General features: G+C 37.3%; 1 pseudogene; it reads right to left on the reverse strand.

Annotated features, from left to right (window-relative positions):
* Positions 1–33233: 33233 nt before the first annotated feature.
* Positions 33234–49511, reverse strand: LOC138169870 (SCY1-like protein 2; annotated as a pseudogene).
* Positions 49512–72089: the final 22578 nt, after the last annotated feature.

The raw sequence follows: 72089 nt of genomic DNA on the forward strand, positions 1-72089 counted from the left end.
GTATTTCAGAAGTTGTCCAGCTTCTTACATATGTTGTTTCATTATAGTAACTTATGATTTTAGGTTAATATTTATAATAATTTTAATTTGACACTATATTAACAGAAGAATCATCTACCAACATCACCACCACCACCACTACTGCTGCTGTGGCTACTGCTATCCCTAATATCACTACTCTCTAAGAGACCCAAACTGTTGATCATGTTATAGTGAAGTCAGAGGAAGAGCAGGACTTGGAAATACTCATCAGAAATGTTGTGTCAACTTTGCATGACCTGACAATTATGAATATCTGACAAGAGCCCTGAAACAATGACAAATTGGGCTCTGATACTACTATTGATTGCGATGACATTCTAGTCAGCATCATTACTAAGAGTCAAAAGCAACACATGGAGTGACATGGAATTACAGGCTTGTCATACCTGAAAATATCATGATTGTCATCTTGTCATGATGTACAATGGAATGAGTTTTGTTGCCATAGAAAGAGAAAATAACCTAGAAAACACAAATGAGAAAACACAGTACATTATTAGTTGAAAACAACGAAGTGTAATTGGCAGACAAAAAGCTGACATATCATGAGTTCAAATAAAATTTACTTATATATGTCTATTTCAAGGATGAATTAGTAATATAAAAAAAGCAATCAAATGAGTCATTTCAATTAAAGATGAGGGATTTATACTACTCTTTGTCTATAGAACCCTAAAAATAATTCATGCAGCAACATGATACAGATAAATGCATGATAATCTGAAGAAATAACTATCACTAAACACGAATGTGAAAAAATTATTGAAATTGAGAATGTATTAAAATCTGAAAAGGGCAAATTTGTAGAAATTGGAATAATGGAATACTAAATAAAACCTCGCAGAAGTACTAGAAAATCTGTCTAATAAACAAGACAATAAATAAACAAGATAAATCATATAAATGTGTGAAAGAATTTTAATAATGAAAAGGACATAATTAGTAATTTTTGAGATGGATAATAGATATGCAATTAGCAGGTTAATAGTAAGTATAGCAGGCCATAGTAAGAACCATAGATGAAAAGTTATAAATAGCAAGTTATACATTAAAGTTTAGAAATAAAAAAACCCACCATGAAAAGAAATTTCTTGTCTTTGTTTTTTGTGTTTATTTAGTATTTAATTTTTCCAGTTACAGGTAAAAAAAACAATCTTAACATTTGTTTTTTAAAAACATTAAGTTCCAAATTGTCTCCCCTTATTCCTCTCCAGCTCTCCCCCTCTGAGAAGTCAAGCAATTCCATATAAGTTATACATATGTAGTCATGACAAAAAAAATCTTTAATAGTTATGTTATGAAAGAAAACATAGAATAAGAAAAAAAACAACTCAAGAAAAATAAATAGAAAAAAAGTTCATTTGATCTGTGTTCAGACACCATCACTTCTTTCTCTGGGAAAAGATAGCATTTTTGATCCTAAGTCCTTCAGAGTTGTCATGGATCATTGTATTACTGAGAAATGTGAAGTCATTCACAGCTGACCATCCTATAATATTACTATTACTTTGTACCCAGTACACTTCACTTTAAATCAATTCATATAAGTCTTTCCAGGTTTTTCCGAGAGCATCCTAGTCATTATTTCTTATACTGAAAGAGTATTCCATCAAAATTACATACCACAATTTATTCAATCATTCTGAAATTGATGATTATTCTCTCAATTTCTGATTCTTTCCCCCTAGAAAAAATCTGGGTCTTTTTCCTTTTTATAATATCTTATGGGATACATACTTAGAAGTGGTATGGCTATATCAAAGGGTAGTTCCAAATAACTCTCTAGAATGATTTAATCAATTCACAACTCCAACATCATTAATGTCTCATTTTTCCCACATACCCTCCAGCATTTGACATTAACCCTTTCTATCATATTATTTGAACTAATAAGTAGATTTAATCTAACATTTTATTTCATTGATTATAATTTACTATATTATTATTTAACCTAGTAGGTAGTACCTCAGAATATTTTAAATTTTAATTTCTCCTATCCCTAGAGATAGGATTATTATTTCATATGATTATAGAAACTTAATTAGTTCATCTGAATACTGATTATATCTTTTGATCATTCATCAATTTAAGAATGACATTTTTTATAAATATGGCACATTTTGGTAATTTAAGAGGGGGCAGAACCAAATAGCAGAGTAAAATCAGTAACTTGCTGAGCCCACACCCCAGTCACCTCCATTACCTGCAAAAATGACTCCAAATTTTTTTAGAATTACTGAACCCATAAAATGACAGCTGAAGGCAGCTGGCAGGAAAACTGCTGGCAGAAAAAAATGGGAATACAAATGAGAAGGATGCAAGAAAATCATGAAAATTGACAAAACAACTTGCTAAAGGAGACTCAGAAGAATATTGAAGAAAATAACATTTCAAAAAATACACTAACTCAAACTGCAAAAGGGGTTTAAAAACCCAATCAGGTGAAGAATGATTTAAAACTATGAGTTGGCCATATGGAAAAGGAAGTTTAAAAGCTCATAGAAAAAATAATTCCTTCAAAATTAGATGGAACAAATGGAAGCTAATGACTTTATAAGAAATCAATATATTTTGAAACAGATCCAAAAAAATGAAAAAAAAATGAAAGGCAATGTGAAATATCTCATTGGAAAAACCATTGGCCTGGAAAATAGATGCAGGAGAGATTATTTACAAAAAATATTGAACTACCTGCGATAAATTATAAAAAAAGAGCCTAAACATCATCTTTCTAGGAATGATCAAGGAAAACTGCCCTGATATTCTAGAATCAGAGGGCAAATCAGAAACTAAAAGAATTTACCAATTGCCTCTTGAAAAATATCCCCAAAAGAAAACAACTAGGAAATTTATAGTCAAATTCAGGAGTTCCCAGTTAAGGGGAAAATATTACAAGAAGTCAGCAAGAAACAATTTGAGAATTGCGGAAAAATAATCAGGATAGCACAAGACCTAGTTGCTTCTACATTTAGAGATTGAGGGGCTTGGAATATGATATTCTAGAGGTCAAAAGAGTTAGCATTAAAACTAAGAATTATCTATGCAGCAAAACTGAGCATAATACTTCAGGGTAAAATATGCATATTCAACGAAATAGAAGACTTTCAAGTATTCTTTATGAAAAAGACTAGAGCTGAACAGAAAATTTGAATTTCAAATACAAAAAGCAAGGGAAGCATGAAAAGGTAAACAGAATAGACAAATCATTAGGACCTTATTATATTTAACAGTTTACATTCTTACATGGAAAGACAATTTTTGTAACTCATGAGGCTTTTCTCAGTACTTGGCTAATTGAAGGAAATATATATATATACACACATATATACATATGTGTATTTGTGTGTGTACACATATGTATATATATGCACATATGTATTGTGCATTGATACATGTAAGCACACATTGCATGTATATGTGTGTACATGTATACATAGACAGGGGTTATAGGGCGAGCTGAATACAAAAGGATGATATCTAAAAAATGAAATTAAGAGGTTAGGGAAGAATATATTGGGAAAAGGAGAAAGGGAGAGATAAAATAGGGTAAGTTTTCTCACTTAAAAGAGGTAAGATAAAACTATTATATTTCAGGGGAAGAGCAGGGACGTGAAAGGGAATAAGTAAAACTTACTCTCATTGGATTTGACTTAAAAAGGGTATAATATACACAATGAATTGGGTATCTTACCTTACAGGAAACTAAGAGGAGAGAGAATAAGAGGGGTAATAAAAGAAAGGAGGGCAGATTAGGGGAGGGGGTAGTCAGAAGTCAACACTTTCTTAAAAGGGATAGGGTCAAAGGAGAAAATAGATCAAATGGGGGCTGGAATAGGATGGAGTGAAATACAAATAGTCTTTCACAATATGACTGCTATGAACATTTTTTGAATAACTACACATGTGTGTCCTATATTGAAATGCTTGTGGTTCCAGTTAGGGTGGATGAGGATATGAGAAGGGAGAAAATATTGAACTCAATATTTTTTAATTTTTCTTTTTTTCTGATTTTTTTGTTTTTCCCCCCACCACCCAAAAACAGTGATCCCACTGTATACCCCTCCCCCAATCTGCTCTCTCCTATATCTTCCCCCATACCCCCTCCAACTTGCCAGTAGGCCAAGATAGATACCCCAGTGCCTGTACAACTTATTTCCCAGTTGCATGTAAATAATGATAATAAAAATAACAATAATCATAATACATTTTCAAACATTTAATTTTAAAACTTTGAATTCCAGTTTCTTTCCCTTCCTCCCTTGACACACAGCCTTACTGGGAAGATAAGGAATTCAATACAGGTTGTGCATGTGTAGTTATGCAAAACATTTCCATAGTGGATATATTATGAAAGACTGACTATATTTCTCTCCATCATATCCTGCCCCCCCCCCTTCTTCTATTCTCCACTTTGACCCGGTTCCTTTTCAAAAGGGTGTGCTTCTAACTATACTACCCCCCCAACTTGTCCTTCCCTCCATCATCACCCCTCTCACCCCTTTACCTCCTACTCTCCTATGGGGCAAGACACCCAATTTAGTGTGTATGTCATAACCTCCTTAAGCTAAATTCAATGAGAGTAAGGTTGACCCATTCCCCTTTGCCTTTCTGTCCTTCCCCTATATTGTAACAGTTATCCATTGCCTCTTTTATATGAGATAATTTACCCCATATTGTCTCTCCCCATCTACTCACATTATATTTCTCTCACATCTCTCAATTTCACCTTTTACATACCATTGCTTCCTATTCAATTGATCCTGTGCCCTCCATCTATGTACACCTGTACACACATGTACATACAATCACATATGGATTCATATGAACACATAACCTACTATGTAGACATATATATGTATGCATAAATACTTATATACATAAATATTCATATATACACACATTCATATTCCCCTCAACTATCCTCATACTGAAAATAGTTTCATAAGCCACTATTATCATTTTTCCATATACACATGAAAATAGTTGAACTTTGATAAATTACTTTTGATTTCTTTACGCTGTTGACCTCATGCTTTTATTGCTTCTTCTATTTGAATGTAAAATTTTCTATTCAAATCTTTTTTTTCCATCAAGAATTCTTGAAAGTGGTCAAGATAGAGAGGAAGAAACAGGACTTCCACAGGATTCTGGCTTCCAATTCCCCCAATTCATGTAAAAGGGGACTCTGAATGTACTTTGGAGCTAAAGTACCCAAAAAATGACACTGAGAAGCTAACATCCCACTAAAGACAGCCCAGATGGCTGGCAGGAATTGGCCAGCACAGCGCTCTGGGAGCTCCCCCCGGGTCCCATGGGGAGTCGGATGTTTTACCCTCAGGGCGGGCCTGACCAACCAGCTGATGGAAGGATTTCAGATCACCAGCAGCTGTGGCCATTTCCAGAATTATCAACACATAGGTGTGAAGGACGAAATGAGAGGTCAGTGCAGTATGGACTTTGGGATCCAGAATTCGGCAGTGCATCTGCCTTTGCCCAGGGGCAAGAAGCAGCTGAGGTGTTAAGACCATACAGCTGCCCCGATTTGGCTGCTTCAACTCCTGACCTGCAGAGTGTAGGGGGACCAAGGTAGCCATCTGAGAGGTAATCCCTCTTGCTTTAACCTGCTTGGATCTGGATTGTGGTCTAGGGTGGAGGTCCTGAGGTGGGCAACCAGCTTGTCAGAGCCGGTGGAGCTTTCAGAGATGGCACCCAATTAATAGCTTCAGCAGCTGTGAAAACCCCATGGTTTTGGACAAAATTCCCCTGTATGGTGGCAGAGTACTACTGTAGAAAAAACCCAGGGGTCAAGTAACTGAGTGGTGACAATAGCAGTCAAAGAAAGCAAAATAAACAGAGCATCCCAAATTTACACTGGTATTTTGGTGAAAAAAGGGATCATGGTATGGAACAGGAGGAAAACAGTGAAGTCAGTGCTCCTGCACCAAAAGCTTCAAAGGAAAATATGAGCTGGTTACAGGCCATAGAGGACATTAAGAAGAAAATAAGATACGCGGAGGAAAAATTAAGAAGAGAAATAAGTACAATGCAGGAAAATTGTTAAATGAAAGTCAACAGCCTGACTGAGGAAAAGAACACCTTAAAAAAAAGGATAATTCAAATGGCAAAGAGGCTCAAAAAGGCAATGAGGAGAACAATGCCTTGAAAAGCTGAATTTTCCAGATGGAAAAAATAATCTCAAAAGCTCAGAGGAGAATCATTCCTTGAGAATTAGATTGGAGCAAATTGAAGCTAGTGACATTGTGAGAAATTAAGATGCTGTTAAATAGTTCCAAACAAATGAAAGAATAGAAGGCAATATGAAATATCTCATTGGAAAAAAACACTGACCTGGAAAATAGATCCAGGAGAGATAATTTAAAAATTATTGGTCTACCTGAAAGCCATGATCAAGAAAAGAACCTAGAAATCATCCTCCAAGAAATTCACAAGGAAAATGCCCTGAGGATTTAGAACCAGAGGGCAAAATAGAGGTTGAAAGAATTCACTGATCACCTTCTGAAAATGATCCCAAAAAGAAAACTCTTAGGAATATTATAGCCAGGTTCTGAAATTCCCAGATCAAGGAGAAAAATATTACAAGCAGCCAGGAAGAAACAATTTGAATATTCTGGAAACCCAATCAGGATAACTCAGGATCTAACAGCTTCTACACTGAGGGATCAAAGGTCTTGGAATATGATATTATCTATGTCAAAAGACCTGGGATTAGAACTAATAATCACCTACCCAGCAAAACTGAGTATCATGTTTCAGGGGAAAATATGGGCATTCAATTAAATACAGGACTTTCAAGCAATCTTGATGAAAAAAAACATAGTTGAATGGAAAATTCTACATTCAGATAGAAGAAGCAAGAGAAACATGAGAAGGTAAACATGAAAAATCATGAGGATCTTATCAAAGTTGAACAATTTACATTTCAGCATGGAAAAATGATAATTGTAACTGATGAAATTTTTCTCAGTATGAAAATAGTTGAAGGGAATAGAAATATATAATATATATACTTATATATATATATGTTTATATAGGAGGTTATATGAGCATATGAATATATATTAATGTGTGCATATTTGTTTACAGGTATACATATATAGAGAGCACAGGACCAATTTAAAGGAAGGGATGATACTTAAAATGTGAAATTCAGAGGTGAGAGAGGAATATAACATGAGGAGATGGGGAGAGACAGAATGAGGGTAATCTCATTTAGAAAAAGCAAGGGAAAATGGTTACAATGGAGGGGCAGAATAGGAAGGCAAAAGGGAATGGGTCAACCTTATTCTCATTTAATTTGGCTCAGGGAGGGAATGATATACACACTAAATAAGATATCTCACCCTAAGGAGAGTAGGGGGAAGGGGATGAGAGGTGGAATGATGGAAGGGAGGCCAGGTTAGGGGGTGGTTGAAATTGGAAGCACCCACTTTTGAAAAGGGACAAGATTAAATTAAAGAATGGAACAAGTAGGAGGTGGGATAGGAGGGAGGGAAATATAGTCAGTATTTTACAATATATCTACTATGGTAATATTGTGCATAGCTACATATGTACAACCTATAATGAATTGCTCATCTTCCAAGTAAAAGTGGGTGGCAGGGGAGTAAGTGAATGAATCTGGAATTCAAAGTTTTAAAATCAAACGTTTAAATATATATATATATGTATATATATATATATGCTATTTTACATGTAATTGTGAAATAAGATATACAAGCACTGGGGCATAGAGATACACCATTCCCTACTAAAAAAATTGAAGGGGGTATGGGAGAAGATATGGGAGAGAGCAGATTGGAGGAGGGAATATCCAGTGAGATCATTCTTGTGGGGTGATGGGTAGGGGAAAAATTAGGGAAAAAATTTGTAACTCGAAATGTGGTGGAAATGAATCATGTAACCAAGAGATTAATAAAGCATTTGGAAAAAAGAGGAGTGCTTGAAAGTCCTCTATCTATTTCTTTGAATGACCATATTTTCCCCTGAAATATTATACTCAATTTTGCTGGGTAGGTGATTCTTGGTTTTAATTCTAGCTCCTTTGTTGTCCAGAATATCATATTCCATGCCCTTCAATCCCATAATGTAGAAGCTTCTAGATCCTGTGTTATCCTCATTGTGTTTCCACAGTGTTCAAATTGTTTCTTCTATGCTGCTTGTAATATTTTTCTCCTTGATCTGGGAACTCTGGAACCTGGCTATAATATTCCTAAGAGTTTTCTTTTGGGGATCTTTTTCAAGAGGTGATTGGTGAATTGTATCAATTTCTGTTTTTCCCTCTGCTTCTAAATTATCAGGGTATTTTCCTTGAGAATTCCTTGAAGGTTGATTTCTAGGTTCTTTTTTTGACCATGGCTTTTGGGTAGTCCAATAATTTTTATATTATCTCTCCTGGATCAACTTTCCAGGAAAGTGTTTTTTTCCAATGAGATATTTCACATTGCCTTCTATTTTTTTTAAATTTGTTTTTATGTGTTCAATTGTGTCTTGACTTCTCATAATGTCATTAGGTTCCATTTGCTCCAATCTAATTCTGAAAGAATTATTCTTTTCAGTGAACTTTTGAAATTTTTTTTCCATCTGTCTAATTCTGCTTTTTAAGGCATTCTTTTCCTCATTGGCTTTTTGTGCATCTTTTGTCATTTGAGCAAATCTACTTCTTAAAGTGTTATTTTTTCCATCAGGTTGTTGACTCTCTTTTTGTGATTTTTCTTGCATCATAATCATTTCATTTCCCAATTTTTCCTCCACTTTTCTTACTTGATTTTCAAGATCCTTCTTGAGCTGTTCCATGGCCTGTAATAAATTCATATTTTTCTTGGAAGCTTTAGGTGCAAGAGTTCTGACTTTGTTGTCTTCTTCCCGTTCCAAGCTTTAGTCCCTTTTGTCCCTGAAAAAGGAATCTAAAGCTGTATTGCTGTGCTTGTTTTGCTTCCTTTGCTCGCTTATGTTGCCACTCCATTACTTTACTTTTGTTCTCTTTGCCACAGTAGATCTCTGCTTCCAGAGGAGAAAGCTTTGTCCCAAATTTCTGGTGTTTTTGCATCTGCTAGAGCTTTGTAGGAAGGTGCTGTCCATGCAGCCCCCACAAACTCTGGCTCACTGGTCACACACCTTTGGACTATGACCCCAAACTGTGACCCAGATCCAGGTAGGTTAAAGCAAGAGAGATAACCCATCTGGATCTTTGCTTGGCCCCCTTCAATCTGCAGGCCAGGAGCTCTGAAACAACCATGTGGAGGTGGATGCAGGGCCTCCACACCTCTACCACTTCTAGTTCTGGTGGCAGGGGGGAATCTGCTCTTCTGTCCCCCCCCACCCCAGTTCCAATAGAGTTCTATGCTGACCTTTTACTTTTTCTTTTGTTCTTATGGGTTGATAATTCTGGAACCTGGCACTGTTGCTGGTGATCCACTCTCCCAAAAGCTGCTCCAGCCACTAGTACAGGATGCCCTGCGGTTAAAACTGTGACCTCACTGGGGCTGGGCTAGGCTCCTAGCATGCTGAGATTAACCCTTCCTGTCCAGGGCTGCCTTCAGTAGTAGATTTGTTTCTCTCTGTCCCTTTGTAGGTTCTGTAGCTCTAAAATTGGTTTAGAGTCATATTTTGTAGGTTTTTCAGGTGGTTACGAGGGGAGCTCATGGAGTTTTCCTGCTGCTATGCCACCATATTGGCTCTTTACACTGGAACTCAAGTTTAAAATAAATGTTAAAAAAATTTTTTTACATACCAACGGGAAATAAGATATACAGAAAATGCAGTATTTAAATCCATCTTACCATACAAGAAAGTTAGGGGAAAGGGAGGAAGTAGAAAATGGGGGGCATACAAGATAGCGCAAACTGGGGGAAGGGGTAATCATTATGCTCATCTTTGGTTGGGTGCTAGTGGAGAGATAGGGAGAACCTTTGGAATTAAAAATTTAGTGGAAATCAATTTTGAAAACTAAAAATAAATAAATTCTCTGTAAAATTTTTTTGATAAATTTCTCTGAAATTTGGAGAAATAAGGCACTTATTAGGGAAACTTGCCTCAGGGTTTTGTGTGTGTGTGTGTGTGTGTGTGTTTGTTTGTTTTGTTTTGTTTTTGCTGTTCCCAGGTTACTATTGCTAACTGTAAGTGCCTCCATCTTATTCCCCTTAATCATATTTATTCTATTGCCTCTCCTTTCACCCTGTCTCTTCTCAAAATTGTTTTGCTTCTGATTACCTTTCCCGCAATCTGCCCTCCCTTCTGTCACACATCCCCTTTCTCTTATCCCCTTTCTTTTACATTTTCCAGTAGAGTAAGATAAATTTCTATGCCCCATTGCTTTCCTATCTTGTTTCCCAGTTACATGAATAAAGAACATTCAACATTTGTCTTCTAACCTTTTATTTCCAAATCCTTTCCCCTTCTTCCTTCCCACCTACCCCCATGGAGAAGGCAAGTAATTTGATACAGGCTACACATGTGCAGCCATGCAAAACACCTCCATAACAGTCATGTTGTGAAGGATTAGATATATTTCCTTCCATCCTATCCTGCCTGTGTTTTTTTTTTTTCCTACTCTTTCCATTTACCCTGCCTCTCGTCAAGTGTGTATGGTCCTGATTACACCCTACTCCAAAATTTCCCTCCCTTCTATCACAACCCCCTATTTTATTCCCTTTCTCCCTACTTTCTTGTATGGTAAAATAGAGTTCCATATCTAATTGAGTGTGTAGCCTATTCCTTCTTTAAATCAATTGCAGTGAGACTTAATTTCATTCCTTCTCACCTCCACCCTCTTCCCCTCCAGTGTAAAATTTTTTGTTTCCTCTTTTATGGGAGACAGTTTGTCTCTTTCTACCTCTCCCTTTCTCCACCTCCAGTTGTATTCCTCTCTCATCCCTTAATTTATGTTTCCCTTCATACTCAACTCACCCTATGCCCTCTGTCTATATATAATACTTTCAACTACCCTACTAATGAGAAAAATCTTATAAGTTATTAATATCATCTTTACACATAAGAATGTAAATGGTTCACCTTTAATAAATACCTTATGATTTCTCTTTCCTCTTTTTTCATGTTTTTTTCTTGATTGTTGTACTTGAAATTCAAATTTTCTATTCAGTTTTTTTTATCAAGTATGTATTAAAATCCTGTTTTTTATTGAATATCAATTTTCTCCTCATGGATTAAAATCAATTTTACTGGGTATTTAATTATTGGCTTTAACTCAAGCTCATTTTATGTCCAGAATATCATACTTCAAGTCTATCCATCCCTTAATGTAGAAGCTGTTGAATCTTGTCTTATGATTCTAGGTCCACAATACTTGAATTATTTCCTTTGGCTGCTTCCAATATTTTCTCCTTGACCTGGGAACTCTGGAATTTGGCTATAATATTGCTGGGAGTGCTCATTTGGAGATTTCTTTCAGAAGATAGGTGAATTTTTTTACTTTCTATTTTACCTTTTGTTTCTTGAATATCAGGGAAATTTTACTTGATTAATCCTTGAAGTATGATGTCTAAACTCTTTTATTGATCATCATTTTCAGGTAGTTCAATAATTTTTAAGTGATATATCCAGGATATATTTTACAAGTTAGTTTGTTTTTTGAACTAAGATATTTTTCATTGTCTTTTATTTTTTCATTCTTTAATTTTTATTTTATAATTTCTTGAATTCCTATACAGCTATTAGCTTCTATTTTCTCTATTCTATTTTTTAAGGAATTATTACATTCAGTGAGGTTTTGGACACTTTTCCATTTTGTCAATTATGCTTTTTAGTCATTCTTGTCCTCTTTGGTTTTTGGACCTCCTTTGCTATTTGGTCTAGGCTATATTTTGAGGCATTAATTTCTTCATAATTTTTTGGGTCTCTTTACCAAATTATTGATTATTTTTCATGATTTTCTGGCATTCTCATTTCTCTTCCAAAATTTTCTCTACTTCTCTTCCTTGTTTTTCAAAATCCTTTTTAAACTCTTTCATGGCCTGAGATCAATTAATATTTTTTGGAGATTTTGGATGTAGGAGCTTTGACCTTGTTACCTTCTACTTCTATGTTTTGATTTTCTTTGCCTCCAAAGCAAGTTTCTGTAGTCTTAGCTTTCCCCCCAATGTTTACTCATTGTTTTGCCAGCCAATTGCTTGACTTTTTAAACTCATTGTCTTTTTTAAATGATTTATTAACTTCTGATTGACATCATTCATTTCCACCAGATTTTGAGTTACAAATTTTCTCCCCATTTTGCCCCTACCCACTGCCCCAAAATAGCAGTCTGACAGGATATCCCCTCCTCCAATCTGCTCTCTCCTATATTTTCTCCCATACCCCTTTCTAGATTTACAGTGGATCTCTATGCCTCAGTGCCTGTATATTTTATTTCCCAATTACATGTAAGATGGTATTAATAATAGTATATATATACATATATAAATAGATACATTTATATATATACACATACATACATATACACACACACATATATGTATATGTGTATATATATGTATACATATACATATATATATATATATTTGAATATTTGATCTTAAATCTTTCAATTCCAGAGTCAGTCCCTACCTTCCTTGTCACCACTCTTACTGGGAAGATACGCAGTTCAGTATAGGTTGTACATGTGTGGCTAATGCAAAACAATAGCATAGTAGATATATTGTAAAAGACTGACTATATGTCCCTCCCTCCTATCCCAACTTTCATTTCTTCTATTCTCTCCTTTTATCCCGTCTATTTCCAAAAGTGAGTGCTTCCAACTTCCCTCCCCCCCAGCCTACCCTCCCTTCTATCATTCCCCCTCTCATCCCCTTCCTCCCCTATTCTCCTGGAGTATGAGATACCATATTTAGTGTGTATTTCACTCCCTCCTAAAGCCTAATTCAATGGGAATAAGGTTGACCCATTCCCTTTTGCCTGCCTATTCTTCGCCTCCATTTTAACCATTTTCCTTTGACTCTTCTATATGAGATAATTTACCCTAATCTGTCTCTCCCCATCTCCTCTCATTATATTCCTCTCACCTCTTAATTTCACCTTTTAAGTACCATTCCTTCCTGTAAAATTGGTCCTGAGCCCTCTATCTATGTATACCTGTAAACATATATACACACATTCACATATGTATTCATATGCTCATGTACCCTCATATATAGACAAATATATATTTCTAATCCCTTCAACTACTGAGAAAAGTTTCATAAGTTACAATTATTGTTTTTGCATGTAGGAATGTTAATAGTTCAACTTTGATAAGTTCTTCATGTTTCTTTTTCCTGTTTACCTTCTCATGCTTCTCTTGCTTCTTGTATCTGAATGTCAAATTTTCTATTCAACTCTGGTTTTTTCAGCAAGAATGCTTGAAAGTCCTCTATTCCACTGAATGACCATATTTTCCCCTGAGACGTGATACTCAGCTTTGCTGGGTAGGTGACTCTTGGTTTAATCCCAGCTCCTTTGCCCTCCAGAATATCATATTCCAAGCCCTTGAATCCCTCAGTGTAGAAGCTGCCAGATCCTGGGTTATCCTGATTGTGTTTCCACAATTTTCAAATTGTTTCTACCTGGCTGCTTGTAATATTCTCTCCTTAATCTGGGAATTCCAGAACCTGGCTATAATATTCCTATGAGTTTTCTTTTTGGGATCTTTTTCAGGAGGTCATTGGTGGATTCTTTCAACTTCTATTTTGCCCTCTGGTACTAAAACATCAGGGCAGTTTTCTTTGAGAACTTCCTGGAGGATGATTTCTAGGTTCTTACTTTGGTCATGGCTTTCAGACAGTCCAATAATTTTTAAATTATCTCTCCTGGATCTATTTTCCAGGTCAGTGGTTTTTCCCATGTGATATTTCACATTGTCTTCTATTCTTTCATTTGTTTGCATCTGTTTAACAGCATTTTGATTTCTCATAAATTCCTTCGCTTCCATTTGCTCCAATCTAATTCTGAAGCAATGATTCTCCTCATTGAGCTTTTGAGATTCTTTTTCCATCTGGCAAATTTGGCTTTTTAAGGCATTCTTCTCCTCATTCTTTTTTTGGGACACCTTTGCCATTTGAGTCAATCTGTTTTATGAGGTATTATTTTCCTCAGTCAGGCTGTTGACTCTCATTTCATAATTTTCTTGCATTGTTCTCATTTCTCTTCCCAATTTTTCCTCCACTTCTCTTATTTGGTTTTTAGAATCTTTCTTAAGGTCCTCTATGGCCTGTACCCAGCTTGTATTTTTCTTTGAAGCTTTTGGTGCAGGAGTTCTGACTTCACTGTTTTCCTCCTGTTCCATGCTTTGCTACCTTTTGTCCCCAAAATAAGAGTGTATTGTTGGGATCTTCTGTCTGCTTTGTTTCCTTTCCCTGCTTATTTTGCCACTCAATTACTTCACTTTTGGGCTTTTTGCCACAGTAGGACTCTGCCACCAGACAGGGGAACTTTCTTCCCAAATGCTGGGGTTTTCTCAGCTGCCATAGGTATTAGATAGGTGCCCTCTCTGAGGTCTCCACACGCTCTGGCAAGCTGGACACACACCCCAGAACCTCCTCCCTAGATGCAATCCAGATCCAAGCAGATTAAAGCAAGAGAAATTACCCCTCAGACTGGTGCTTGGTCCCCCTACACTCTGCATCCCAAGAGCTGAAGCCGCCAAGTGGCGCTGGCTGGCTGTGCCAGTGTCTCAGCGGCTTTTCTCCCTGGGGGTAAAAGCCACATACTCCCACTTACTGGTCCCAAATTCCAGACTGTACTGACCTCTCACTTTGTCCTTTGTGTCTATGTGTTGATAAATCTGGAAACGGCCATAGCTGCTGCTGATCTGGAGTCCCTCTGGCCAGTGGCTGGTCAGGCCCGCCCTGGGGATAAAGCCTCGGCATGGGGCTGGGCTCTGCTCTCAGAGGGCTGTGCTGGATTCCTCCTGGCCTGCCAGGCAGTCCTCAGTGGGAGGTTAGCTTCTCTGTGTCATTTTGTGGGTTCTGCAGCTCCAAAGTTTGTTTAGAGTCCCCTTTTTACATGGATTGGGAAGGGTGGAAGCCGGAGACAAGGGAAGGTCGTGTTTCTACTCCACCATCTTGGCTCCACCCTGTAAACTCATTGTTAAGGTAGCACTCTGCTTCTAAGATGGAGGATGAACTCTCCCAAACTTTGGGGGTTTTTGCAGCTGTTTTAAGAGATACTTGTAGAGACCTGCAAATTTTGAGTTCTTCCAAAGTGATATGATCCAGGGAGAGGTGTTTACTCCTTCCATGGCCTGTGGTCTGGTTTGTGAATGCCAACAAACAGTCTTTCTGCCCTTCCAATTTGTGGAGGACCCCTTCTCCACTGCTACAATGCTGCTATACTAATGCTCCTACTTGTCCCAGGACTGGCACCCATTACTGTGACACAGATCAAGGGATCCTTGCCTCAGTGTTAGCAAAGAGGCAGCTGTTATCTCCTTCTGACCAGTTGTTCAATCTCCTTACTGTCTGTTGGCTGAGAGCTCCAGAAGCAGGTGATCCAAGTGGTGCCATTGATGTTCCTTCATTCACTCCCAAGACCTACTCCTGGTTTACTGAGATTGAGGCTTCATTGAGCTCTTCTCAGTTAATGATGTGACTGACCTTTCCTACTTATCTTATAAGTTGTCTTTGGCATTTGCATGTTGAGAAGTCTTGAAACAGCTATAGCTGCCAGTGATTCAGTCCCCTGACGACTGCTTTGGGTTTACTGGGGTCTGGTTTGTGCTAGTGCAGCCTGTGATGGACTCTGTTCCACTCTCATCTCCAGTAAAATTTGTTTGAAGGAATTATTCATAACACACCACAAGTCTTTTGAACATTGGTCAATATGTAGCTAATATGAAAAAAAATTAAACATTTATATGCCATATATGATGGGGTACAGGCCCTAGGAAACCATTTGAACTCTGATTGAATCTTCCCACTTGATGAGGCATTTGCCTGAGGCTGTAAACCTTTCATCATAGCTAGGCCCAAATCTTTGTTACTCTTGTCCTAGCCTAGCACTCCATTGTCCAGCTACTTCTCACCCTTGATCCATTTATACTCAAATCTTTTATCCTTAACCTAGCCCTGCATTGTCTGTCATCTCCAGGTAGCCTTCAGCTATTTCCCACCTTTAATCCCATTCGTAGAGTCTGACCTCATCTCCATCAAAGATCCTCCTTAGACTCCTCCTCAAGATTCTCCCCAATTCCTCCTCTAGACCACCCTTAAATCCTCACACAATCAATCTATAAGACCCATATTGCTTCCATGACAGAGCTGAGAATTCAGTCTACTGCAGACTCTGTGTCACATTATTCTGACCCACTTGTTCAATACAAGCTTTACATATTCTTAGACTCCTTAAGAGTCTACCCATTGTGGTGTATTTTTAATAGACTTTATTTTACTTTGACTGAGAGAAATCGTGAGTCCAATTCATTTGGCAGTACCCTGCATGTTTATATTTTGAGTACTGGAGCACTGCTAAACTTCAATAACATATCCAAAAGAAAGTGACACAAAAGAGATGTGTAAAATGTGATTCACAAAACAAAATATACATTTCGGTGAGTCAAGAAGCATTCATATGTTCTTATGATAGTGCCACTTGCTTCTTAGCATTAGAGACACAGATATGTCATTGCCCTTATGGGGCTCTCACTATAATAGGGAAACAACCAGATTGAGCTACCCCCTCCAAAAAAAAAAAAAAAACACAAGTAAGTACATACAAGATACCCATAAACGTTAATGGGAGGTAGTCTCAAAGACAAGACATTAGTGGGGATTGGTTGGGGTATTATGACATGAATATTAAACAAATCAAAGTAAGTTAGTGTGGAGATAAAGATTGAAATCTTTTCAGTTATGAAATACATCCAGTGAAAATGCAGAGAGTTCAAGATGTTGTATTTAAGTAATAACATTGCCTGGGTAAATGAATTATAAAGTACGGGAAGTGGAAAAAATTATAAGGGGAATGGAATGATAGGATGGGGACAACTTCTAAAAATGAATGATTTGATATTTGATCTTACAGCTAGCTGGTACCCACTAACGTTTATTGAATAGGGCTGGAGTAGCACTTTAGTGAAGAATAAACATTTTACTTTTTTTTAACATTTCTTTTACTGGCAGCCACCCTGAAATCCTATTAATTCTGTCCCGTTCTCTCTTTTAAATATTTCTATTTTTTTTCCCATACACAGTTTTGATGAGGTATGGGCTCTGGGAGCTCCCTTGAATTCTCCTTGAGTCCTTGAAGTACAGGCTGGAGGAATCTCCCTTGGAAATTTGATTAAATTGTCTCATTTGATGATGCATTTGCATGAGGCAATAAGCCTCACATTGTTGCTGGGCCCAGACCTAAAGACTAGTTACTAATTGTTAACTACTAGCCTAGCCCTCCATTGTTCATCTACTTCCCACCCCTGAGCATATCAAAATATCAATACAGCCTTTAACTGGCCTAGCCTCCAGCTACTTCCCACCCTTAATCACTTGTTGACCTCATTATCTCCTTCTGAAGACCCTCCCCAAACTCTTTCCCTAGAGCATCCCTAGATTCTTCCCACAACCTTCTGTATATAAGACCCTATATTGTCTTCATGTTTGTGAGAGCACCATAGAATAGAGAGCACCATAGAATAGTGCGAGTGTCATAGAATGACCTAGCACAGATTTACTCTGTGCCTAATGCAAGTGAACTTTTAAAGAAATTTTACTTTTCTTTGGTTGAAAATACTTGAGTTAAATTCATTCAGCAATACATGGCATGTTGGTATTTTGGGGTATCCAGAGCAACCCTCACTCTCTTAGTAGGTAACCTCTTCAGTTTGATTTTTTAATATATTTGTTTGAACATTATCTCCTTTGATACAGATTTTGAAGGCACAATTGGTTTTTTGCCTCTATTTTTCTGTCTCTATCACTTTGTATAGTACCTGGCACATAATATGAACTCGATAAATGTTTATTGATTGATTGATTACAACATATTTCAACTATAGTTTTGGGATCAGCCATGGGATATTTGAGTCACTGAAAAGAGCTGGAAGAGAATTTTTAAAAAATTAGTAAGGAATGATGATAGTGGAAGGTATAGATTTCCTTAATAATCCATTACAAACAGAAGTCTAAAAAGTTAAGACCATATGAGGAGACGAATAGCACAAAGATTAAAAAAATAATAATAATAAAGATTACATGTAGCCAAGATGGTGGAACATAAGCAGTAACTTTTCAAAGCTCCTATGGGAATCCAGTCACTAAACTTTAAAAAGTGAATCTGAATGGATTTTGGAATGACAAAATTCACTGGGACATGGAGTGTGTCAGAATCCAGACCAGAAAAGTGCCCACTTAGGTTGGAAAGGGGGAGTGTGGAGCATGTGGGGTCCACAGCAGCTCGGACTAGAGAGTGGGCTACAGGGGAGTGAGAAGGAGCCCCAGCCAGCAGACTCACACACCCTAAGGGCAATTCACAGCAGTCTCACCAGCATTTCACCACAGGACTTGAGACTCCTTTGGAGCTGGGTAAGAGAAAGCTCAGGGACCATAGCAGAGAAAGTAGCTTCTCTTGGGGCTATCAGCCCATAGCCTGGGAATTTAAAAATCACCTGCCTGATTGTCCAGTGGCCAAGATAGCAAAGTAAGCTCTAGTTGCTTCAATTCCCCCTCTCTGACATAGAAAACCCAGAGATAAATGTCCCACAGAGAGTAAAATAATGAAATACTGGAAATAGCCTCAGACTTAGGAGTCACTGAGAAATGATGGAACTGAGGCAGTGAGGAGTCTGAAGAGAAGGGTGGGAGGGGGCCCAACAAGCATTACCCTCACCTGACCAGCAAAAGCCTGCCTGAGCTGTTGCCCAGGGACATAGAGGCATAAATCTGAAGCTGCCAGACCACTTTTGCCCCCACAGATTTCACAGTGAGCTTCGGGGTAACTCAGGGGAAACACTGAGTCCTGACCTTGGCCAAAATTAGACACCCAGAGGCTACAGCACACAAAGCAAACAACCAGGCAGTTACAGCACACAAAGCCAACAACCAGGAACCTAGCTCCCAACCTGAGAAGCTTGGTTCAGAGCCCTTTGTACCCCAGCAGCAGAAACATACTTTAAAGGACAGCAAATAGGCAATAACAATGGGCCAGAAGCAACTTGCAAAGGCAAGTCCAAAGACAATAGAATACTATTATTCTTAACTAGAAAAATGACTTTCAGGAGACACCATATTCTATGTGTCCACACTTGAGACCACAGATGGAAATATGAACTGGTCTCAAGCCCAAAGCATTCTTGGAGGAGCTCAAGAAAGATTTTAAAAGCCAAATTAGGGAGGTAGAAGATAAATTTAAATATACAGTGAACAAATTGGGAAAAAAAGTCTCATTGAAGAAAAATAAATCCTTAAAAAGGAAAATTTGTGAACTAATTGGAGAAAATACCTCCATAAAAAATGACCTTCAAAAACTAACCAAAAAAAAAAAATAATTCACTAAAAATTAGAATCAGTCAAATTGAAGCTCAGGACTCTGTGATGCACCAAGGGTAAATCAAACAAAACATGAATATTGAAAAATTGGAAGAAAGTGTAAAATATCTCACTGGAAAAACAACAGACCTGGAGAATAGATCCAGGAAAGATAATTTAAGAAGTATTGGTCTACAGGAAAACTATGTTGAAAAAAGCAGCCTGGACAACATCCTCCAAGAAATTGTCAATGAAAACTGTCCTGAAGGCCTAGAATCAATCAGGAGGTAAAATAGTTATGTAAAGAATTCACTGGTCTTCTCCTGAAAGAGATTCCAAATTGAAAACTCTAAGAAATATAGTGGCCAAATTCCAAAATTACGAGTTTAAGGAGAAAATATTGCAAACAGCCAAAAAGAGACTATTCAAATATCATGGAACTACCGTCAGGATTACACAGGACATAACAGCTTTTTCATTAAAAGATCTGAGGGATTGGAATTTGATATTTCATAAGGCAAAAGAGCTAGGACTGCAACCAAGTATTAACTACCTGGAAAAACTGAGCATAATCTTTCAGGTAAGGAGATGGTCAGTTAATGAAATAAGGGACTTCCATATTTTCCTGATAAAAAAGCCATAGCGCAATGAAAAATTTGATCTCCAATTGCAAGACTCAAGAAAGACAAAAAGGTAAACAAGGAAAACATACACTTACACATACATTCATGCACACATACACACTCATGCACACATTCATATTACTTGGGATGAATTAAGAGCAAATCGTTTACATCCCTATATAAAAAACTGAAAACTGTCAATATCGAAATTTATATGATCATCATGACCTTTTAAAGGGATATACATAGATAGAGGGTGTGGGTATAAATGTAGCAATCTTATGATACGAAAAAAACTTATTAAGGTGTTCAAAGGGACTATAATGGGATAGAAGGAAAGGATGGGGCAGAAAAAATAAATTATGCCATACAAAGAGGCATAAAATCATATTATAGTAGAGGGAAAGGAAAGAGGGAGAAAAACATCATTTGAACATTATTCTCACTGGTTCTGGTTTAAAGAGGGACCAACATAATCGGTTAAATTTTAGATTCTAACATGAAAAAACACAATAACTTAGTAAAGAGAGGGAAAGGAGAGAGAGAGAGAGAGAAGCACTGTATGAAATTTACTCTCACTGGTTTGGGGTCGAGGGGGCAATAACCCTGATAAGCATAGAAATATATTGTGTCCTATAGGCAGAAGGATGGTAAGGGGGGATGAGAAGGGAGGGAAATAATAGTAAGGGGAGAGAGGGTAGGTAAAGAAGGGGGGGTCACAGGGAGGGCACACTGAGGGAGGTGGCGTGCAAAAGGAAAACCGCTAAGGAGGGGAGTGAGAAGTAAGAAACAAAAACATAAGCAGGAGAGGAAATAGGATAGAGGGAAAGAGACAGATAGTCATCATGACTGTGAATGTAAATGAGATGAACTCACCCATAAAACAGAGGGAGATAGCAGAATGGATTAAAACCATAATCCTACAAGACACTCTACAAGAAACACATTTGAAACAAAGGGATACACACAGGATAAAGGTAAAAGGGTGGAGTAGAATATATTATGTCTCCGCTAAAATAAAAAAGCAGGTGTAGCAATCCTTATCTCAGATAAAGCAAAAATAAAAATAGATCTCATTTAAAGAGATAAGGAAGCTAACTATAACCTGCTAAAAGGCACCATTGAGAATGAAGTAATATCATTACTTAACATATATGCACCAAGTGGTATAGCATCCATATTCCTAAAGGAAAACTTAAGTGTATTAGAGGAAGAAATAGATAGCAAAACTACCATAGTGGGGACCTTAATCTCCCTCTCTTAGAACTTGATAAATCTAACCTCAAAATAAGCAAGAAAGAAATTAATTAGGTGAATAGAATTTTAGAGAGACTAGATATGATAGATCTCTGGAGAAAATGGAATGAAGATAAAAAGGAATATACCTTCTCAGCAGTTCATGGCACATACTCAAAAATCAACCATGAACTTGAGCATAAAACCTCTCAATTGAGTACAAAAATGCAGAAATATTAAATGCATCCTTCTCAGATAATGATGCAATAAAAATCATATGCAATAAAGGGCCATGGAAAGACAGACTAAAAACTAATTGTAATTAAACAATTTAATCCTAAAGAATGAGTGGGTCAAACAAGAAATTATAGAAACAATCTAACTTCATTCAAGAGAATGATAACAATGAGACAATATGCTAAAATTTGTGGGATGCAGCAAAGACAGTTCTTAGGGGAAGTTTTATGTCCCTGAGTGCATACATGAATATATTAGAGAAAATGGAAATCGATGATTTGGAAATGCAATTGAAAAAGCCAGAAAAAAAACAAATTGAAAACTCCCAATTAAATAATAAATTTGAAATAACAAAAACTAAAGAGAGATTAATAAATTTAAATTAAGAAAACTATTGAATTAATAAATAAAACTGAGTTGGTTTTATGAAAAAATACAATAAAATTAATAGACCCTTAGTAAATATGACAAAAAAAGATAGAAGAAAACAAAATTATGAGTATCTAAAATGAAAATTGTGAATCTACATACAATGAAGAGGCAATTAAAACAATGATTAGGAATTATTTTCCCCAATTGCATGCACATAAATTTGATAATTTTAGTGAAATGGATGAGCATTTACAAAAAAAAAGTATAAGTTGCCAAGGTTAACTGAAGAGGAAGTAAATTACTTAAAAAAAAATCTCAGAAAAAGAAATCGAAAATTCATCAGTGAAATCCCTAGGAAAAAATCTAGAGGGCCAGATGGATTATGGATTTAGTAGTTAATTCTATCAAAAATTTAAAGAACAATTGATTCCAATATTCTACAAACTATTTGGGAAAATTAGTGAAGGAGTTCTATCAAATTACTTTTATGACACGAATATGCTACTGATAACTAAATCAGGAAAAGATAAAAGTGAGAAAGAAAATTATAGACCAATTTCCCTCATGAATATAGATGTGAAAATTTTAAATAAAATATTAGAAAAAGATTATAGCAACTTATCACAAGAATAATACACTTTGATCAGGGAAGTTTTATTCTATGAATGCAAGGATGGTTTCATATTAGAAAACCATCAGTATAATTAATAATATCAACAATAAAACTAGCAGAAACCACATGATTATCTCAATAGATTCAGAAAAGACTTTTGACAAAGTACAACATCTGTTCATATTAAAAACATGAGAAAGTATATGAATAAATGGAGCCTTCCTTAAAATAATATGTAGCATCTATTTAAAGCCATCAGCATGTATCATATGTGATGGGGATAAGTTAGAAACATTTCCAACAAGATCACTGTGTCCACTATCACCCCTCTTGTTCAATCTGGTACTTGAAATGTAAGCAGTAGCAATTAGAGAAGAAAAAGACATCAAAGGAATCCAATTAGGCAAAGAAGAGACTAAGCTATCACTCTTTTTAGATGATATTATGATATGTTTAGAGAATCCTAGTGGATCAAGTAAAAAATTACTTGAGATAAATAAATTTGGCAAATTTGCAGGATATAAAATAAATCCACAGAAATCCTTGGTATTCCTGTATATTTCTAATGAAATTCAACAATAAGAGATAGAAAGACAAATCCCACTTAAAGTGACTGCAGACATTATAAAATATTTGGTATCTACCTATATGAACACAATTACATAACACTTTTCACAAAAATATATCAGATCTAACTAATTGGCAAAACACCAATTGTTCGTGGCTGGGTAGAGCAAATATAATAAAAATGACAATTTTACCTAAATAAAATTATATATTTAGTGCCATACAATGCATGTATGTGTTGCAGCAAACACCCCAGCATCCCCAGGGTGGCTGCCAACACAAGTTCTTAGATCTGCTTTGTTAAAGGAAAGCAACTCAAAATGGGTGAACAAGCTTACTTTAATCAGTCAAATATGTATCATTTACCTAGTTCAGGGGAAAAAAGGCAGCACCCCGAACTTCAGAGTATACAGACAGAATTATCAAGACAGAGAAACAGATGAAGTAGACAGGTTTCCAAACTGTTCAACCATTACATCCATACTAAATCAACATCTGGTTTTTTCAAAGCCAGAGGGCTCTCAAAAACGGCTTCCCAGAGTCTCATCTGATCAATTCATAGAACACTTCTCAAATTGAGCCCCAAATCAAAGCCTCACATCAGGGATTATATAGCCTTCTCCTGGGTCAGAGAATGTAACCACCCCCTTGACCCACTGCCCAATCACACAGCACCAAGGTGTGGGCATTCCTGAAAACCAAGCCTCCTACCACAGGCTCCATGTGACCAAGTTCAGCCTATTAGGAGGCAGAGTATATTTTCAAATCAAGGAAGGTTCTCAGAGTCTTTTAAGCCTATCAAAGGGCCTAAGGGCAGGGAAGATCTTTAAATTTGCATTTCCATTACAGTATGTTACTCCCTTCCTAAGCAAAATTCAATGAGAATAAAGTTGACCCATTCCTGTTTGCCTTCCTGTTCTTCCCCTCCATCATAAACATTTTCCTTTGCTTCTTCTGTATAAGATAGTTTACTCCATTCTGTCTCTCCCCTTCTCCTCTCATTATATTCCTCTCTCACCTCTTAATTTCAGCTTTTAAGTATCATCTCTTTCTATTCAATTGGTCTTGGCTCTGTCTATGTATACATGTAAACATATATACATCCACTCACATATGTATGCATCTATCCATATACCCTCCTATATAGATATATGTGTGTGTATACATATGTGTGTATACACATTTCTATTCCCTTCAAATATTCTTATCCTGGGAAAGTTTCACAAGTTGAAATTATTATTTTTCCATGTAGGAATGTAAACAGCTCAAATTTGATAATTCTTCATGAATTCTTTTCCCTGTTAACCTTCTCGTTCTTCTCTTGCTTCTTATACCTGAATATCAAATTTTATATTCAACTCTGTTTTTTTCATCAAGAATGCTTGAAAGTTCTCTATTCTCTTGAATTTCCATATTTTCCCCTGAAATATGATACTCAGTTTTACTGGGTAGGAGATTTTTGGTTTTAATCCCAGCTCCTTTGATCTCCATAATATTATATTCAAAGCCCTTTGATCCCTCAGTGTAGAAACTGCCAGAACCTTTATTATCATGGTTGTGTTTCCACAATATTGAAATTTTTTCTTCCTGGCTCCTTGTAATATTTTCTCCTTGATCTGGGAATTCTGGAACCTGGTTAAAATATTCTTAAGAGTTTTGTTTTTGAGATGTTTTTCAGGAGATTTTCAGTGAATTCTTTCCACCTCTATTTTGCCCTCTGGTTCTAAAGCATCAGGGCAATTTTCCTTGAGAATTTCTTGGAGGATTATTTCTAGATTCTTTTTTTAATCATGGCTTTCAGGTATTCCAATAATTTTTAATTATATCTCCTACATCTATTTTCCAGGTCAGTGGTTCTCCAGTGACATATTTCACATTGACTTTTATTTTTTCATTTCTTTGGATCTGTTTAATAATATCTTGATTTCTCATAATGTGACCATCTTCCATTTGCTCCAATCTAATTCTGAAGAAATGATTCTCTTCAGTGACCTTTTTATATTCTTTTTCCATCTGGCAAACTCGGCTTTTAATGACATTCTTCTCCTCATTGGCTTTTTGAGTCTCTTTTTTCCGTATGAGTTAGAATATTTTAAAGTGTTATTTTTTTCAGTCAAGTTGTTGACCCTCATTGCATGATTTTCTTTCATCATTCTCATTTACCTTTCCAAATTTTACTCCACTTCTCTTATTTGGTTTTCAAAATAAATCGTAAAGTCTTCTAAGATCTGTAACCAGCCTGTATTTTTCTTGAAATCTTTGGGTGCAGGAGTTCTGACTTCATCTTCGTCCTGTTCCATGCTTTTATCATTTTTGTCCCGAAAATAATAGTGTAAAGTTGTATTGCTCTGCTTGTTCTTCTTCCCTTGTTTGCTCATGTTGCCACTCAATTACTTGACTTTTGAAACTTTTGCCATAGTAAGACTCTGCTACCAGCCAGGGGAGCTTTGTCCAAAATTGCTGGGGTGTTCATAGCTGCTGGAACTCTTACTTAGGTTTCCTCTCTGAGCCTCTATATGCTCTGGCAAGCTAGTCAGACACTGAAAGAACTCCACCCTCAACAATGATCCAGATCCAAGAAGATTGAAACAAGAGTGATTACCCTTAAGACTGATCATTTGATGCCCCTACAATCTGCAAGTCAGGAGCTGAAGCTACCATGTTTTGGTGGCTGCATGGCAGCAGAGCATCAGTAGTTTCTCCCTCCAGGTTTAAAGACCAGACTGCACTCCTGAACTACCAGTTCACAAAGTCCACACTGCGCTGACCTCTCACTTTGTCCTCAGAATCTGTGTTGATTATTCTGGAAACCACCCCACCTACTGGTGATCTGAAGTCCCTCCAGCCAGTGGCTGGTTGTGGCCACCCTGAGCCTAAAACCATGGGCTTGTGCAGGGCTAGAGTCACCTCCTTCTTGCCGGCCTGCTGGGCTGTCTTCCGCAAGAGGTTAGCTTCTCTGTGTCATTTTGTGGGTTCTGTAGCTCCAAAGGTTGTCCAGAGGCATTTTTTACATGAATTGGAGGAGGTGGATGCCAGAGCCCATGGAAGTCCTGTTTCTACTCTGCCATCTTTAAATCATATGTTTCAAGCAAAGCAAATTAGCAGCTTCTCATTTTCAAGTGTCATCTTCCATGTCTTAATGGAAATGGTCATATATTTACTACTAAAAGAAAACAACTTAAAATACTCCTAAAATATGTGATAACCATGTTTTCATGTACCATATAAAACATGCAGATACTTGTGTGTGTTATTAAAAATCATTTTAATATGAGAAATAATACATCATTTGAGGAACAAAAATAAAGTACCTACAATCTCTCAGGTATCTAATGAACAATGTTGTATTCAATTTGTAATTGTCAAATAAACCACATCAAATGTGCCATAACATTTTTTCCTGTATTTTTGTAAAGTTCTTTTTACAATTCTGCCTTTTGGCTTATTCATGTACTGCAAATATGTAAACTAAACTAAAGGTCTTTGAGAAATCTAAAATATTGTATATCTGCATAAAAGACTCTTTCCTTTTTAAAACCCACACAACAATATCATTTATTCAAAATTTGTTGTTGTTAAAGGAGACAGCTTAAAGCAATAGTGTCCCTATTGAGGTATATAAATGTTCCTGTTTTTTTTTCTTTCTAAAAAGAACTGCATATAATATCCAAGTTAAGGAGGAAATCTAATCAACACAATATTTAAATCTCTTAATGTACAAGGACAACACTAAGGTGAATGATTTAGCTAAGGGATAAAAAAATCTTACAAGAAGAAAAGCAAAATAAAACATTTTAGATTAAATTGCTTCTTAGTGATATGGAATTTTTTCCTGTACTGATATTATCTGCATCCCCACCACAACCACCATTACCACTATCATCATCATTAAGACAGATCATGGTATTTATGATTATGATAATGATAAGCTTGAATATTTTATTCAATTTCAAGAAGCAGATGATTTATCTACCTGGAAGGTAATGTGAAAAATATTAACTTTAAAAGAAAAATAATGGGATAGTTACTATTCCCAGGACACTTTCTATCTGTTTTCTGCTTAAAAAAAGTGAGAAAATAAGGCACTAATTAAATCAATGATATCACTGCTAATGCTGCCATTACTATGACTACAAATATTGCAATTATAGCAACAACATCAACTACTACTACTACATTGCTACCAACACTATTACTGCTGCTGCTACACACTACTAAATTATTACTACCACTTCTTACCCCAGATGCCAAAGCTGACACACTCCCAAGTACTGGATCCCAAAGTCCACACTGCACTGACCTCTCACTTTGTCCTTAGCATCTATGTGTTGAAAATTCTGGAAATTGACACAGCTGCTGGTGATCTGAAGTCCCTCCATCAGGTGGTTGGTCAGGCCTGCCCTGGGGCTAAAACCTCAGGCTCTTATGAGGCTGGGCTTGGCTCCCAGGGCACTGTGTTGGCTGATTCTTGCCAACCTACCAGGCTTTCCTCATCAGGAGGTTAGCTTCTCTGCATAATGTTGTGAGTTATGTATCTCCAAAGTTTGTTCAGAGTCCTCTTTTACATGAATTGGAGGAGGTGAGAGTGGGAGCCCCATGGAAGTCCTGTTTCTACTTCACCATATTGACTTTGCACTCCAGGTTTTATTTTTCTTTTCTCTTTTATCCAAATACATCCTTCCTTGACCTTGTTTGTGGTATAACCCCATAACTCCAACTGTCTGCTTCCCATATATTCCCCTTATCACTTTAAGCTAGAATAAAGTATGTGAGGACCTATCACTTTATTCAATTACCACAACAATTGCTAGTGCTCCTGTCTCCAACAATATGGATCTGAAGTGAGTTAAATTTTAAGATGATTTGAGTTCTCATAAGTTTGAAGGGTTTGCCTCAGGTGTTTGTTTCTTTCTCAAGATATGTATTTAAAAATCTGTACCTTTAAGTAAATAACTCTCTTCAGAAATAAAAAAAAGAAATTAAGCTTAACCAAAGATTGATTCTTTTGTTTTTGTTTTTTGACAGATAATCTTTTTTTTTGCTTTTTTTTAGAAATTAATTGGGGTTAATTGACTTGCAAAAAGTCACATGGCTAGTAATTGTGTGAAGGGTCTGAAGCCTTATCTGAACTCAGGTCTTCCTGACTCCAGGGCTGGTGCTCTATCCACTGTCCCACCTAGCTGCCTCAAAAGATAATCTTTAAAAAAAATATTAATACAGACCATTCACCCACTAGAATCAACATGGGTGGCATCCAGACCAAGACTGTGAATAAGGAGGTACATGTTATCATTAAAATGTACTACATCTGTCCAGGCAATGACTTCCACACCCACAAGCTCATTTGTAAGGAGACTGCCATCATCCCCAACAAGAAGCTCCACAACAAGATCACAGGATATGTTACTCATCGGATGAAGAAGATCCAGAGAATTCCTGTGGCAGCTATCCCCATCAAATAAGAGGAAGAAAAAAGAGAAAGGAGGGATAACTATGTCCCTGACATCTCTGCTGTTGGATCAGGAAATCATTAAAGTGGATCGTGATACCAAAGAAATGTTGAAACTCCTGGACTTTGGCAGTTTGTCTAACCTGCAAGTTACCTAGCCAACAGTTGGCATGAACTTCAAAAGACCAAGAGGAGCTGTTTAATATTTATTTTTGCCTTCTTTCAAATAAACTTGGGAACTCCCACAAAATTAATACAACTAAATTGGAGGCAAAGGAAAAAATATGGCAGGAGCTATTTTACTCTATGTTATTATGAAAAAAAAAGTTTCTGGGGCCCATTAGGTGGCACAGTGAATAGAGCACTTGGCCTGGAATCAGGAGTACCTGAGTTCAAATCTGGACTTAGACACTTAACACAAAAACTAGCCATGTGTAATAGTAATGAAATTTAAAGATCCCCATGTAGTATTGGCTTGGTTTTTGTTTTGATTTTGTTAAAAACCCAGAGCTTGTTAATCCCACTTTTGGGATGGACTTGTTGACATGAAAAGAGAGGGCTGAACTGGGATGAGCTGGTGGCATAAATATGGAGAGACACAAGAGAGAAGCAGAAGACCTTTTTGGAAGCAGCACCTTTGGAGGAAGGGAGAGACCGAGAGAATTGCTGGGGGCCACTTTGAATTGCCCAGGACTTTTGAGAGCTGCCACCCAGAGCTGCCAAGGACTGAGGAGACATGGCTGTCAGGCTGGTCCTTTGTCTGTCTGTTTTGATGTTGTTTTGCCAGATCTGTCCACTGGTGAAGGACAGGGCTATTGTTGCAGAAGATTTGGAACCTTGCTGTTGGTTCAGAAGCCCTGAAGAAGGATTTTCTTGTTGTATCTTTACAGAAATCCTGGGAGAGGGTTTTGCTAATGTTTTCTGGGGTCCTAGGACTTTTCTGCAGACAGAGAATGAATTAATGAAGAGACTGGCAATGTATCTTGTGGCCTTGCTAAGCTTTGTCTTCCCAGGAACAAAGATTGCTGAGAACTTGCCTCATGTCAAGATCAAGAAGAGACCTCCATTTGGGTATTAAGTGCTGTGTTTAAGCTTGTTGTAACTCTGGGGTAGACTCAATTGTGATCCAGGGGTGGGGACTTTTTGACCTTTTTGTGCTCTGTGATTGAACAAATGAATGTACTTTACTTATAATTGGAAACTAAGCTCCATTTGAGAAGAGGGGCTTTGTGATGGACTAAATGAATGTACAGCCTAGGGGTGGAGTAGTATTTAGAAGAGGGACTTTGTGACTGATTAAATCAAGGTAATGTGCAGGGGTGTGGTAGTACTTGGAGATTATTGAATCACACTTAGTAAATGCTGTATTTTGAATAATGTTAAATTTTGATTCTATCAGTTCTTAATTTGTCACTGAATAAAATGGAGAGCACCTATGCTGGTATTTTGAACCTTGGAAAGTTGCCTTTGTTGGCATTACATCATGTGACCTTGGGCAAGTCACTTAACTGCAATTGCCCTCCAAAAAGCAAAAAAAAATAAGAAAAAAAAGAAACAAAAAACAGTCTCTACTAAAGAATAGATAGCTTTGTTCAAATGGAATTCTAGATAAGAAGGACTATACACTCAGTTTTCTTACCTGTACCGCTATATTATTTATACATATATATGTATAAATATGTATGTATGTATGTATAGATATATTCATGTGTATATGTATGTGTGTATATTGTGTGAGTGTGTGTATATGTAGGTATCCATTGTTATACTTTTCACATCACTGGGGTTAGTGAAAAAGTACTCTTGTGATCCAGAAAATCCATTTAAAATTTTTGCCCTCCTCCCCACTTAGTCTCAGGGAAGAAATCTATTTTTTTTCTTTTTATTTTTTAGGATATTTACAGTAACTTATTGTAAAATTTAGGTAATTATTTGGTCATAGACCCTGTATCACCTGCTGACCTTCATGTGTCATCTGTGGCTTCCACAAAATTCTACAAAATTCCTTCATTAGTTCTTATGCCAACCCATCAATTGGGATAGGGTAAGTTTTGATGTAGAAGGGATAACTATCTATAAATAAACTTCAAAATTTATTCACCAAAAACCCTTGGATTGCTATAAATATGTCTTGGAAAATGCAGTCTCACAAGTTTCAATTCAGACATGATAAGAAGGCAAGAAGTCAGGTCAAATGCTTCCATACCAGAGACATATGCGAAGTGACAGTGTCCACCCAACTGGGTGCCTCTGCTCAGCTGGGAACAGGAAAAAAGAGTCAGATGATCCTAAACAGTCCCCAGGAAACCCTGAAAAAAAAACATCTCTATGCCATGAAATATATCATACTGTATGATGTTTTATAATCATTATTCTTGAACTGATGATAGTTCATGAGGCTTTTACAACTTGAACCAATGAAAATAAGATGAATGAAATTTTGCAATAATTTCTGAAACTTGTCTAGAAAAGAACAAATGTATAAAGATTGGAAAAAGCAAATGTCTTGATCCTTTCTATATACCTACAGTTGCTTATCTTAGAGAAATATTGACTCAGGAATCAATCAAGCAACTGGGTTAAGAACAAGTTAAAATTCAGACTTAAAAGCTGTGCCTTATGGACCCTGGCAGCCCTGGGCATATAAAACCTCTAATTGTCATCAAATCATTTTTATTACTCATTTATCTTACCAAATTTTGCAGAAAGAGATGAACCACTAGTATCACTGTTTTCAGCTCTGAATGGGTCTGGTTAAGGTCATGTCTTGTGATCACTGAGAAAGGGAGGGGAAGACATGGGAGAAAGTAGGGCGAAAGGAATCAAACTGCATTCAGTATAAACAAATGACAGGATTCTGCATCAGTATAATACTGACAAGGACACTTTTGTTTTCCTCCACAAAAACTCTATGATTCTTTCTTGTAAGTCAAATTCTTCAAAGTCAAGCATACCAAGATGCAAATCAAATTACCAAAAATTAAAATGCAATAAGTTCTTCAAAAAACAAACACAAGATTCCTGAGAGTAAAAATGCTTTCAAAAATTATTGTTACCTACTACTAGTCATGTTGACTAGCTGTGCAAAGTTTTGTGGGTTAAAGAAAAGGTTAAAAGGCAGGTTTTCCTACAATGTTCAATTGTTTCCTTACTAAACTTCATTTTTCTTAGAATGTTGGAGGACTTAAAAATTGATTAAACCATTAGTTTATAAAAATTATATTAAATTTTATTCATATAAATGACTTATGCTGACTTTGTCTTCTGAGGCCCAAACAGATTGTCTAAGAAGATGTATCAATAGGTGTAGATGGGATCTACTTTGACCCTCCAGCTGAAGTCCTCTGAAATGCAGCTTTGATTAATTGGATCACCCCCACAGGTTTATCTAGGCTGCTGTCATGTGCTTGGGTCAGTGAAGTGATATCTGTTTGTGTTGGGTGGCAGGCTGAATATTAGTGTCTCAATGCTTATTTTAGCATTTTGGCCGTTCATCAATTTTTTTCTTATATCATCAAGAAGTGTAGAAAAATATATAATGCATGGATGAAACTGAAGAGAATTTGGTAGCAGTTGAAATTTGGTGTGTCCTAAGAGAAAGAATGGTCAAAAACACACCTTTTATTTATCAATTGTCCTTTGTCTGTTTGATGAGCCTGTAATGGCAAGCAAAGTAATACTTAGCTCCTTGTTGCAGTTATTCAAGTGCTTTTGAGCCTCACCTTTGATCATATCAAGCTTTTGTTGAAAACGGTAGACATGTAGACCTAAGTGAGTTTTGAGACCTTCCCTGCCGTTAATAGGTCTAACATCATCACATGGAGCCCATGGAGGGAGAAACTTGCTTAAAGAGGAAGGGTGGAGAAGGAAGTAACCAAGTAACCCAGGACATAAAAGCTCAAGCATGAGCTGGAAGCAAGAAGAATTGAGAGAGAGAGAGAGAGAGAGAGAGAGCATATTGGTGATGTTAACACTCTTGTCTATTATTCTGTCTCTTGTTCCGTGTTGGTATTACTGTGTCAGACAGAAGCACTGTTGAATTATGTTACTTTGTCAGTTGGAAGTACTTTGTTGCCTATGGTAACTTGTCAGACAAGCATACAATCTATAGAATTGTGTTGATTTCTCAGACAGAAAGTGAATTGAGATGATAGTGCTGACAATGTGTGTGAATAATGTTGTAACACTGTTAAGCTTAATGTGTATAAATATTGTTGTTTCTCAGTAAAACTTTGTTTTCCTAGAAACAGAAACTTTGGAGAGCTTGGGGTGGAGCAGTCCCTGTTGGCTACAATATGGAACAGTAGAAGAGAGCTGCCTACCTCTGAATCCAGGTAGTAGTTTGGTGAATACAGGGAACACCTGGGATAGTGCAAGAAGAGACATGGAGTTTGGATGTCAGCCTCAAATTAAGATGAAATGACCTTTACTTGGGTACTCAGTAGCGACTGATGATATTGCAACTTACTGTGATCTAGGGGTGGATAGATTTTGTACTTTCCACTGTGCCTTAAGGATGACTAGCTTCAGGATGATTGGAAGCCAGCCTCAAATCCAGATGAAAGAAGATTTTAGATGAGAACTCAATATTGATAGAGGAGATTGTGACTATTATTTTGTTAAGTTTTTCATTTCTTCAAGTCATAATGATACTCTTTCTGCATATTTTGTACGCCATTCTCTTCATTGTCAGATTAAAAAGCAGTTAGAAGGTCTGTTCCAATATTTTTAAAGATTTTGTCAATCTGACTACAGCATTAGGGATTTTCCTATCTTCAGAAGCATATATTTGATTGGTGATATCTGAAGATTTCTGTTGTTCTTGCAATATATGAAGTCACTCCACTTTGGCTTCATATTCCACTTTCAATCTAGGAATATTTGATGACCAAAATACAATAATTGATCTGGCTGAGATTAAGATTATTTTAAATACATAGAGAAATCAGATGAGGCAACACTTTCCAAGCAAGTTGCTCCTTGTTGATTCTACACTTCCTATGATTACCCTGTAAATACACAAAATTCTAATGAAGACCATAGGTTATTTGGAGGGAATTTGTTGTGGAAAGTTTAGAATGTCATCAAGTGTAAACCATTTGTCTGTTTTCCAATATATTTCATAAGCACAATGAGGAACATACATGAAAGCAAGGGAAAATGTTTGTAAACACCAATTTTTAATTCTTGGTATCACTTTTTTTTTCACTTATGGATAATTATTGAAATTTTGAAAGCCTGAGGAAAAGCTCCTGGATTTAAATGGAAGGAACTTCTAAGCCTCTACTAGAACACTGTTTTTAATTTAATCTGGAAGTATTTTGGTTAGGAATATTTTTTTTTTTCAGAAAAAATTAACAAAATCTAGAGAGGCCCTTCCCATTTAAAGATGGTGGCAAGTTCCAGCAAAATTAACTTATTATATTCTTCTTTGGTACATTCCATAGTAATTGGTAGAACACTGGGCAAAACAAAAGGTACTGTATCAGGGTTTACAAATTCTGAGGTTAAACAATGCACAATGATGTTACTATCATATTCTTGAGAAATTCTCATAGAAACTTATGGGAGTTATTTGAAAAATTGTGTTTCCTGAAGATTATGTTTTTTTTAATTAGGGAACAAAATATAATAGTATTACTGTACTAACACCATAAAGAAGGAAATTTTCATCATTTAATTTATGTCTGACTTGATTGTTGGAGTTACTTTTAAAAGTAATTTTTCATGTTCCCAGAATCCCTCAGGTATATGTAATAGCAAGCAAAAGGTACTTAGCACCTTGTTAAGTTGAGCCTTTCACATGATTATATCAAGTCTTTGTTAAGAAACAGAACTTGTGAAAGCAACAGTGGGAGGGATTTGCCAAATACAGGAACAGGAATGACTTAAGAGGTGGGTGAAACTGGGAGAAGCTAATGACCATATAAAAGCAGAAGCATGAGCTCAGAAAGAGCAGAAGTGAGAAGGGAACACTTGTGGTGGACATCACACTGTTTGTTCTGTCAGCGTTGATTTCTGTTTGTAATATTTTATATAGAAGACATGGGACATTACTGGAAGTCCTGAAATATAATTTTCTTGTCTGTTTACAGAAGTTCTGAAGGAGTTTTTCAGAGGTCATGGGATTATACTGCCAATCTGTGCTGAATTGTCAGACTTGGTTTGTGTTTCTGTGTTGATTTGACTGTCAGATAGTGAACTGATGATGGTACCAGAAATGTGTGTGAGTGTTGTTTTGGCTCTGTTAAACTTTTTCTTCCAAGAAACAGGAACTGCAAAGGATTTGAGGAGGACTGGATACTGTGAACTTCAATATGGAAAGGCAGCTGGATGAGGAGTTGAGACCTGCCTGCCTGTGAATCCAGGTGATGGTAATGGGAATGTAAATTTTAAAGATCTTCCCTGCCCCTAGGCTAAAGTGCACCTGGAGCCTGGGGTGGGAGGCTTGTTTTTCAGTAGACACTTCTTGATTGGCCAGTGAGTCAATAAGGTTGTTACATTCTCTGAGCCAGGAGAAGGCTATATAAGCCCTGATGTGTAGCTCTGTTTTGGGACTCACTTTGAGAAGTGTTCTGTGATTTGATCTGGATTCTGGGAAGCCGTTGTTGAGAGCCCCCCTCCACTTTGAAAAACCCGGATGTTGAAACCCAGATGTTGATTTGGTATGGATGTAATGGTTGGACAGTTTGGGAAGCTGTCTACTTGGTCTGTTTCTGTCTTGATAATTCTGCCTGTATTCTGAAGTTCGGGGTGCTGACCTTTTTCCCCTGAATGAGATAAACGATATATGTTTGACTGATTAAAATAAGCTTGTTAACCTCTTTTGAGTTGCTTTCCTTTATCAAAGCAGATCCAAGAACCTGTGTTAGCAGACACCCTGGGGACACTGGGGTGCTTGCTGCTACAGTGATACTTGGGTAGAGTCAGGCAAGAGCTGGACCTATGAAAGAGGAACCATGGAATTTGGGAGCCAGCCTCAAGCCAAGATGAAAAGACCTCTTCTTGGAGACTTAGTGCTGACTGAGAAGATCGTGATTTACTATGACCTAGGGGTGGAAGAACTTTGTACTTTGTACATAGTATCCCTTAAGAATGATTGAGTTAAGGATGATTGGAGAGGCAGCAGAGCTAATGTGGCAGAGTAGAAACACAAACTTATTGTGAGATACTGCTCCAGTCACTTCCAACACATGTGAAAAACTTACTTGGAACAAACTTCAGAGCCACAGAACCAACAAAGTGACACAGAGAAACACATCTCCCACTGAAGGAAGCCCAGCAGTCAGTCAGGAAGTGTCTGTCACACTAAGCTGGGAGCCAAGCACAGTCCTACATGAACACATTGTTCTGATCCCAGGGTGGCTCAGACCAGAGGTACCAAGAGCAGACTTCAGGAGAGTGAATTACCAGCAGCTGTTGTGGTTTTCAGACTTCTCAACCATAAACATGAAAGACAAAGTGAAAGGTCAATATGGGACTCTGTTGGAACAGGGGGTGATGTAAGAGTGTGGTCTGGATGGTGAGAAGCAGGCAGAGGTGCAGCAGATGGATAGCTGCCTCCATGTGATTGCCTTAGGAGCTCCTGGGCTGCAGATTGTAGGTGGACAAAGCTACCTTTTAGAGGGTAATTGCTCTTGCTTTAGCTTGCTTGGATCTGGATCACAGTCTTGGGTAGTGGTCCTGGGGTGTGTGGCCCGGGCTGTAGAAAGGGTGCCCTCCTAAAACCTCCCCCCCCCGCTGCCAGGTAGCAGGGTTCTACAGTGGCAAAATGTTCAAAAGTCAAGTAATTAAGTGGCAACTTGAGCAAGCGAGAGCAAAAATGCAGACGCAGTGGTCAAAATTTGGATTACATTTTTTGGGGAAAAAAAAAAGCAGGATGAAGGCATGAAACAGGGAGAAGAAAACAAAGTCAGAATGCCTGCACCAGAAGCTCCAAAGAAAAGAGAAAAAAATAAGCTGATTACAAGCCATAGAGGATGTTAAGAAGGATTTTGAAAGCCGAATAAGAAAAGTAGAGAAAAAAAGGGAAGAAAAATGAGAATGATGCAAGAAAATTATGAAATGAGAGTCAACAACCTGGCTGAAGAAAATAAACCCTAAAAAATAGACTAACACAAATGGCAAAAGAGATTAAAAAGCCAATGAGGACAGGAATGCCCTTAAAAAGCCGAATTTGCCAGATGAAAAAAAAAGACTCTCAAAAGTTCACTGAAGAGAATCATTCCTTCAAAATTAGATTGGAGAAAATGGAAAGTAGTTATTTGTGAGAAATCATGAGACTATTAAACAGATCCAAACAAATGAAAAAAAATAAAAGACAATGTTAAATATCTCACTGGAAAAACCACTGACTTGGAAAATAGATCCAGGAGAGACAGTTTAAAACTTATTGAACTACCTGAAAGCCACGATCAAAAAAAGAACTTATAAATTAGCCTTCAAGAAACTCTCAAGGAAAATTTTCCTGATCTTTTAGAACCAAAGGGATAAATAGAGGTTGATAGAATCCACAGATCACATCCTGAAAAAGATCCCCAAAAGAAAACTCCTTGGATAATTATAGCCAGATTCTAGAGTTCCTAGATCAGGGAGAAAATATTACAAACAGACAGGAAGAAACAATTTAAATACTCTGGAAAAACAATCAGGGTAACACAGGATCTGGCAGCTTCTTTTTATTTTCCATTATTCAAATGCATTATTAACTTCTGATTTACATCATTCATTTCCACCAGATGTTGAGTTACAAATTTTCTCTCCATTTTCCCCCTACCCATCGCCCCAAAATAACAGTCCCACAGGATATCCCCTCCTCCAATCTGCTCTCTCCCATATCTTCTCCCACACCCCTTTTGACTTTTCCAGTATGGCATAGTGCATCTCTATTCCCCAGTGCCTGTATATCTTATTTCCCAAATACATGTAAAATAGTGTTAATAATGACAGTACATACACACACATGTATATATATATATACATATCTATCTATCTATATATATATATCTATGTATCTCTATCTATCTAGATATATTTAAACATTTGATTTTAAAACTTTGAATTCCAGATTCATTCCCTTTCTCCCTTGTCACCCACACTTACTGGGAAGATAAGGAGTTCAGTATATGTTGTACATGTGTAGCTAATGCAAAACAATAACACAGTAGATTTATTGTAAAAGACTGACTATGTTTCCCTCCCTCCTATCCCACTTCCCACTTGTTCTATTCTCTCCTTTGATCCCATCCCTTTTCAAAAGTGGGTGCTTCCAACTTCCCTTCCCCTCCAGCCTGCAATCTCTTCCATCATCCCCCCTTTCATCCCCTTCCTCCCTACTTTCCTGTAGGGTGAGATACCCCATTTAGCATGTATTTCATTCCCTCCCCATGCCAAATTCAATGAGAATAAGGTTTATCCATTCCTTTTTGCCTTCCTATTCTTTCCCTCCATTGAAACCATTTTCCCTTGCTGCTTCTCTATGAGATAGTTTACCCCATTCTGTCTCTCTTGATCTCCTCTAATTAGATACCTCTCTCCACTCTTAATTTTACCTTTTCAGTATCATCCCTTTCTGTTAAATTGGTCCTCTATCTATGTATTCCTGTAAACATATATACACACATTCACATATGTATTCATACACACATATACCCTCATATATAGACATATATGTCTATATCTATCTACCTATCTATCTATCTATCTATCTATCTATCTATCTATCTATCTATCTACCTATATACATATTTCTATTCCCTTTTCATATCGAGAAATGCTTCAACAGTTACAATTACTCTTTATCCATGTAGGAATGTTAATACATCAACTTTGATAAGATCCTTATGATTTCTTTTCCCTGTTTACCTTCTCATGCTTCTTTTGCTTCTTGTGTCTGAATGTGAAATTTTCTATTCACCTCTGTTTTTTTCATCAAGAATGCTTGAAAGTCCACTAATCCACTGAATGACCACATTTTCCCCTGAAACATGATACTCAATTTTCCTGGTAGGTGATTCTTGTTTTTAACCCCAGCTCCTTTGACCTTGGGAATATCATATTCCAAGCACTTTGATCCCTCAGTGTAGAAGCTGCCAGATCCTGGGTTATCCTGATTGTATTTCCACAATATTCAAATTGTTTCTTCCTGGCTGCTTGTAATATTCTCTCCTTCATCTGGGAACTCTGGAACTTGGCTATAATATTCCTGGAAGTTTTCTTTTTGGGATCTTTTTCAGGAGGCGAGTGGCGGATTCTTTCAACCTCTATTTGGCCCTCTGGTTCTAAAACATCAAGGCAATTTTCTGTGAGGACTTCCTGGTGGATGATTTCTAGGTTCTTACTTTGATCCTGACTTTCATGTATTTCAATAATTTTTAAATTATTTCTCTTGGATATATTTTCCAGGTTAGTGGTTTTTATCATGATATATTTCACATTGCCTTCTATTCTTTCATTTGTTTGTATCAGTTTAACAGCATCTTGAATTCTCATAAAGTCATTAGCTTCCATTTTCTCCAATGTAATACTGAAGCAATGATTCTCCTCATTGAATTTCTGAGATTCGTTTTCCATTTGGCAAATTTGATTTTTGCCTTTTTGAGCCTCTTTTGCCAATTGAGTTACTCTATTTTTTATGCTGTGATTTTCCTCAGTCAGGCTGTTCACTGTCATTTCATAATTTTCTTGCATCATTCTGATTTCTCTTCCCAATTTTTCTTCCATTTCTCTTATCTGCTTCTTAAGGTCCTCTATGGCCTGTAACCAGCTTGTATTTTCCTTTGAAGATTTTTTGCAGGAGTTCTGACTTTACTGTTTTCCTCCTGTTACTTGCTTTGCTCCCTTTTGTCCCCCAAATAGGAGTCTAATGTTTGAAGCTTCTGTTTGTTTTTCTTCCTCTGCCTGGTCATGTCACCCCTCAATCACTTGACCTCTGGGCTTTTTGACACAGAAGGACTCTGCCACCAGACAGGGGAGTTTTCCTCCCAAATGCTTGGGTTTTCTCAACTGCCGGAGGTATTAGATTGGTGCCCTCTCTGAGGCCTCCACATGCTCTGGCAAGCTGGATACACACCCCAGAACCTCTACCCTAGACTGCAATCCAGATCCAAGCAGATTAAAGCAAGAGTGATTACCCCTCAGAATGGTTTCTTGGTCTCCCTACACTCTGCAGTCCCGGAACTCAAGCTACCATGTGGTGCTGGCTGGCTCTGCTGGGTGTCTCAGTGGCTTCCTACCCTAGGGGCAAAAGCCAATGCACTCCCACTTATTGGGTCCTAAAGTCTAGACTGCACTGACCTCTCACTTCGTCCTTTACATCTATGTGTTGGTAATTCTGGAAACGGCCCCTGGTTCTACTGATCTGTAATCCCTCTGGCCGGTGGCTGGTCAGCCCTGGGTCTCAGACCTCCAGCTCACGTGGCCCTGGGCTCAGCTCCTAGAATGTTGCACTGGCTGATTTCTGCAAGCCTGCTGGACTGTCCTCACCAGGAGGTTACCTTCTCTGTGTCATTTCTTGGGTTCTGCACCTCTAAAATTTGTTCAGAATCCCCTTTTTATATTGATTGGGGAAGGTGGAAGCCAGAGCTGCTCAGAGGTCTTGCTCTTACTCTGCTACCTTGACTCCCATTTCCCCCCGCCCCCCCATCTGGCAGCTTCTGCACTGAGAGATCAAAGGGATTGGGATATGATATTCTGGAGGGCAAAGCATCTGGGATTAAAACCAAGAATCACTTACCCAGAAAAACTGAGTATCATGTTTCAGGGGAAAATATAGTCATTCAATGAAATAGAGGACTTCCAAGGATTCTTGTTGAAAAAAAAAAAACAGAGATGAATAGAAAATTTGACATTCAGATACAAGAAGTAAGCACAAGAAGTTAAACAAGGAAAAGAAATCATAAGGAACTCATCAAAGTTGAAATATTTACATTCCTACTTGGAAAAATGATAATTGTAACTTATGAAACATTTCTCAGTATAAGAATAGTTGAAGGGAAAATAAATGTGTATATGTATATACATACATACATATGTATACATACATGAGGGCATATGAATACATATGTGAGTGTGTGTATATATGTATACAGATAGACATAGACTGAGTGCACGCGACCAATTGGATAGGAAAGGATGATTCTTAAAAGGTGAAATTAAGAGGTGAGAGAGGAATATAATGAGAGGAGATGGGGAGAAAAACAATGGGGTAAATTATCTCATGTAAAAGAGGCAAGGGGAAGCTGTTATAATGGAGGGGAAAAAGATGAAGGCAAAAAGGAATGAACCAACCTTATTCTCATAGAATTTGGCTTAGGGAAGGAATGGCATATGCACTAAATAGCTTATATCACCTGCAGGATGGTAGGAGGGAAGGGGATAAGAGGGGTTATGTTGGAAGGGAGGACAGGCTGGGGGAAGAGAAGTTGGAAGGAAACACTTTTCAAAAGGGACAGGATCATAGTAGAGAAAAGAACAAGTGGGGAGTGGGATAGGATGGAGGGAAATATAGTCAGTCTTTTATAATATATCCACTATGGAAATGTTTTGCATAGGTACACTTGTACAACCTATATTGACTTGCTTATCTTCCCAGTAAGGGTGAGTGATGAGGGAGGTAGGGAAAAAGTGTGGAATTCAAAGTTTTAAAATCAAATATTAAAATAATAATAATAATGATTATTATTTTAGATGTAACTGTCAAATAATATATATATATAGGCACTGGGACAACAAGATTTACCATACCCTACTGCAAGGTCTGAAGGGCATGGGGGAAGATATGGGTGAGAGAAAATTGGGGGAGGGGATATTCAGCAAGATTTTTGTTGTGGGGTGGTGGGTAGAGTAAAAATGGGGAGAAAATTTATAACTCACAATATTGTAGAAATGAATGTTGAAAACTAAAAAGTAAATTTAAAAAATAAAAAAAAAGAATACTTGAAAGTCCTTGTGGAGAATTTTCGGGGATTTTCCAGCCCCTCAAACAGAATGTTCCTCTTCCCTATACAATCATCTGAAAGCTTTCAGGGCCGATAAGCAGGAGGACGTATAATCTTTTTTGTTTCTGCCTCTGTTCGTGGTCCTGTGATATTGCCCAAATAAATAGTTAAACTTAACCAAGGGTAAATATAAACAAGATCCAAGTAGAGTCCTTGTACTTTGTCTCCATTCTACTGGGGCGCATGTAAACTCTGTGTCTCCTTGTACCATTGGCTCTGTATGAAATGGTCATGTAAGAATTAGATGATTGAATAAACACCTGTCTCATTATTCTCACCAATCACTAGCCCACCAACTGCTCTGACCACATTAAGTCATCTATTTCATTGAATGACCTTATTTTCCCACGAAGCATTATACTCAGTTTTGCTGGGTAGGAGATTTTTGGTTTTAATCGTAGCTCCTTTGACCTCCAGATCATCATATTCCAATCCCTTCAAGCCCTTAATATATAAAATTCCAGGGACAGCTATGTGGTACACTGAGTAACTGTGCTGGCCCCGGAGTTGGGAGGACCAGGGATCGGTTCTGGCCTCAGATACTTAACACACACACACACACACACACACACACACACACACACACACACAACTGGCCATGTAAGCTTGAGCAAGTTAAATGCAATTGCATATATATATTTACTTCCAGGTCTTGTGTTATCCTGATTGTGTTTTTACACTCCTCAAATCCTTCCTTACAGCTTGTAATATTTTCTTCTTGACCTGGTAGCTCTGGAATCTGGCTATGATATTCTTAGGAGTTTTATTTTTGGGATCTTTCTCAAGAGGTGACTGCTGAATTCTTTCAATTTCTGTTTTGACTTCTGGTTCTAGAATATCAGGGCAATTTTTTTTTAGAATTTCTTGAAGGATGATTTCTAGTCTCTGTCTCTGTCTCTCTGTCTCTCTCTTCTTAGATCTAAGCAATTGAAAATAATAATTGATCTTGTAGAAGTTGAATTTATATATTAAGTGCCATACCAATGAAACTACTAAAGAAATGTTTTATAGGTATAGAAAAAATAATATCAAAGTTCTCCTGGAATATTAAAAAGGTACAAGTATTAAGAAAATCAATTAAAAATAAAGGAAGAATAACTAATGCTACTGAATTTCAAATTATATTAAAATTATTAATCATCTGTCTAGCACTAGTAAAGAAATAGATTGGAAACCAGTGGAATATATTAGGTATATAATACCCAATATTAAATTGATAAATTCAAAGATCAAAGCTTTCAGGAAAAGAAGTCACTAATTTGACAAAATTTTGTTGAAAATTACAAAGATATTTTACAGGAACTCAGCATAAATCAACTTCTCATACTGTATCCTATGACAAAGTCAAAATGGATACATGATTTAGTCAAAAAGTATGATATCATAAGCAAATTAGAGGATCATGGGAAAATGTACCTTTCAGATATATGAATAAGAGAAGAATTTATGGCAAAACAAGGAATTATGAGCATCCTGGTAAGTAAAATTTCAACCACATTATATTAAAATATTCTTGAACAAACAAAACCATTATGGAAAAAATTAGAAGGAAATCAGGAAACTAGAAAAGATATTTTAGAGTAAGTTTCAGATAAAGGGCTCATTTCTTAAATATATTAAGAACTGAGCTCAATTTATAAAAAAAAACATAGTAATTCTCAAGCTTAACAAAGATCAATGAATATGAATAGGACAATTCAGAAGAAATCAAAGCTTTCAGTAGTGATGCAAAACCTTTTCTATATCATTATTAAGAAGGGAACTCCTTATCAACTTTGAGGTACCTCACAACTATCAAATTGGCTAAAAAGATAGAAAAGGAAAATGAAAAATACTGAAGGGGATATGGAAAAATAGGGACACATGGACCATTGTTGAAGTTGTGAAATGGTGCAACCATTCTAGAGAATACTTTGGAGTTATGCTCAAAAGGTTATAAAACTGGGTAATAGTAACTTAATTTAAAATTCTCCCTGTATTGGCTTGGTTTTTGGTTTGATTGTGTTAAAACCCAGAGCTTGTGAATCCCACTTGTGCGATGGACTTGTTGACGTGAAAAGAGAGGGCTGAACTGGGATAAGCTGGTGACAAAAATTTAGAGAGACACAAGAAAAGAGAGAGGCAGAAGAACTTTTTGGAAGCAGCATGTTGGAGGCAGAGAGAGACTGAGAGGATTTCTGAGGGCCAGTTTGAATTGCCCAGGACTTTTGAGACCTGCCACCCACAGCTGCCAAATACTGAGGAGACATGGCTGTTATGCTAGTACTTTGTCTGTTTTGATGTTGTTTTGCTAGATTTGTCCACGTGTGAAAGACAGTGCTGTTGTTGCAGAGGCTTTGGAACCTTGCTGTTGGTTCAGAGCTCCTGAGACTGCTCTGCAGACAGAGAATGAATTAATGAAGACACTGGCAATTTTGTGTGGCCTTGCTAAGATTCGTCTCCCCAGGAACAAATATTTCTGAGAAGTTGCCTTGGGTCAAGATGAAGAAAAGACCTCTCTTTGGGTATTAAATGCTGAGCTTAAGCTTGTTGTAACTCTGGGGTAGATGGCCTATTCAGTTGTAATCCAAGGGTGGGGAACTTTAGACTTTTTGTGCTCTGTAATTGTACAAATGAATGTACTTTGCTTATGATTGGAAACTAATCTCCATTTGAGAAGAGGGGCTTTGTGGTTGACTAAATGAATTATAATGTCCAGGGGTGGGGTACTACTTGATTGAATTACACTTGGCAAATGCTGTACTTTGAATGGTGCTATATTTTGATTTTCTCTGTTCTTAATTTTTCACTGAATAAAATGGAGAGCACCTATGCTGGTATTTTGAATGTTGGGAAGTTGCCTTTGCTTGGCATTACAACTGTGCATAACATTTCACCTAGCAAATGACTCTACAAGAATACATCTATCCTAAAGTGATTAAGTAAAAAAGGAAAAAGGATCTATATATTTAGAACATTTAAATAGCTTTTTTCTTTGTTTAAATTAATTAGTTTTTAGTTTTCAACATTTCCTTTTATAAGACTTTGGCTTTTCATAGGAATGGGTTTTGTATATTAACTATCTCTTTTTGTGGCAAAGAATTGCACATTGAAAGATCCTAGATAGCGGGGCAGAGTCTAGATGTTGGAGTCAAAACAGGACATCCTCTGGTCTCCAGCTTCTACCAACTCTACTTCATGTAAAAGGTGACTCTGAAGAAATGTTGGAGCTGCAGAATCCACAAAATTACACAGAGAAACTAAGCTCCTGCTGAGGACAGCCTAGAAGGCCAGCAGGGAGCAGCCAGCACAGCGCTCTGGGAGCTGACACCAGCCCTACACAAGACAGAGGTTTTAGCCCCAGGGCAGGCCTGACCAACTGCCAGCTGGAGGGACTTCAGATCTCCAGCAGCTGTGGAAATTTCCAGAATTATCAACCCATAGATGCTAAGGACACAGTGAGAGGTCAGTGAAGTGTGGACTTTGGGATCTGATAGTTTGGGAGTGTGTTGACCTTTATCCCCTGGAGGGAGAAGCCACTGAAGCACTTCAGCCATGCAGCCACCACCATGTGGCAGCATCAGCTCCTGGCCTGCCAACTCTAGGCAGAACAAGCAACCAGTCTGAGGGGTAATGGCTTTTTCTTTAGCCTGATTGGATCTGGATTTCAGTCAAGGGTGGAGGTCCTGGGGTGTGTGACCAGCTTGCCAGAATGTGTGGAGGCTTCATAGAGGGTACCCCACCTTTGGCAGCTGAGAAAAACCCATCTTTTGCAATGAAGCTACCCTTTCTGGTAGCAGAGTCCCAGTGTGGAAAAGAGCCCAAAGGTCAATTGACTGAGTGGCAACATGAGTTATTGAGGGAAGCAAAGTTAACAGAAGAATGAAACATTAGACTCCCATTTTGAGGACAAAAAGGATCAAAGCATGGGATAGGAGGAAGACAGTGAAGTCATAACTCCTGCACCAAAAGCTTCCAAGAAAAATACAAGGTGGTTACAGGCCATAGAGGAGATGAAAAAAGATTTTAAAAACCAAATAAGAGAAATGGAGAAAAAAAATTAGGAAGAGAAATGAGAATGATGTAAGAAAATTATGAAATGAGAGCCAACAACCTGACTGAAGAAAATAACACCTTAAAAATAAACTAACTTAAATGGCAAAAGAGGCTCAAAAAGGTAATGAGGAGAATACAAAGGAGAAAAATAAAATGCAGTTCAAAAGAAGTCATAATAAAGCGGGGCATTTTTAAAACTAATGTCAACTTAAAGTATTCTTAAAACAGTATGTAATGGAAGTTTACAATTTAAAATAAATCTTTTTGTTGTTTATTATATAATTAAATGCTTATTCTTGTTAATTTATTTTATTTAAAATAACAATATTGAAAAATAAATAACTATTCATTGTGAACAGATATTGAAAATATTTTGTTAAAACCTAACATTTGAACAAATAACAAAGGATGACTTTTGATCTTTTCAAATACAAAATTCACTTATCTGAGTGCATGATGTAAAAAATATTTCTCTTTTTGCTTTTAAAAATAAGTTGATTTTAAACTTGTACTTACTTTTTCATTTTATTTTAAGATTTTCAGAACCATAGAATTATTAAATGTTGAATTTTAAAATTATCTTAATATAATATATGAAAGAATCCATACAGCATCAAAGATAGATGAAAGGCTATTCTTAAAATCAAGAGTCTTAGATCTCTAACACCTTATGCATATTCCTACATAAAAAATTATAAAACAGAAAAAGGAAAAAAAATTGCTTCAACATTCATTCTGGTTCCATAAGTCTTCTAACTGAAGGTGGTTAGCATGTTGCATGTTGAATTCTTTGGAATTGTAGTGGCTAAGAATTAATAAATCCTTCAAAATAAATCTTTATAATGTTGCTGCAGTTAACAGATTCTTCCTCTGATAGGATTCCCTCCAATTTACATCAATTCAGAAAGATTTATGGGTTTTTTTTTCAGGAACCATCATTTTCATAATTTCTTACAGTAAAATAGTATTCTCTCACATTCATAAATCATAACTTATTCAACCATTCCACATCTGACAGCAACCTCTAGTTTCAAGTTCTTTGTCACCACATTCACAAAGAATTGTATATCCAGTCTTAGTACTCTTCCTACAATTCTTTGAACTGCCATTACGCTTACTAATATGGTATTCCACGATTCTAAGAAAGCTATCCTGTGATTCTGGCCAGCCACCATATCAGTGTGCACAGAACTTTCTTGGATCATAAGTTGCCAGGGGCTAGAAAAAGGACTGATTTTGTCTTTTCTTTCATTCATTTATTTATTTATTTATTTTCATTTTTCAAATGCTTTATTAACTTCTGATTTAAATCATTCATTTATGCCAGATTTTGGGTTACAAATTTTCTCCCTGTTTTTCCCCTATCCACCGCCTCAAAATAGCAGTCCCACAGGATATACCCTCCTCCAATTTGCTTCCTCTCATATCTTTTCCCATATGCCTTTTGACTTTAGCAGTAGGGCATGGTGGATCTCTATGCCCCAGTGCTTGTATGTCTTATTTCCCAATTACATGTGAAATAGCATTAAGAATAGAATATACATACATGCATATATATGTGTGTATATATATATATAATTTGAAAACCGTGAATACCAGATTCATTCCCTTCCTCCCTTATCATCCACCCTTAATGGAAGGATAAGCAGTTCAGTATAGGTTGTACATGTGTAGCTAATGCAAAACAATAACATAGTAGATATATTGTAAAAGACTCACTATATTTCCCTCACTCCTATGCCAACTCCCACTTGTTCTATTTTCCACTTTGGTCTGGTCCCTTTTCCAAAATGGATGCTTCCAACTTCCCTCCCCCCCCTCAGCCTGCCCTTCCTTCCATCATCCTCCCTCTCATCCCCTTCCCCCCTACTCTTCTGTTAGGTGAGATAACCTATTTAGTGTGTATTTCATTTCCTCCCCAAGCCAAATTCAATGAAAATGAGGATGACCCATTCTCTTTTGCCTTTCTATTCTTCCCCTCCATTGTTACCATTTCCCCTTGCCTCTTCTATATGATATAGTTTACCCCATTCGGTCTCTCCCGATCTCCTCTCATATTCCTCTCTCATGTTTTAATTTCACCTTTTAATTATCATCCCTTCTTGTTAAATTGGTTCTGTGCCATCTATCTATGTATTCCTATAAACATATATACACACATTCACATATGTATTCATATCCCCATATCCCCTCATATATATATATTTCTATTTCCTTCAACTATTTTCATAATGACAAAAGTTTCATTAGTAAAAATTATTCTTTTTTCCTTGTGGGAATGTTAATAGTTCAACTTTGACAAGTTCCTTATGATTTGTTTTCCCTGTTAATCTTCTCATGCTTCTTGTATCTAAATGTCAAATTTTCTATTCAACTCTGGGTTTTTCATCAAAAATGCTTGAAAGTCCTCTATTCCACTGAATGACCATATTTTCCCCTTAAACATGATACTCAGTTTTGCTAAGTAGGTAATTCTTGGTTTTAATCCCAGCTCCTTTGACCTCCAGAATATTGTATTCCAAGCCCTTAGATCCCTCAGTGTAGAAGCTGCCAGATCCTGGGTTATCCTGATTGTATTTCCAAAATATTCAAATTGTTTCTTCTTGCCTGCTTGTAATATTCTCTCCTTCATCTGGGAACTTTGGAACCTGCTTATAATATTTCTAGAAGTTTTGTTTTTGGCATCTTTTTCAGGAGGTGATCAGTGGATTCTTTCAAGCTCTATTTTACCCTCTGGTTCTAAAATATCAGGGCAGTTTTCCTTGAGAAATTCCTGAAGGATGATTTCTAGGTTCTTAATTTGATCATGGCTTTCATATAGACTAATAATTTTTAAATGATCTCTCCTGTATCTATTTTCCAGGTCAGTGGGTTTTTTTTTCCCATGAGATATTTCACATTGCCTTCTATTCTTTCATTTGTTTGTATCAGTTTAACAGCATCTTGATTTCTCATAAAGTCATTAGCTTCCTTTTGCTCCAATCTAATTCTGAAGCAAGTATTCTCCTCGTGGAGCTTTTGAGTTTCTTTTTCCATCTGGCAAATTTAGCTTTTTAAGGCATTCTTCTCCTCATTGACTTTGTGAGCCTCTTTTGCCATTTGAGTTAGTCTATTTTTTAAGGTGTAATTTTACTCAGTCAGGCTGTTGACTCTCATTTCGTAATTTTCTTGCATCGTTCTCAATTCTCTTCCCATTTTTTCCTCCACTTCTCTTATCTGCTTCTTAAGGTCCTCTGTGGCCTGTAACCAGTTCATATTTCCCTTTGAAGCTTTTGGTGCAGGAGTTCTGAGTTCACTGTTTTCCTCCTGTTCCATGCTTTGCCCCTTTTTGTCCCCCAAATAGGAGTCTAATGTTGGAATCTTCTGTTTGCTTTGTTTCCTTTGCCTGCTCATGTCGCCCCTCCATCACTTGACCCCTGAACTTTTTGCCATAGTAGAACTCTGCCACCAGACAGGGGAACTTTTGTCTGAAATGCTGGGGTTTAATCAGCTGCTGGAGGTATTAGTTGGGTGCCCTCTCTGACCCCTTGATATGCTCTGGAAACCTGGGTACACACCACAGGACCTCTACCCTAAATTGCAATCCAGATCTGAGCAGGTTAAAGCAAGAGCAATTACCCCTCAGACTGGTAGTTTTGTCCCCCTACACTCTTGCAGGCCAGGGGATGAAGCTGCACGTCTTGCTGGCTGTCTGTGTTGGGCATCTCAGAGGCTTCTTTCCCCAGGGGCAAAAGCCAATGCACTCCCATTTACTGGGTTCCAAAGTCGAGACTGGTCTGACCATTCACTTTGTCCATCGCATCTATGTGTTGAAAATTCTGGATCGCCATATCTGTTGGTTATCTGATATCCCTCTGACCGGTGGCTGGTCATGCCCCCCCGGGCTAAAACCTCTGACTCATGAGGGTCTGGGCTCAGCTCCCAGAGTGCTATTCTGGCTGATTCCTGCTGCCCTGGTGGGTTTTCCTCAGTGGGAGTTTAGCTTCTCTGTGTCATTTTGTGGTTTCTGTAGCTCCAAGTTTGTTTAAACTCCCCTTTTTGCATTGATTGTGGAAGGTGGAAGTTAGAGCCACTTAGAGGTCCTGCTTCTACTCCGCCATCTTGACTCCACCCCCAGAAGAGCTGTCTTGTCTTTCAGGATCAGAATTTGTTTTGGTACATTTTCGGGGATGATGTAGGTGAAGTGTGTGTTATGTGAGCTAGGAAAAAATGCTGAATCACTGTCAGCCATTTTACCTCTTCTTGCCCAAGAGAATTTTCACGAGGATTTTATTGAGAGGAACAATTTGTGCACAGGAAGTTAAATATAAATATTATCTCAATTACTTTGTTTGATAATGATTTTTTCCACAATAATGGTATCTTTTACCCAAGATGTTTATGAAGATAATGGAAAATACCTTACAAAGTGTAAAGAAAAAAATATATATTAATATTTATATTTATATGTGGTGGTAGTAGTTGGACAACTAGGCAGTACAACGGATAGAGCACCAGCCCTGGATACAGAAATACTCATTTTCATGAGTTCAAATCAGACCTCTGACACTTACAAGATCATGTATGATCATGAGCAAATGACTCAAGTCACTCAACATTCTTTGCCTCAGTTTCCTCAACTATAGAAAGAAAGGGCATACTGTTCTAGTACCTTTACCAAGAAAACGCAAAATGAGGTTTAGAAGTGTTGGATATGATTGAAAAAAACTCTTCAACAAAGTACTAGCAGTAGCATTAGTAATAGTAGTAGTTGCTGTTGTTGGTGTTGGTGATGATGATGATATATGTCAATGTGACTACTTTAGTCACCTCTACCTAAAGGTTAAATATGTTATATTACCAAAATTTCTCAAGTTTCTTTGTTAATCTTAATATTTTAATGTTGGTTAATTCATGTATTGAAATAATATTTATTTTTCTTTGAAGTGAATGGGAAATATTTCAATATGTTCCTTTTCTTTCTTCTTAATATGTTTATAGTAATAGTGCCACAATATAAGTGTTGTCATTAAGATCAATATGTGTATATGTATATATACATCAAGAAGATTAAAAATACAAATAAATAATCTCTATGATAGTATATCTATATATATATACACACAGACATTTATATATATTTGCATACATGTATTTATGCATTCATGTGTATAATATGTTATATATTATATGGTACAGAATTATGTTACTTATATATATCACCCTCTCCCCAATTCTTTTTGTCCTAGTTGCAAATATGCCAGATAAATATCCAGTTGACATTTTCCCTTTAACAGCAAGTCCTTACTGTCATTTTATAAGCAGATGTGCCCATTTAAAAATGGCAATTCTGTGAAATGATTAGTAGTTTAATATACAAATATGTCCTTCCTACCCTTGGGCAGTTAACTTGTTTTAGGCTGTCTTATATAACACTGTATGCCTGCTGATTCATGTAGACACTTTAATAGCCTGAAGGTATTAAGGAATTGGTGGCTTTGCTATAGAGAAAATACCAGAAAAATGCAAGGCCATCAGAAAAAGAAATTTTGTCTGAAAACTTTGAGGTCTTGTAATGTCTCTAAATTTATTAGTCCTAAATTTATCTTGCTTGAATGGGAAACAAAAATTTGGATCACAGGATATAATCTGTAAGGCATATTAGTTCAGATATGTTACATAACAGATGATGAAACTAAGGTCCTCAGAGGTGACAATAAATGAGAGTGATGGATTTGTACATTCTAAAATTTTATCCTCACACAACTTATATAGAGGGCACCTACTTTAGTCACCTCTCAACATGCCACATAAAGCCTGTGAAGGAACTCTGAAGAATAAAAGTAAATATCCAGGAATTTTTTGATCCTGATAAAATAGGGGCTGGTGAAAAAATTTAAAAATAATGGGAGTTAACAGGTAGACAGTGTGCTTCACTGTAGTCCTTACAGTGAAGAACTCCAGTATTTTTCTGAAGTCATTAGAATGAACTTATTTAGGATGCAGAAATAGAGTTGTATAATATTGAAAGCATAAATGGGTTGAGTTCTGTCATATGGGAGTGCACTGCAAAATCAATAAGATTTTACATCATTTTAAGTATTTTATGTATTTACCTTTTAAGTATTACATGTATGTATACACACACATATAATATATATATATATATATATATATATATATATATATATATATAAATTTTATATAAATACAATTGCCAAAAGAGGATTGTGTGCATACCCATAAATGCATGAATGTATGAATAAACTATTCATTAATTACTTGCACTGTGCTAAGCCCTGAGAATACAGTTATAAGGTGTCATAGTCCCTGCTGTCAAAGAACTCCCATTTTAATGGGAGAGACAATTCATATTAAAGTTTCAGCTGTTTTTTTTTTCAGAAGGAAGAAAATCCCATGATCCTTAAACAGAACTCAAAAGCAGCTATAGGTTATTTTTTCACTGTAGTTTTTAGTGATAAAATCCTATCAGTGACTCATCATGAACCTTTTGACAATGCCGATTGTTTTGATGGCAAGAAAAGAAAATTTTTTATAGGTTTTACTTTTTTTTGCCTTTTTTGGAGGGCAGTTAGGGTTAAGTAACTTGCCCAAGTTTACATGGCTAGTTTTTTTGTGTGGGTGTTAAGTGTCTGAGGCCGGAACTGAACTCAGGTCCTCCTGACTCTGAGGCCAGCCCAACTCTACTCACTGTGCCACCTAGCCACCCCAATTTTGCTTTTTATTCTCTTTTTGGAGGGCAGTTGGGGTTGAGTAACTTGCCCAAGGTAACACGGCTAGTTTTTGTATTGAGTGTCTGAGGCCAGATTTGAACACAGGTTCACCTGACTGCAGGGCCTATAGGTTTTACTTTTGACTCTAATACTTGTAGAAACAATTGGCAGACTATATCTCCATAAAGGTTGCTTCCAAGGAAATATGAGGGCAGTTAGGTAGAAGCATTGTTATTCCCAAGGCACTTGAGTTGAAAGTATTGGGATTTTTATAACACAGATATTGTGGGCAAGGTCACTTTTCCTATGAATGCTGCCTGCCATCTTTTCTTCAGGATGCCTTTCTTCTTCACCTAATCTTCATTTCTGGCTCCATTTCACATTTTTGTGGCCTGTTGAGATGTCTGATTTCCTTTCTACTGAATTTGTGTCCCTCAACATGGCTGTTAGAGTTGACCTAGAAGCAAGAATGTGGATCTATAAAGGAGATTCTGCCATGGCCAGAGCTCCTGTACCTATTTTTTTTTGTGGCAGTTGATCACCTTGGTGGCAAGAATGATGAAGGCATATTTTCTCTTCACAATGATTTTTCCTCTAGATGACTATGGGATTGTAATGGTAATGGGAATTTAAAGATCTTCCCTTCCCTTTAATAAGTCTAAGGGAATTTGAAGACCTTCCTTGTCCCCTAATAGGCTGAATGCAATCAAATGGAGTCTGTAGTGGAAGGAGTTTGCTGAATGGTAGAGCAGAACCACAGGAAGCTGGGAGCCAAAAATTCCAGATGGTGGGAGAGAGAGGATTCACCCAGGCAGACAGCTAGGCTTGAGAAGGTTAAAGGATACTTTTGTTCTTTGTGTTGTTATGGTGTATTGACTTCTTTGCTACTCTCATGGATTCAGTATTCTAGTATTGGGATTTGGATTTCTGGTGTTTGAATAAATATTTTGCTTCTGTCTTCTATTTTTTTCCTTTAAATTTATTTTTAGTTTTCAACATTCATTTTCACAACAATTTAAGTTACAAAATTTCTCATAATATCTCCCATACCCCCCACCCCAAGAAGGGAAATGTACTGAAAACACCTTCCCCCAACCTGCCTTCTCTTATTTCCCCCATTCCCATCCCAGGCAAGATGGATTTCAATACTCCATTTCCTGCATATCTTATTTCCTGGTTGCACGGAAAAATGTTTTTTAACATTTGTTTTTAAAACTTTGAGTTCCAGATTCTCCAAATTTCCCCTCCTTTCCACCTTCAATGGGAAGAAAAGCAATTAAATATAGGTTATATATGTGTAGTTATGCAAAAACTTTACTATAGTATTTATATTGTGAAAGACAAGCAATATTTCCCTCCATCCTATCTCATCCCCCATTTATTCTATTTTCTCCTTTGACCCTGTACATTTTCAAAAGAGTTTGCTTCTGACTACCCTCTACCCTAATCTGTCCTTCCTTCTATCATCCCCTATCCATCTTATCCCCCTCCCCCCTACACTCTTATAGGATATGGTACCCAATTGAATGAGTATGTTATTCCCTCCTTAAGCCAAATCTAATAACAGTAAGGTTGACTCATTCCTTTTCACCTTCCTGCTCTTCCCCTCCATTGATATAGCCTTCTCCTGCCTTCTTTATGTGAGATTTTCTACCCCATTCTATCCCCCCCCTCAACTTCTCCCAACATAATCCTTTCTCTATTCTTAATATCATTTTTAGATATCATCCCTTCACATTCAACTCATCCTGTGCACTCATCCTATTCTGTCTGTTTATGCATGTATACACACATATGTCTCTGTATGGACACATGCATCCACCTATACATGCATACATTCACACATACATACATATATATGTATATATATTTACACACATAATTATATACATGTATACTCCCTTCAACTACCATCATGCTGAGAAAAGTCTCATGTGTCACAAATGTCATCTTTCCATGTATGGATGTAAAAAATTCAACTTTAATAAATTCCTTATGATTTCTCTATCCTGTTAACATTTTAGTGTTTCTCTTGATATTTGTATTTGAAAGTCAAGTTTTTGTTTCATCTCTGGTCTTTTCATCAAGAATACTTGAAAGTCCTATATTTCATTGAATATCCATATTTTTCCCTCAAATATTATACTCAGTTTAGCTAGGGAGGTGATTCTTCATTTTAATCCAAATCCTTTGATGACTGGAATATCATATTCCCAGCCCTTTCATTCCTTCCTGGAGTAGCTGCTAGATCTTGTGTTATCCTGATTGTTTTCACATTACTCAAATAGCTTCTCCCTAACTGCTTGTAATAATGTCCTTGGACTTGGGAAATCTGGAATTTGGCTACAATATTCCTAGGAGTTTTCTTTTTGGTATCTTTTTCAAGAGGTGATTGGTAAATTCATTTTCTATTTTGGCCTCTGGTTCTGGGAGATCAAGGCAGTTTTCCTTAAAAATTTCTTGAAATATCATGTTTAGTTTTTTTTTTTTCCCTCATGGCTTCCAGGTAGTCCATTAATTTTAAATTATCTCTCCTAGATCTATTTTCCATGTCAGTAGGTGTAACAATTAGATATTTCACATTGCCCTCTATTTTTTTTATTTGTTTGAATCTGTTTTATACCATCTTTATTCCTCATAGTCATTAGCTTCCATTTTCTCCCATATACTTCTGAAGGAATTCTTTTCTTCATGGAGGTTGGGAAGTTCCTTTTCCATTGCCAAATTATACTCTTTAAGTTATTATTCTCATCATTGGCTTCTTGGACCTCTTCTGCCATTTGAATTAGTCTATTTTTAATGTGTTATTTTCTTCAGTATTTCTTTTTTTATCTCCTTAACAGGTTGTTGACTTGTTTCATAATTTTTTTTCATAATTCTCATTTCCCTTTCCAGTTTTTCCTCTAATTCTCTTAGTTGATTTTCAAAAATCTTTCTTGATCTCGTCCATCATCTGTGAACAGTTCATATTTCTCTGGAGGCTTTTGATGCAGGAGTTTTGACTGTATTGTCTTCTTTTGTTTCTATGTTTGATCATCTTTGTACCAAGAATGACTATATAGTTTTTTTTTTCTGCTTCCTCTGTTTGGTCATCTTGCCTGTCAATTATTTGCCTTTTGAGTCCTTTGCCACACTACAAATGTGCTTCCAGTGTGGAGACTGCTTTGTGCCAAATTTCTGGGGTCTTGAACAAATTTTGTCAGAACTTCTTCTAAGCACCTGCCACAGAACTGAGGAGGACTGCCTCTCCACAACCTCAAAAAGCTCTGACATGCTAGCATTCCTCCCTCCATGACCACCACCGAAGACAGTGACTCAGATCCAAGCAAGGGAAAGGAAGAGAATCCTGCAACAAGAGTCGTGCAATTATCCTTTTCACATCTGATTGGTCACCCCACAATCTGTCGGCCTGGAGCCCAGGAATCATCTGCTTAGGCAGCAGCTGCAGACTCCACCACCTCTGTCACCCCAAGTTCAGGGGCTGCACTGCATTCTTCTCTTACCCAGTTCCTACAGAGATTCCCCACTGACCTTTTACTGTCTCTTTCATGTTTATGGGTTGAAAAGTCTGCACCACAACTGCTAGTCATTTATTTTCCTGCCTCAGTTAGTCTGTTTCACTAGTTTGTGCTGGCATGGCCCATGTGGGACTATGCTGTGCTCCTAGTCTGCTGTGATAGGCTTTTTCATCTGCCTGTCAGGCTGCCTTCAGTGTGAGATTTTTTTTCTCTCTGTCACTTTGTGGTTTCTGTATCTATAAATCTTGATTTCAGTCATTTTATGAGTATTCAAGGTCAATGGAGTGGGTGGGTGCTCAAGGAAGTTCCTGCATTTACCCCACCATCTTGGCTCTGCCTGATTCTGTCTTCCATATGGAGATTCTATTATATTGTGTTATTGAGCACTATGCTGACATATTTCCAGTCACTACTAGTGCTGTGAATATTGTGTTGGCATTTCATTTGGCAATGTGAATGGGATCACAAAATATCAAACCCATTTGGAGGCAGAAGGGATTTAGAAGAAGAAATGGACATCCCAGGATGGGAGGATTTACCTTATTCCTCCATAGCAAGGTTGTGAAATAAAAGTACAGGGCTCTGTGACTACTGGGAATTGAGGTTACAGAATGGAGAACCTAGAGATTTAGAAACATGTGTTTAAGAAATAACAGAAAAATTAGGGAGAAAACTGGAATCAGTGTGTAGAAAAAGTTAGGTTTTAGTAACAGGTTACCCTATTATGTGTAAGAGCAGAGATATGTTCCCATAAGAAAAAAAATCAGTGAAGTTAGCTGATTATGATGAGAAATTGACTGTGTTATAATTTTTGACCTTTCCTTTAGAAGAGCAAGCTGGAGTGTCTTAGGTGGTAGAAGAGAAGGTTGGTTTTCTGGGTTTTGCTCAGAAAAAAGAAGAGAAAAAGTAATCAGAAGAACGTGCTTGCTGCCCTGATACAGACTGCGCCTAGTTGTCCCAGCAAAAACTGCCAGGAGAGTGCATGGGTGCTGATTGATTCAGTGTTAAATGATAACACTTGGACAAGGACAGAAGTTTGTCCCATACTGAGAAGAAAGCAGGAGGATCATGGAGGCCAAACACAGTTCAGGAAGATAATTGAGGATTTCACTCAGCAGGAAGTTACTGATGTATTAAGCAGATTCATTTACTGTATGGGAGAACTATTAGTGTCAAAGATGTTGAGGATAAGTGATGAAGGGGCTGGAAGATTATATGGGTAGAGATCTTGAGTTGCTCGAAATTTATAGGTATTTGTCAGAATTCTTTTGTCCACCAGGCTTTTGGGGAATACCATATTCAAGGACATAATAATATGACCAGTATTTTAGCTTTAGCTGTCAATGGATGAAATAAAATGTATCCCACTAATTCTATGTGACTAGTGGAGACATACCCTTTTACTCACTTAGAGACTGTATGAGAAAGTTAAAGGAGCAAGTAATGAAAACTGCTATCATGGTTGGGGATGCATATGTATTTCATGATGTTCCATTAGCATTTTCTCATAGAAATATCATAGTGAAGAAAGCTACTCCTGCTCATAAGCACCTAATTCTGACTCTATTAATTGATGAAATAGAGACCTCTTTCAGAGGTATTAGATAAGATTTCACAGCCAGGTGACTTGGGATAATGGGAAAAATTTAAATTTCCTTGAGAGAGAACAGCAAATAGCCAAAGATTCAAAGTCAGAATAGATTGAATAGAAAATAATTGTTTACTGCTCCATTGAGAACAGGGGCAGATTTTGAAGGATTTTTGCCAGAGTAGGACTCTGCCACCAGACAGGGGAGGTTTCATCCCAAACGCTGGGGTTTTCTCAGATGCTGGAGGTATTAGATGGGTCTCCTCTCTTAGGCCTCCACATGTTCTGGCAAGCTGGACACACACCCCAGCACCTCCACCCAGACTGCAATCCAGATCCAAGCAGGTTAAAGCAAGTGTGATTACCCCTCAGACTGGTCACTTGGTCCCCCTACACTCTGTAGGCCAGGAGCTAAAGCTGCCAGGTGGTGCTGGCTGGTGATGCTGGGTGTCTCAGCAGCTTCTCACCCTGGGGCAAAAACCATTGCAGGCCTACTTACTGGCTCCCAGAGTCCAGACTTCACTGACAACTCACTTTGTTCTTTGCATGTATGTGTTTAAAATTCTGGACACAGCCACAGCTGTTACTGATTGTAGCAGCAAGCACCCCAAGCGTCCTCAGGGTTTGATGCCAGCACAGGTTCTTGGATCTGCTTTGTTAAAGGAAAGCAACTCAAAATGGGATAACAAGCTTACTTTAATCAGTCAGATATGTATCGTTCACCTAGTTCAGGGGAAAAAGGTCAGCACCCCAAACTTCAAAGTATACAGACAGAATTATCAAGACAAAAACAGATCAAGTAGACAGATTTCCAAACTGTCCAACCATTACATCCATACCAAACAAAATCTGGGTTTCAAAGCTGGGGGGCTCTGGACAATGGCTTTCCAGAGTTTCATCTGATCAAATCACAGAACACTTCTCCAAGTGAGCCCCAAAACAAAGCTACACATCAGGGCTTATATAGCCTTCTCCTGGCTCAGAGAATGTAACAACCTTATTGACTCACTGGCCAATCAAGAAGTATCTACTGAAAAACCAGCCTCCCACCCCAGCCTCCAGGTGCACTTTAGCCTAGGGGCAGGGAAGATCTTACAAATTTACATTCCCATTACACTGATCTGGAGTCCTTTCTGCTGGCAGCTGGTCAGGCCCATCCTGGGGCTAAAGCTTTGGCATGGGGTTGGGCTTGGTTCCCAGAATGCTTTACTAGTTGCTTATTGCCAGCCTGATGGGCAGTCCTCAGTGGGAGGTTAGCTTCTCTATGTCATTTTGTGCGTTCTGTGGCTCCAAAGTTTGTTCAGGGTCCCCTTTTTACATTGATTGGGGAAGATGGATGTCAGAGCTGCTAGGAGGTCATGCTTCTACTCTGCCATCTTGACTCTGCTCCCCCAAGACATCTTTCTATGGTCATAGAACTTTATTTGTAGAATATTTGAGCAAAAAGGAATTAAAGAAATCATTCAGTCCAACTTTTTTTTTAATTGTATAGATGAGTTAATTGTGTTTTATAAAGGCTAAATGACATCAAAGTTCATGTCATTTATGGAATAATTGAAACAAATCTTGGGTTTTGTGAAACATAAGTCATCATATATTCAACTACTTCAACATATGAATGTCTAGAATTCAACAAAATTACTTCAATTCAAATCATATACTATTTTTTTTTTAATGATGATTGTAAGTAAAGAAACATGTTGAACTTAAAAAAAAACAACTCTGGATGAAATGTGGCAAAGTAGAGGTTCAAATATTTAAAATTTCAGACATTGATAGAAACTGTTTAAGAAAGATTTTAATTCATGACACAAGTCTACATTTTATTGAAAACAACATAAGAATCAGGGACTCACTAGCTGCCACATAACAAAGGAATGCCTTCTGATGTGAACTGATTCCTGGCAACTGGTAATGTACAGTTGCTTGTAATATAAAGAGAATGCATAGGCATAGATTCACAATTAATCAGTCAGTGGCCTTATGGACATTTCGTTCATTCATTCATTTACACATTTATTAATTGATTTACTTATTTTTTTCAGTGGAGGGGCCAGTGACTTCCTAGTATACCACTCTGCCACTGGCTTTTGATATCTCAATTTGCCAGAGTATCTCAGTATTTTGTTTGTCCTTATGTCAGACCTGGGATAAAGGAATAATAGGACTTAGACACAGGACTTACATATGACTGTCCATTCATGATAAAAGTTGAGAACTACGGGTGTCCAGGTAGCAAGCGAGTAAGAGCACTGGCCCCAGTGTCGGTATGACCTGGTGATCAAATCTGGGCTCAGACACTTAGCACCCACCCAGAAACACCTGGCCATGTAACTTTGAACAAGTTATTTAACCCCAATTGCTTAGGGGTGGCCAGGTGGCTCACTGAGTAACAGCACTGGCCCCAGTGTTGGGATGAACTGGGGATAGAATCCGGGTTCAGATACTTAGCACCATACCGAGAAATAACTGGCTGTGTAACCTTGAGCAAGTTACTTAACCCCACTTGCTTTAGAAAAAAAAAAGTTGAGAACTTTTCCTAAAATTGTCTTATTTGTACTAAGAAAGGTAAATTATAGAGATCCTCATCCCCTGTTACTGCATGGAGGTGAACATAGAGGAGTTTTATAATTGCATATCTTAATTTTACAATGGTTGTATATATACTTAAAAATTTTCACTCCATTTTTTTCAGGTTTAAGTTTAGAACAAGATTAGGCACTCACAAGGTACTAAATATTTAACAAAAGGATTAATTTACACTAGCACAGCAAGGATTTTCTACAGGATACAATGGCTCTTACCTTCTCTAGCCTCAGTTCTTCTTGTCTCCATCAGACATGAATTTGTGACTCTTGTTAGGCAGCCACCAAAGCTGAAAGTTGCCAACTACACAGGACTGAGACCTTTTAAATACACACAGATCAAGAAGCTGCATTTGCAAAGCTAGTATCAATCAGTTTGTTCAGGGCAAGGAAGCAAAATCTGTTTCAAGGAAGCTTCTTCAGGAAACTGCTGATCCTAGCACAACACAAAAATGTATTGTTCTTCAAAGCACCTCACAGCGACACATCATTAATGCAATACATATTTAGAATGTACTTAGGATGTTCCAGGCATTGGGCTAAACTAGGGATATAATTGAGAAAAAGAAAGCTAATCTCAGTCCTCAAGGGACTTATAATGAAATGAAGGAAGGCGATATCGAAAGAAAAGCAGCAAAATTTGGGTGGGATTATGACCTAGAATGAAGCTTAGAGGCACACATTTAAACCCTCCCCTAATTATATGAATGAGGAAATTGAGGCCCAAGAGGATTAATTGATATGGTCATGAAAAATCAACTTGAAAGAATTTTAGTAAGTATACAGATACAATTTCTTAGACTCTAAATGTAGTCTTCTTTCCTTTGTACAGAACCCACAACATAATCTAGTTTTATAGTCTAATTTTTATCAGCCACAAGATTGAATACCAAATGATTATTTTTTTTAATTTTATTTTAGACTCAAATGCAAATGATAATATTTTTAAAAAAAGGAGATCATAAAGCCTATATCCTAAATCTTTACAAGCTAAAAATTTGCCGTGGTCAAGATTATGAAATAATGCATTTTATTGATGATCTAAATTATTTTTGAAAATTATTTATTTTTTATTTTTCAGCAATCACTTCCATAAGATTTTTGAGGTCCAAATTTTCTCCCCATCCTTTTCCCAACCCAAGATATTTTACAGTTTTGTACAGGCTCTACATTTACATTCATATCATACTTATTTTCAGATTATTTTTGTAAAAAAGAATAAAAAGTAATGGGAGAAATCATGAGAAAGAAGAAACAAAAAAGATGGGGAGAAAGCAAATAATATCCTTTGATCCATATTAAGACTCCATAGTTCATTTTCTGCATGTTGACAACATTTTCCATCACAAGTCTTTTCAAATTGTTTTGCATCCTTGCATTGCTAAAAAGAGATAAGTCTACAAATATCAAATTTAGCTGAACAATGTGGTTGCTAGTGTGTATAATGTTCTCTTGGTTCTGCTAACTTCACTCAATATCAGTTCAGAGAAGACTTTCCAGTTTTTTTCTGAAGTCTGTCTACTCATCATTTCTTATACCACAATAGTATTCCATTTCATTCATATACAAGAATTTGTTAAGCAATTCTCCAACCGATGGGTTTGCCTTCAATTTCCAATTCTTGGATACCACAAAAAGAGGTGCAATAAATATTTTTGTATATGTGGATCTTTTTCCCCATTTGTCTTATCTCTTGGGGATATAGATGTAGAAGTTGTATTACTGGGTATGCACATTTTTATAGCACTTTGGGCATAGTTGCAAATTGCACCCCAGAATGTTTAGTTCAGTTCATAACTACACCCACAATGCATTAGTATTCCAATTTTCCTACATCTTCTCTAAAATTTATCATTTTCTTATTTTGTCATGTAAGCCAATCTGATAGGCATGATGTGGTATGTCAAGGTCATTTTGATTTACATTTCTCCAATCAATACTGATTTATAGTCTAGATGGCACAGTGAGTAAGAGCACTGGCCCTGGAGTAGGGAGAACCAGGGATCTCTCTGGCCTCAGATACTTAACACCCATCCACAAAAATTAAAAAAAAAAAACTGGCATTGTAACCTTATATCAGCAATGCAATACTTATAATGCCTATGGCAATTAAAATATGCTGATGTGGTTATAAATCACAAAATATATCAGGCTTGCTATATGGGGGGTGAAGCTAGAACTTTTATTAAAGCACCAAATGACTGAGTCCTAAAACCAGAAAGTCAAAGCCATCAGAGTAGTTATGAAATTGGCACAGGTATATAAAGTAGAAACAGAACAGGCTACCTCAGGCAAAGGTCTTCCTTTCCCCACTCACAGCAACTACTCAGGGTCCAGGCAGCATGCTCCCAGCAGCTCCCGCCCCTGGCAGTCCTCAGCAGGAGTCCTTAGCAGAAATTCTGGCTGGCTCCAAAAAGGGTTTGGAGCCTCCACTTCCACCTGGGCACTACCACTACCGCTGCTTCTGCTGCTGCCACTGTCGCCGCCACCACCAGCCACTGCAGTAACTCCAGCTCGGCTTCCACCTCCTCCCACTCCACCCTTTCCTGTCACATCAGCAAGTCCAATGGGACAGGCATGGAAGATCTTCAAATCCCATAACCCTTACAAACCTTGAGCAAGTTACTTAACCCCAATTGCTTGAAGAAAAAATACTGATTTATAACATTTTTTCATATGATTATAGATGGTTTTAATTTCTTTTTCTGAAAACTGACTATTCCTATCCTTTGTCTATTTGTCAATTGGTAAATGACTTGCATTCTTATAATTTTGACTCAGTTCTCTATATATTTTAGAAAAAAAGGCCTTTATAAGAGGCACTGGTTGTAAAAAAAAAATATTTCCCCATTTTCTGCTTTTCTCTGAATCTTGGCTGCATTGGCTTTGTTTGTGCAAAAATGTGTTCAAGTTGATGTAATGAAAATTATCCATTTTATATTTCATAATATTATCTATCTTTGGTAATAAATTCTTCCATTCTCCATAAATCTGAAAGGTAAGCTATTCCTTGTTCTCCCAGGTTGCTTATAATATCAGCATTAATGTCTAAATTGTGTATCTTTTTTTTAACTTTTTTTTTCTTATACATTGTAAGATATTGGTCTATACCTAATTTCTGCCATACTATTTTCCCAACAATTTTTTTTTTGTCAAATAGTGAAATTTTATCGCAGAAACTGGAGTCTTTCAGTTTCTCAACTAGTAGATTACTATTGTCATTTACTTCTGTGTTCCAAGTACCTAATCTAATCAACTAATCCACTACTCTATTTCCTAGCCACTACCAAGTAGCCTTATGATTGTTGCTTTATAATGCAGTTTTCAATCTGATATGGCTAGGCCACCTTCCCCTGATTTTTTTTTTCAACAGTTCCTTTGATTTTCTGGACCTTTTGTTCTCCCAGATGAATTTTTTTATTAAAGGTTTTTTTGAGCTCTATAAAATATTTTTGGTAGTTTCATTGGTGTGGCACTGAATAAGTAAGTTAATTTAGGTAGAATTGTCATTTTTATTGTATTTACTCAGCCTGCTCATGAGCAACTGATGGTTTTCCAAATATGTAGATCTGACTTTATTTGTGTCAATAGCATTTTGTAATTTTGTTCATATAGTTCCTTTGTATATTTTGGCAGGCAAATTCCTAAATATTTTATAACATCTACAATAACTTAAAATTGAATTTCTCTTTATATCTCTTGCTGTTGGGTTTTGTAGTTAATGTGCAGAATTTCTGATAATTTACATAGGCTTATATTATAGCCTACAAGTTTGCTAAAGTAGTTTCTTATTTCAAGTAATTTTAACTTGATTCTCTAGGATTGTCTAAGTATATCATCATATCATCTGCAAAGAGTGTTAGTTTTGTTTCTTCTTTGCCTATTCTAATTCCATCCAATTCTTTTTCTTGTCCTTGCGAAAGGTAATGTTTCTAGTACCATGTATGGTGAAAATAAATATTCTTGTTTCACCCTTGATGTTACTGGAAATGCTTCTAATTTATATAATACTTCTTGATGGTGTTAGTAAATACTATTTTAAATCCATCTTCATGAATCCAGCAAAGAAAAATTGTTTACAATTGGATGAAATAAACTATCCATTTTGCTTTAATTCCATGAAGTGTAGAATCTGGTAGGTTTTATTTAAAAAAAAAATACTCTTTCAGGCTTTTTCCTCCTAGTTCAAGCTTTTAATTTTAATTTCTAGTCAAATAAAGTGCTTAAACACTTACTTACAAAGCAGATGTTTTATGCTTTCTATTATTTTTTTATAGTTTAGCAAATTTCATTTTGATTCACAATTCTAAAGGATTTCAGACATGTTTTGATTAATTCAAGGTACAACGCAGTATTTTTTTCCAATTTAGTATTTTGACAGTAATTTACTCCAGTATGAAATAATTTTGTATTAAACCACACTTATGAGCCAGGATCCATAACAGACTATGATAGAACAACAAAGCTACCCACAAATCAACTATTTTGTGTCACTCTTTGCAATTACTTTCTAGCAATAATTGGAACAATCCTGTACCTTTTATCAAAATGGGCATAAGTTTTAGAAAGATGATACTGAAACCCAATTAAGCATCTTGTTCAAGTTTTACTTCACTCAGGATTTTGTGATAAAACTATGATTTGAAATTTTTCAGTTTAACAGAGAAAAAAGACCTTCACCTCGTTCAGTCCATGACCTCCCTTTAAATACTTCCTACTGTCCTTTTTTATTAGAACATTATCTAAGCTCACTTCAGCTGCTAAATTTCAATATAAAGGAATATCAATTGGATGACAATTTTAAAATTTTCTCTTTTTTTCTTTAACATGTAGACTTATATTTCAACTGGACTTAAGTCAATGTACAGGTAAAGGTCCCTCCCTCCCCCAAGTACCGGCACCAACCTCATAAAATATGCAGGGAGATTATAAAAGTCTTTATTCACATCTATGTTGGGGGTACAGAAGAAATTTAGAGGGTGATTCATTATGACTAACAATTAAAAATAGAACAAGTATTAAGGTGCGAGATACAAAGAGTTTTTTTTAAAGGTTTACAAAATTTTCATTTAAAACAATAGTAATACCTTTCCCCTTCCCCCCCACCTCTCAGGGATCTTTATTGCATTACCCTTTGCTATAGCAGAGGATAGCCCTATCCAGAGCTTTGTAACTTGGTAACAATGCTTTGTACAATATTTGGAATGAAAATTAACATATGTATCATCAGCATGCTAAAGATTCATTGTGCAACTTAGAGGATGTTCGCCTCCAACATGCTTAGAATGCTCTTCCCCTTCACCTCTCCAGCTTATAAATTCTGAGTCAAGCACCAACCCCCCATTCCAAACAAAAAACAAACCCAAAATAACCTTATCTCTCTTTTGAGACAATCATCATGTCACACCTTTTGACAAGAAAAACAATTAAATTCCCTAAAACCACTAACAGTTAATTTAGAAGCATTTTTGGTGGACAATAGAGGGCCAGATTCACCATAGTCCTTCTTGCTGAGCTACAATTTGCTGAAAGATGGAAAGAGATGCCAAGATGGAGTCTCCAATATTGTGGGGCAATGATCTTGATTTTTTTTTTGGTAGTGAATTCATTCTATTTTTATTTTATTTATTTTTTCAAATTAAATTTTATGTTTATTTTTAGTTTACATCATTCATTTCCACAAGATTTTGAGTTCCACATTTTCTCCCTTTCTTTCCCCTACCTACCACCCCAAAACAGCAATCCCACTTTATACCCACTCCCCTAATCTGCTCTTACGTATATCATCCCCAAACACCCCTCTGACTTTTCAATAAGGCAAGATGGATCTCAATACCCCAGTGCCTGTATATCTTATTTCCCAGTTGCATGTAAAATGGCAATAATAATAATAATAATAATAATAATAATAATAATTTTAAACATTTGATTTTAAAACTTTGATATCCAGATTCTTTCCCTTCCTCTCTTGTCACCCACCCTTAATGGGAAGATAAACAATTTACTAAAGGTTAGACATGTGTAACTATATGTTATGGGAATGGGAATTTGAAGATCTTCCCTGACCCTAGGCCCTCTCATAGGCTTAGGTGACTCTGAGAATGTTCCCTGATTTGAGAATATGCTCTGCCCACAAACGGGCTGAATGTGGCCACCTGAATCCTGTGGTGGGAGGATTGATCTTCAGGAACACCCACACCTTGTTACTTTGTGATTGGGCAGTGCGTCATAATTGTTGTGATGCTACGTGACTTAGCAGAAGGCTATATATATACCCTGATTTGAGGTTTTGCTTTGGGACTCACTTTGGGAAGAGTTGTGTGATATGTTCAGATTCGATTCTGGGCAAGCATTGAGACCCCCAGCCTTGAAAACCCAAATGTTGGTGCTTCCTTCTCTGGTAACTGACTAGGTATAGATGTAATGGTCAGACAGTGGGAAGTCCTGTCTGCAGATCTTTTTCTCTGTCTGCTTGTAACTTCTGTTTGTATTCTCTGAAGTTCAGGGTCTTGACTTTTTCCCCTGAACTAGGTAAATGAAATATTTTTGATTAAAGTAAGATTGTTAACCAATTTTGAGTTGCTTTCCTTTAGAACCCATGCTAGCAGCCTCCCTGGTTATGCTAGTGCTTACTGCTACAAATGGAAAAGTCAGAGGGATCTGCAAACTAAAACAAAAGTATGGGGTCTGGGATAATTGTTTCATAGTTGTGGCAGCTGTGACTCTGTGGAGCCATGGAACAGGAGCGCAGAAAAGACTGCATGGTGATTTCACTGAGGGGAGAGCAGGAATGGTGAGCCGCCTGCATTGGGATTGGGGCAGAAACCAGTAGCTGCTGCCTCCTGCAGGAGGACGAGGAACCCAGGAGTTTGGAATTCAGCCACAGGACAAGATAAGGACTGTGCAGGAAGGCAGGAACACTGAATGTGTTTTCGTGCTGCATCCCACAGTTTGGGTGCCAGAGGAGGATGGACTTGTGTCTATGGTAGGTGGGATGAAGTACCATGGACCTCCAAGGATGCCACCCTGTTGATTTTGTTTCCCTGTCACCCCTCAGGACTTGGAAGCAGGGGCTGGAGCAGTGTTAAGAATGGGACTTGGGGAGAAGGAAACCCACCAAGAAAATTTTATTTGGGCATATCTGTTTTGGATTGAGGGGATTATAATGCTATGTACTTTGAGTTTGTTTAAGGCCCTGTGGTGAATTTGTTAATGAGTTTTTATGTTTTGTATCTTGCAAATGTGGGTATCTATTTAGTGAGGATTATGTTGTATGCAAGAGAAATTAATGCTACTTCAGATGTAAGTTGCCTATGTAATGGGCATGAAGGATCTTGGGACAGAATGTTGTGGGAATGGGAATCTCAAGGTCTTCCCTGTCTTTTGAGGCCCTTTGATAGGCTTAGGTAACTCTGAGAACCTTTCCTCATTTGAAAATGTGGTCTGTGCCTTAATGGGCTGAAAGTGGTGACCTGGAGCCTGTGGTGGGAGACTTGTTCTTCAGGAACACCCACACCTTCATTTGCTTTCCTTTAGAACCTATGCTAGCAGCCACCGTGGGTATGCTAGGGTGCTTGCTTCTATACTATGCCAAACATTTCCATAGTGAACATATTGTGAAAGACTGGCTATGTTTCCCTCCATCCCATCCTGCCCCCAGCTTGTTCTATTCTCTGCATTGACGCTATCCCTTTTCAAAATTTTGTGCTTCTAAATACCCTCCCCCCCAATTGTTTTCCCCTCCATCATCCCCCATCTAATCCCCTCACCCCCTACTGTCCTGTAGGCCAAGACACCCAATTTAGTGTGTATGTCATTTCCTCTAATAAGCCAAATTCAATGAGAGTAAGGTTGACACATTCCCTTTTGTATTCCTATTCTACACCTCGATTTTAACAGTTTTCCCTTTCCTCTTCTATATGAGATAATTTACCTCATTCTGTCTCTCCCCATCTCCTCTCATTTTATTCTTCTCTCACCTCTCAATTTTACCTTTTTTTCCATTTTTCAAATGCTTTATTAACTTCTGATTTGAATCATTCATTTCTACCACATTTTGAGTTGCAAATTTTCTCCCTGTTTTTCCCTTACCCACCACCCCAAAATAGCAATCCCACAGGATATCCCCTCCTCCAATCTGTTATCTCCCATATCTTCTCCCATACCCCCTTCAGATTTTCCAGCATGGCATGGTGGATCTCTATGCCCCAGTGCCTGTATATCTTATTTCCCAATTACAGTTAAAATAGTATTAATAATAGTATATATAATTTTAACATTTGATTTTAAAACTTTGTATTCCTGATTCATTCCCTTCCTTCCTAGTCACCCACTCTTACAGGGAAGATAAGCAGTTCAGTATAGTTTGTACATGTGTCGCTAATGCAAAACATTAACATAGTATATATGTTGTAAAAGATTGACTATATTTCCCTCCCTCCTATCCCACTTCCCACTTTTTCTATTCTCTACTTTGATCCATCCCTTTTCAAAAGTCAGTGCTTCCAACTTCCCTCCCCCCCAGCCTACCCTCCATTCCATCATCCCTACTCTCATCCCCTCCCCCCTACTCTCCTGTATGGTGAGTTACCGTATTTAGTGTGTATTTCATTCCCTCCCTTAGCCAAAATCAATGAGAAAAAGGCTAACCCATTAGCTTTTGCCTTCCTATTCTTCCCCTCCATTGTAAACATTTCCCCTTGCTTTTTCTAAGTGAGATAGTTTACCCCATTCTCTCTCTCTCTCTCTATCTCCTCTTATTACATTCCTTTCTCAACTCTTAATTTCACCTTTTAAGTATCATCCCTTCCTATTAAATTGGACCTGTGCCCTCTGTCTATGTATACCTGTAACACACGTATATACACACATTCACATATATATTCATACTCCTGTATACCCTCTGATATTGCCAAATATATATGTATGTATGTGTGTGTATATATGTATGTATGTATGTATGTATTACCTTCAACTATTTTCATACTGAGAAAATTTTCTTCAGTAAAAGTTATCATTTTTTTCCAATGTAGGAATGTTAATAGTTCTACTTTGATAAGTGCGTTCTGATTTCTTTTCCCTGTTTACCTTCTCAAGCTTCTCTTGCTTCTTGTATCTAAATGTCAAATTTTCTATTCAACTCAGGTTTTTCATCAAGAATTCTTGAAAATCCTCTATTCCATTGAATGACCATATTTTATCCTGAAAGAAATTACTAAGTTTTGTTGGGTAAGTGATTCTTGATTTTAATCCCATCTCCTTTGACCTCTGGAATATCATATTCCAAGTTCTTTGATCCCTTGTTATAGAAGCTGCCAGATCCTGTCTTATCCTGATTGTGTTTCCACAATATTCAAATTGTTTCTTCCAGGGTAATTGTAATATTTTCTCCTTGATATGGGAACTCTGGAACCTGGCTGTAATATTTCTAGGAGTTTTCTTCTTGGGATCATTTTTAGGAGGTGATACGTAGATTCTTTCAACCTCCATTTTGCCTCTGGTTCTAAAGCATTAAGGAAGTATTCATTGAGAATTTCTGGAAGGATGATTTCTAGGTTCTTTTTTTTGATCATTGCTTTCAGATAGTCCAATAATTTTTAAATTATCTCTCCTGGAGGTATTTTCCAGGTCAGTGGTTTTTCCCATGAGATATTTCACATTGCCTTCTATTCTTTCATTTGTTTGGATCTGTTTAACAGCATCCTGATTTCTCTTAATGGCACTAGCTTCCCTTTGGTCCATTCTAAATCTGAGGGAATGATTCTCCTCAGTGAGCTTTTGAGATTCTTTTTCCATCTGGCAAATTCAGCTTTTTAAGGCATTCTTCTCCTCATTGACTTTTTGAGCCTCTTTTGCCATTTGAGTCAGTCTGTTTTTTAAAGTGTTATTTTCCTCAGGCAGCCTCTTGATTCTCATTTCATAATTTTCTTGCATCATTCTCATTTCTCTTCTCAATGTTTCCTCCGCTTCTCTTATCTGCTTCTTAAAATCCTCTATGGTTTGCAACCAGCTCTTATTTTCCTTTGAAGCTTTTGGTGGAGGATTTCTGACTTCACTCTCTTCCTCCTGTTCCATGCTTTGATACTTTTGGTCCCCAAAATAGTAGTCTAATGTTGGATTCTTCTGTTTGCCTTTTTTTCTTTGCCTGGTCATGTTGGTCCTCAGTCACTAGAACCCTGGCCTTTTTTCACAGTAGTACTCTGCCAGCAGACAGGGGAACTTTTGTCCCAAACTCTGCTGTTTTCTTAGCAGCCAGAGGTATTAGTTGGGTACCCTCTGCGAAGCCTCCACATGCTCTGGCACACTGGTCACACGCCCCAGGACCTCTACCCTAGACTGCAATAGAGATCGAAGGAGGGTAAAGCAACAATGATTACTCCTCAGACTGCTCCCTTGGTCCCCCTACAGTTTCCAGGCCAGGAGCTGAAACTGCAACGTGGCACCAGCTCTGTAGCAGTGTCTCAGAGGCTTCTCACCATGGGGACAGAAGCCGACATACTCCCAGATACTGGTTCAAAATTCTACACTGCACTGACCTCTAACTTTGTACTTTCACATCTATGTGTTGATAAATCTGGAAATGGCCACAGATTCTGGTGATCTGAAATACCTCTAGCCAGCAGTTGGTCAGGCCCACCTTGCGGCTAAAACCTCCACCTCACTCGGGCCCAGGATTAGCTCCCAGAGTTGTGCACTGGCCAATTCCTTCTGGCCTGCCAGGCTGTCCTCAGCAGGAGGTTAGCTTCTTTGTGTCACTTTGTGGGATCTGGACCTCCAAAGTTTGTTCAGAGTTCCCTTTTACATAAATTGGGGAATGTGGAAGCTGGAGTTATGCAGAGGTACTGTTTCTACTCCACCATCTTGACTATGCCCCTCAGTTTTACCTTTTAAATATCCCTTCTTATTCATTTGACCCTGTGCCCTCTTTCTTTGTATACTTGTACACATATATACACACTCATATATGTATTCATATGCACATTTACCCTTTTATATAGACATGTATGTCTATATACATATATACAAATATATAATGTGTGTGTATCCCAATATATTTAAAAACACACATATATACACACGCATTTATATTCCCTTCAACTACCATCATATTGAGAAAAGTTTAGAAAGGATGAAATGGAAGCAAATGACTTCATGAAAAGTCAAGACATTATAAAACAGAACAGAAATAATTTAAAAACAAAAACAAAAACAACAAGAAGACTATGTTTAATATCTCATTTAAAAAATCACTGACCTGGAAATAGATCCAGGAGGGGCGGCCAGGTAGCACAGCGAGTAAGAGCACTGGCTCCAGTGTTGAGAAGACCTGGAGATCGAATCCTGGGCTCAGACACTTAGCACCCACCCAGAAACACCTGGCCGTGTAACCTTGAGCAAGTTACTTAACCCCAATTGCTTAGGGGCGGCCAGGTGGCTCAGCGAGTAAGAGCACTGGCTCCAGTGTTGGGACGACCTGAAGATCGAATCCCAGGCTCCACCGGCTCAGACACTTAGCACCCACCCAGAAATAACTGGCCGTGTAACCTTGAGCAAGTTACTTAACCCCAACTGCTTAAAAATAAAAAAAAATATGAATATGTCGATGTAGAGATAGATATAGATAGGGGGCACAGGATGAGTTGACTATGAAAGGATTTTATGTAAAAAGTAAAATTAAAGGGTGAGAGAGGAACATATTGGAGAAGAGAGTGAGAGAACAGGGTAAATCATCACATATAAAAGAGGCAAGGAAAAAAGAATTGTTACAGTGAAAGGGAAGAGGGGGAAGGTAAAAGGGAATGAATCAACTTTACCCTCATTGGATTTGACTTTAGGAAGGAATAACATAGACACACAGTTTTGGATTTCTTAGTCTACAGAAAAGTAGGAGCGAAGGGTATAAGAGGTGGTTAGATAAAGGGGAAGGCAGAATGAGGGAGGGAGTAGTCAGAAGCAAACCCTTTTGTGGAGGGACAGGGTCAAAGGAGAAAACGGAATAAAGTGGGAGGTGGGATAGGAAGTAGGGAAATATAGTTAGTTTTTCACAA

The sequence above is a fragment of the Petaurus breviceps genome, unplaced genomic scaffold (genome assembly GCF_028583685.1).
Source record: "Petaurus breviceps papuanus isolate PSGF00001 unplaced genomic scaffold, PetGlider_PUasm1.0 38, whole genome shotgun sequence".
NCBI classification, from domain to species: Eukaryota; Metazoa; Chordata; class Mammalia; order Diprotodontia; family Petauridae; genus Petaurus; species Petaurus breviceps.